The 63,203-nt window shown below is 38.4% G+C and overlaps 6 protein-coding genes, 1 non-coding gene and 1 pseudogene across 7 annotated transcripts; 5 read left to right on the top strand and 3 right to left on the bottom strand.

The window, feature by feature from the left end:
- Positions 1-29,685: 29,685 nt before the first annotated feature.
- On the top strand, positions 29,686-29,792 carry LOC112081750. Its single transcript, XR_002896671.1, has one exon. It is a non-coding gene; the product is annotated as a small nucleolar RNA R71 (small nucleolar RNA).
- Positions 29,793-34,228: 4,436 nt separating this feature from the next.
- LOC18026623 (putative cyclin-dependent kinase F-2) lies at positions 34,229-34,714 on the top strand. Its single transcript, XM_024147870.1, has one exon. The coding sequence runs from the start codon at positions 34,229-34,231 to the stop codon at positions 34,712-34,714; it is 486 nt and encodes a 161-aa protein (XP_024003638.1).
- A 2,300-nt stretch (positions 34,715-37,014) lies between these two features.
- On the top strand, positions 37,015-37,950 carry LOC18026622 (mitogen-activated protein kinase kinase kinase 5). Its single transcript, XM_006409683.1, has one exon. It carries the CDS (start codon positions 37,015-37,017, stop codon positions 37,948-37,950), a length of 936 nt encoding a protein of 311 aa, XP_006409746.1.
- Positions 37,951-41,390: 3,440 nt separating this feature from the next.
- LOC18026620 (interferon-related developmental regulator 1) lies at positions 41,391-42,647 on the bottom strand. The gene has a single exon (XM_006409681.1). It carries the CDS (start codon positions 42,645-42,647, stop codon positions 41,391-41,393), a length of 1,257 nt encoding a protein of 418 aa, XP_006409744.1.
- Positions 42,648-46,247: 3,600 nt separating this feature from the next.
- LOC18026619 lies at positions 46,248-47,138 on the top strand (annotated as a pseudogene).
- A 3,103-nt stretch (positions 47,139-50,241) lies between these two features.
- LOC18026618 (40S ribosomal protein S23-2) lies at positions 50,242-51,503 on the bottom strand. Its single transcript, XM_006409679.2, has 4 exons — positions 51,374-51,503; positions 50,784-50,939; positions 50,528-50,693; positions 50,242-50,284 (listed from the first exon to the last, which is right to left on the bottom strand). Exons 1-3 carry the CDS (start codon positions 51,376-51,378, stop codon positions 50,531-50,533), a joined length of 324 nt encoding a protein of 107 aa, XP_006409742.2. The 5' UTR covers positions 51,379-51,503; the 3' UTR covers positions 50,242-50,284; positions 50,528-50,530.
- An 897-nt stretch (positions 51,504-52,400) lies between these two features.
- Positions 52,401-53,066, bottom strand: LOC18027365 (interferon-related developmental regulator 1). Its single transcript, XM_006409678.1, has one exon. It carries the CDS (start codon positions 53,064-53,066, stop codon positions 52,401-52,403), a length of 666 nt encoding a protein of 221 aa, XP_006409741.1.
- A 3,690-nt stretch (positions 53,067-56,756) lies between these two features.
- On the top strand, positions 56,757-59,020 carry LOC18027364 (putative 2,5-diketo-D-gluconic acid reductase A). Its single transcript, XM_024147869.1, is given in 11 exon segments — positions 56,757-56,979; positions 57,373-57,457; positions 57,556-57,602; positions 57,605-57,671; positions 57,840-57,904; positions 57,988-58,093; positions 58,095-58,154; positions 58,156-58,216; positions 58,626-58,745; positions 58,833-58,874; positions 58,877-59,020. Coding segments are annotated over 11 exon segments (1,020 nt in total).
- Positions 59,021-63,203: the final 4,183 nt, after the last annotated feature.

The raw sequence follows: 63,203 nt of genomic DNA, 5'->3' as shown, positions 1-63,203 counted from the left end.
GTATATGATGATAGTAGGGACTAATCTATTGTTGAATTGTTCATGTGTTTCAGGGACTGATCGCAGCTGCTCAGATGGAGTTGCCAAAGATCGAGTATAGAATGTGTGTCAGACACATCTATAAAAATCTGAAGAAGAAACATGCTTCTAAAAAATATATGAAGAAATACATATGGAATCTGGCCTGGAGTTACAATGAGGCTGAGTATAATCAGCGTTTGGATGAGATATTCAATTATGATGTTGGTGTTTTCAATGACGTGATGAAGATGAAGCCTAGGACTTGGTGCAGATTTATCTACAAGATGGGAAACTATTGTGAAGATGTTGAAAATAACTCCACATAGTTTTTTAATAGCACTATCGAGAAGGCAAGGTGGCTGTCATTCGTGCCTATGCTGGAAACTATAAGAAGGCAAGCTATGGAACGTACAGCCAAAAGATCTGCCAAATCTCATGCTCACACTGGTAAGTGTATTTGTGTGGTTGTTATACATGGTTTATTCTGTGCTTTAATTTTTTTGTTTGTGCTTGTCATTTCAGGGATATGCATTATTTATGTTACTAAGTTCCTTGCGAAGGAGTATAAGGTGGCTTCTCTTTGCAAAGTTAATAGAAGCACAAATGGAGACTATGAAGCAAGGGGTTTAGGAGGTTGTACTTACCGAGTGAACTTGGAGAAGAGGACTTGCACTTGCGTGAAGTTTCAAATTTGTGACATTCCATGTGAGCATGCATATGGAGTGATTCTGACTAAAAAACTCATCCCTGAAGACTTCGTTTACTACTAGTTCCACACTGCTATATGGAGGAGAAATTATGTGGATGGACTTGTACCTGCTAGAGGAGCACCATTTTGGCCTACGAGTAATGCTCCGGATGTCCACATTCCTCCTGAACCACCACAGCCAGGTAGAAAGAAGGTCACCAATGCAGACAAAAGAGGAAGAAAGGCGTGAATGAGTCTTCAACCAAAAAGCAACCACCAAACAAAAAAAGAATCATGCATTGTGGTATATGTGGCACAGCTAACCACAACTCTAGATGGCATAACAAGGTTTGTATTTTCTCCTTTGTAATTCTCGGGTTTGTGTTTTATGGTGTCTCCTAATGTGTTTCTCTGTTTTTTTGCAGGATAAGGGTAATGGAAATGCTTCAGCTATTCAAGCTTCGGCTGGTGAAGCTTCAACTCCAAACCCTACGGCTATTCAAGCTTCAGCTTCGGCTCCAACACCTGCGATGAAGACAGATCCATCGCCTGCTTCAGCTTCGGCTCCAACACCTGCGAAGAAGACAGATCCTTCGCCTGCCCAGAAGACAGCTCCATTGCCTGCAAAGAAGACACATCCATCTCATGCGAAGAAGAAGTCACCTGCAAAGAATATAGCTCTATCTCATGCAAAGAAGAATTCACCTGCTCCTCCACCGAAGACAGCTCCTGCTCCACCGAAGAAATCACCTGTGAAGAAGAAAGCTTCTCAGGATCAGGCTTTTGCATCCTCTCAAGGTCAGCCTTCTGCTTCTTCTCAGGGTCAGTTTTCTGCTTCTCAAGGTCAGTCCCAGGGTTCTCAAGCTTCGCAGGGTAAACCTATTAAAGGTGTTCGGAGTAAACTCTTCACATGGATAATATGACCCGAAGAGTAATACCGAAGATGGGTCTGTTTTTTATGTTATCTTGTCAGTTTTCTAATGTTTTAGGTGGGTCCGAGATTGATGCTTTTGGGAAAGTAATGTTGGATTGTTGCTTTTGTTTTGGAATATGAGTGTATGCTCATTACTTTTGGACCACTTGTTTTTTGTTTTGTAATGGATTTTTATTGCTTTAATCTTGTTCTTGTCATTGACTAGATGCAAAAGAAAAGACATAAGGCACAAGATTCAAATTGCCAAAACTCATTTCATTGAACACAAAGTTATTTGGCACTACAACATTAAAAGACAACAAGATGACACAATAATCCCACTAACAAGACAATAAGATGACACAAAACATACAACATTCAAGACTAAACGACCCAACAAGTGATAGAATCCCCTACCAACATCACCTTCTTCATATTCTTCACCTAAGAAGTGACATAATCCCAACCACGAGCAAACATCCGATGACCCCTAGCAACATCACCTTCTTCATCTCTCTATTAGCTTCAGCCAACACATCTTCAACCCTATCAAATATATCTTTCTCAAGCTTATCAAAAATCATCCTCTCAGTTGACTTTAACTTTTGCAACACGTGCTCAAGCCTTGAATTTTTCAACTGCAGTTTTTCAATCTCATCTAACAGAGCCTCATCAACCCATTTGAAGTTGTGATTATCATTGATAAGCTACAAAGTGGAATTCAGACCATCATCATCAATAAGAACCAATTTTGTTAAAAACAACATCACAACAATAGAAGATTCATTCACCATATTACCTTCTTCGATGCAGCATAAGCACAACGGTAGTAACGCCGGTAAAGATTGTGGTCGGATTTTGAAATCAATGACACATTTTGATCACCACACCAACACTTCTTCGAAACTCCCACAATTCTTCTTGTAAGACCGCAAGATGATCCACTCGAAGCTCCTGAAACATTGCTTGATGCTCCAGAACAATCGATTTTCCAGAATCGATTTTAGGGTTCTTCATGTATTCTTCAAATTGGAGATTTTCGGACCAAATCGGGGAGTTAAATGCTGTCATACGGGTCGGGTTCAAGTCGGGTTTTCTTTCGTTTGGGTTGGGTTTTTTTGGTTTAGTTTTGCTGATTAATGGTTTAACTCTTGGGTTTAGATCGTAAATCGTCACAAACCGTGAAAACCAACACCAATGTGGAAATAGGATTCGAACTTATGCTTCGTGTGGACATAGATCTTTAACTTTCAAAGGATGGATATATAGAACGAGGTCATAGTTCCGTGTGGATCTGGTGCTATATGATAGTTCCCATGGGAAAATAGATCGTCAACCAAACAAAAGTTTGGTTTCGGTTCGGCTATAATAAATTTCAGCTCGGTTCATGCTTCCAAAAGACCAAAACTATCGTCGAATGGAACCAAATTTGTTTGTTAAAATCGGTTTATTCGGTTTACTCCACCGAATCTGTTTGTACTGAAGTGAATCCTAAAGCTTGGTAACGGACCTCTGGTTGTATTTTGCTGTGTGTTTGGTGTAGGAAGTAAATTTAGAGGAGACAAATATTGCAATGTAAGAAAAATATTTGAGATACGGAAAAACGTTTTGTAAAAGCGGATTAAGGAAAAACAAGAAGTGGAGGCGAGATGATCTCTTTCCTTAATTCAAAAGATCTCCCGCAGTGTGGCGGTTAGATGAGATAATGAATCCCAGGATACAACCACTGATATTCGAATAATCACATCACTCGATTATAGAATGTGACGAACTAGAAATCTACGATATACTCTCGGATGCTTACTTTTGAAAGAAGAAACATTCTTATTAATTTAACTGGTAGAAGATACATCATTTTTGAGGACAGTCATTACACACATTTTGATTAAGTCCTCCTTAACATAACCTTTCCCAATAAAAACCCCATGTTTCCTTAAAATCAGCTGGTTAGATCCAATGCGGACGTCGAATCCGTGCTTGTTGATCATGGTTCCAGAGATCAGGTTTTTCCTCATTTTTGGCACATGCTTCACATTGGTGAGGGTGACTTCTTTGCCCAAAGTCATCTTTAAAACCACATTGCCTATGCCTTCAATCTTGGAGTAGGACTCATTTCCCATCAACAAGTGTGCATTGTTCTTGCATTTCTTGTAGGTTGAGAACTGGTCTTTGTCCATGCAGATGTGAGTGGTTGCACCAGTGTCATACCACCACGTTTTTGGGTTTAGCTCAACCATGTTGACTTCTGTGACCATTGCACACAGATCAGCTTGAGTCAAGTTGGCTTGGCTTTTGTTGTCCCTCAGCTTGCTTCGACATTCATTGGAGGTGTGTCCCTTCTTGTTGCAATATGTGCACTTCCCAACAAATTTGGTTTTGGGAGTTTCCTTTTTGAAGGAAGTGGATGATGATGGAGCAAACTTGTTTTGCCTTCCTTTGCGAGGAAATTTCCCGTTGCCTTTGACTTTCCCTTTTTCCTTGTTCTTGAACTCTGCTACATTTGCATTGTAGGAGTGAAATGGTTCAGGGTTGACAGGCACGGCAGCTTTTACCTCGCGTTTCAAAGACTCATTTTGCAGTCTGGAAATCAGATTTGACAAGGTCATAGACTTCTGCTTATGATCCAGATAATTTCTAAAGTCTACCCAGCTAGGAGGTAGCTTGTCGACAAAGCAATTCACGATGAAAGTTTCACAGATCTTCATTTCTTCATCAGCGATTTCTTGACAAATCATCTGAAGTTCATGGACTTGTTCCATGATGGGCCTTGAGTCCACCATCATGTACCTCGTAAATGTGGAGGTTGCATACCTTCCAGAGGATACATTGAAAGTCTTGTACTTCTTATCCAAACTTTCCCAGAGATCCTTGGATGACTTGATTTCGCAATACACGTTGAACAATTGGTCAACCAAGCGATTCTGAATGTAGCCTTTGCAAAGGAAGTCCCAGTGGACCCATGTTTCAACGCTTGCAACAGCGCGCACATCAGTATTTCCAGCGGGCAAAGCAGGTTTGTCCTCGGTGAGATACCTATCCAGATGCAAAGTGCACAGGAAAAAGTGCATCTTTTGCTGCCACTGTTTGAAGTTGGTACCATCAAACTTATCTGGCAAGATACCTGCAGCGATAGCGCTGGTAAAGTCGGAATGTTTGTGGGCAGGGATCCGAGTGCTGCATCCCCAACCGCTATGGGTGTTGATTCAGCGACATCATCGTGTCCTCCATCCATGGATTTTTCCACGTTTTCGACATCTGTTCCAAAAAAGAGACAGAAAAATGTCAGATTCATTGAATAGAATCGATAGAATAGAGATTAACAATACAAGTCGCTAATTTATGCGTTCTGCAGAAATGCTATATAGCGGTCGTAGAATCGCGTTTGAGTTTTGAACTCGAAAAAACGTTCACGAATTTAACTGAGACGATTTACTGATGCGGAAAAAAAGTTATAAAAACTGTCCTTGTGTGGTCCAAAAACGTTTCGCGTAACTTTCCAAAGGCCTTCGCGGAAACCGTTTGTGTTTGTAAAAAACAAATCGTTTTTTCCTTAAAATGTTTTCTGAAAATCGTTTGTAAAGCAATATAGGATCCGATTCAAACGATAAGCAAGATCAGATTATTTTGAATTAAGACTGTATGAAGTAAATTTAGAGGAGAAAAATATTGCAATGTAAGAAAACGATTTGAGATACAGAAAAACGTTTTGTAAAAGCGGATTAAGGAAAAAACGAGAAGTGGAGGCAAGATGATCTCTTTCCGTAATTCAAAATATTTCCCGCAGTGTGGCGGTTAGATGAGATAATGAATCCCAGGATACAACCACTGATATTCGTATAATCACAGCACCCGATTATAGAATGTGACGAACTAGAAATTCTACGATATACTCTCGGACGCTTACTTTTGAAAGAAGAAACGAGAGGAGCGTCGCACTTAATCAGCGTGATAATGACGTGACTAATTTTTCATTAATGACGCGATTTAGGCGTTAACCTTGGCGTGATTTTCGGGATAGACATTTGACTACAGTTTAATGACATGATTTTGTAAGAATTTGAACCAAAAACTTTAAGAAATGTTGACCAAAACGTGGCCCAAAAAGAACATCTTTTGTGGGCCAAAGGCCCACATTCACAAAGACCCAAGCCCGAGCCCGAGCCTGGCTTGCCTCGGCGGCGGCGGTGGCGCGCAAGGGATCCTTGGTTCTCTTTCACACACTTTGAACTATGTCATGTGTGTGTCTATATTTATATGACTCTAAATTTTTTCAATCCTCTAATGTGGAACAAAATAATATTCCTCACATTTTAAGTTGCCTTAAAAGGCTTTATTTGTATTCATACTATAACCAAAAATACAAGCCTGTGGGCTTTGTAATTATTGGGTCCAACATTTGGTTGCATTTTATTGTGTAAATAAACCCAAGTTTTTTTTTCTTCTGGCACTTCGATTTTACTACTGCAAAATCGTCAATATTTGATTCGTTTTTTTTTTGTTTTTCGAATGAAAGAATATAATAGTAAAGAAGAGAAAATGGAACAATTTAGATTAAATAGCCTCCAATGCAAAATGAGTCCAAAGTTATCATGTATTATGTGTTAAGTATTTGACGGATACATGGCAAATGTGTTTCGTGAATACAAGAACGGTACGTTATATATATCGGCTATTGGAAATTCGACGGAAATTAGACCAGTTTTCCGGTTGGTTCATGTATCATGCAATGTTAGATATATCATATGAGGATCCTCTTTGGATTCTCTGTGAAAAACAGGAGGCAATGGCATATGATCCTTCGCCGCATCTGGTTGAGGATGAGAAAGCGGCGTATCAGCGATGGGATCTTGTTTCAAAATTGGAGGAGAGTTTTTTGAAACAAAGATCAAAAATCCACTGGTTGAAGGTTGGTGACAGGAATAATAAAACGTTTCACAATGGCGTGGTGTCCAGAAAGGCAATCAACTCTATTAGAGAGATCTTGCGAAGAGATGGTGTTTTGGTCTCTTCGGAAGAGGAAATTACAGTGGAAGCAGAGGGTTTTTTAAAGACTTCCTCCAGCACATTCCGGATGATTTTGAGGGTGCATCGGTAGAAGATCTTGCTGATATCGTGTCGTATTGTTGCTCGGATCTCGATCAGGCATCTCTTTGTGCGATTGTCACAGATGCTGAGATTAAAGATGTGGTCTTCTCTATGCCCAACAACAAGTCTCCAGGCCCAGTTGGTTACAATGTGGAATTCTATAAAGCTGCTTGGTATGTGGTGGGATCAGAATTCACCATTGCGATCAAATCTTTTTTTGAGACGAGGTTATTACCAAAAGGTGTCAACTCGACAATCCTGGCTTTGATACAAAAGAAATCATCAGACTTATCTCATGCTGTAACGTGCTATACAAGGTCATCTCAAAGATCATGGCTAATAGACTGAAGGGAATCCTTCCGAATCATATAGCTTTGAATCAATCTGCATTTGTTAAAGATCGTCTTCTAATCGAAAACCTCATGCTGGCAACAGAACTGGTTAAAGATTATCACAAGGAATCGATTTCCTCTCGTTGTGCGATACAGATTGACATATCCAAAGCGTCTGATACAGTTCAATGGACTTTTCTTCTGAACACGTTAAAGGCAATGCAATTTCCGGCGATGTTTATTCACTGAATTTCTCTTTGTGTTACTACAGCATCCTTTTCGGTGCAGGTTAATGGAGAACTGGTGGGGTTTTTCAAAAGCAGGAGAGGATTGAGACAAGGCTGCACTTTGTCTCCGTATCTATTTGTTATCTGTATGAATGTCCTTTCAAAGCTTTTGGACAGAGCGGCTGGTGTTCAAAGGTTCGGTTATCACCCTAAGTGCAAAAACATTGGTTTAACACACCTGAGTTTCGCTGATGATATAATGGTCCTCTCGGATGGTAAATTACAATCTGTGGAGGGTATCGTAGAGGTTTTTGACAGATTTTCAAAGCTCTCTGGTCTTGCTATCAGTATGGAGAAGTCAACGATTTTTGTCGCAAGGATTAATCCGCTAGCTCGAGAAGAGCTTTCCAATCGATTTCATTTTGCTTTGGGTCAATTTCCAGTCCGTTATTTGGGCCTCCCTCTTGTCACCAAGCAACTGTCGCTGAATGATTCTGCTCCTCTGTTGGAAAAAATCAAATCCCGTATGGAATCATGGACTGCTCGCGCCCTCTCTAGCCGGTCGTCTGCAGCTGATTAGCTCAGTCATTCACAGTATAACCAACTTCTGGTTAGGTGCTTTTCGTCTCCCTAAGGCTTGTTTACAGGAAATTGACAAGCTGTGCTCGGCATTCCTCTTGTCTGGTCATGCGTTAAATTCTCGAAAAGCAAAAGTTTCTTGGAAGAAGTCTGTAAGCCTAAGGATGAGGGTGGGCTTGGATTACGACCTCTCTCCGAAGCAATACAGTCAGTTATCTCAAACTAATATGGCGCATTGTATCCTCTCATGCCTCTCTCTGGGTTAAGTGGATTCAAACTTATCTGATTCGACGAGGCAGTCTTTGGTCTATTGAGGATACCACAAAATCAGGTTCCTGGATGTGGAGGAAAATCCTCAAATACAGAAGCTTGGCATAACAGTTTCATCGTGTGGAGGTCAAAGACGGTCGTAATATGAGTTTCTGGTATGATATTTGGTCTGATATGGGGAGGATTATTGATTTAACAGGCTTGCGAGGTTGCATAGATTTGGGAGTACCAATCAATGCCACGGTTGCCTCAGCTCTGCAGAATCGGAATCGCCGTTACAGGAACGATATTCTAACTGAGATTTCTCAGGTTATGGAGATGAAACGTACTCAGCTACAGTCATCGATTCCAGACATTCCTCTTTGGAAAGACAAACCGGGTAAATTCAAAGGTGTTTTTTCCTCGACAAACACTTGGCTCCTTCTTCGCCGCTCATCGCCTCGTCAAATATGGCACAAAGGTGTCTGGTTCACACATTGTACTCCGAAATACTCAGTCTGCACTTGGTTAGCTGTTCTTAATCGTCTATCAACAGGCGACCGTATGATCCAATGGAACCCAGGAATCAACCCAACCTGCAGTCTCTGCAATTTGTCGCTGGAGACTCGAGACCATCTATTTTTCGAGTGTTCTTACTCGACAGAAGTCTGGACCAAGCTGGCCACAAATCTGCTTCAGCATCGCTTCTCGACCAGCTAGAGTTCTCTTCTCGACATCGCCTCGGACACTGCATTTGACAGAAATCGTATTTTTCTGTTCCGCTATGCTCTTCAATGCTCGATCCACAGCATTTGGAGAGAGCGAAACTCGCGCCGCCATGGTGATCAACCTACACAAGCAGCTTCTCTGATTCATTTTATCGACAAGCAAGTCCGATGCCGTATCCAATCAATCCGGGATCATGATCTAAAATAAAAATATCCACAATCAGATTACTCCTGTCTTCAAAATCCCGGATTGATTAATTTGGTTAATAAATTCTATAATATTTTATCCAACCAAAAGTGAAATTTATACAAGCTCACCAGTTCTTAACATATGTCAAGTCAAAGCTGAAAAAATTTGAAGTCAATTAATCAAAAAACTTAAAATTTTAAAAGATATAATAACCCATTATATAATCTTAAAAGGTAAAATTTTATAATCTAAAATGTCTTCATCATCCTTGTATAACAAAACCTTTGCAATTGGAGAGATCTTAACAGTGGAAATGTATGATGGATCTACTTCATCTTTTCCTTTTAATATGTACATACCCTATTATGATGAGTACTAGCTATTTTCATATTTGTGCAAGGATAGACTTACAAGTAATTGGGTACCAAATTGTTCAATTAATAAGAAAAGATTCATATTGTTACTACCAAGGCACTCTTGTCCGTGGTTGTAATCAAACATCTTTGATGCAAGAGTAGCTAATTCAGAAACTTTACATTCCATATCTTTAACTTTATCCAATACACAAGAGACTGCTATTCTTTGGCCCGGTTTTAACTCATCAAACATTAAGGGGATTGTTGTAGGTTGGCTGAGCACAGCCCTCTTTTCTGTAACTTCGACCAAGCCCATTAGCAAATTGGAGAAGCCCAACAGGATCGAAGGTGGACAAAGCCCATTCACCAAGCCAAAACGAGCCTCATATATTGAAGGAGCAGCTCGCCACGTCGACGTAGATGAAACAGCTCGCCACATCGACGTAGATGAAACAGCTCGCCAGCACGACACTCCGATAGACGGTCGGTCAGGTCTATCTACCCGGCCGCCCAAGCTACTCTGACCGAGATGTAACCTAATTTGAACACTATAAATAGCCCTGTAACCTCATTTATTACGGGATCCGTAATCTGAAAAAAAGACAAAATACATGATACTTGTGATCACTAACTCTTATCTCGCTTAAAAGACCTCGACTAAATCACATCGACCTCACCTTCATCTAACAAGAATCTTCGAGCTCCACCTAACAATATTTACTGAGTTGACCTCGTGTGCGGATACTAATCAACGCTTAAAAAACAGTGTAGACGCCAACTACTTGCCTCTCCCCGATGTCGTCGATGAGCCTGCTGAACAAGAGCCATCAAATGACGACTAGAAGATCAAAATCTTGCTCTACATTAAGGATGGCCAAGTCCCACCCGACCGATGGGCAGCGAGACGTCTTAAAGCTCGAAGAGCCAAATACGTCCAGTCACACGGTGACCTCTACCGGTGGAGCTCGACAGGAGCCCTGCTCAACTGTCTGCATGGCGAGGAGACGCAAGACGTCATGAAAGAAACACATCAGGGAGCGTGCAGAAATCACTCCAATGGTCGAGCTCTCGCTCTGAAAATCAAAAATCACGGCCACTTTTGGCCGATAATGCTAACAGACTGTGATCGATTCGTAGCTCGCTGCGAACAATGTCAACGGCATGCACCGATGATCCACGCCCCAGCCGAACTCTTAGCCGCTTCCTCACCACCTTATCCCTTCATGCGATGGGCGATGGACATCGTAGGTCAACTTCCCTAGGTGATCAACTCTGAAGCAAAGAGGATTAGATGCAGCGATATGATGGTGGTGGTGACTCGATGATGATGGTCGAAACGATGAAAGTCGATGGTGGCTGGCGGATCGAGTTGAAGACTCGATATGGTGGTGTGTGTGGCTCGTCGCGAAGGAATCGATGATGGTGATGATGGAGAGATCGATTCGATGGGGTGGTGGTGGTAGTGAGATAATCGAATGGATGATGATGGAGGATAGAAGAATCTCTTGTAAACAGATTAGGTTTAAGAGGTTCGAATTTCAGAGTTTTTAGTTCTCAGAAATCAAAGAGAGAAGAACACGTTAAAAGTTTGATCAAAATTCTTCACTGAATATGACATAGGCGATTTTCTCTACTTTATAGAGAAAGAGAGAAAATCGCAGCCCTAATAACAAACTACACGAAGTCTGAAATAAAAACAACACGAAGTTTGATTTAAAAATAAAACAGCGAGGCGTCCCTTCTAAATCCTAAGTGGTGCGCCTAAAACAACTAGTGCACAAGTCAATGTGACTTTGCACGTTATTACCCATTTGTAACAACTTCTAAGTAACTCGACGTAGCAATGATTTCTGCCTCGTTAAAAACCTTGGAGAAGAACCTCCTTGCCTTCCAAAATCCTCACCAAGGAAAAGAGTACAGAATCATCACCTAAGTTACCTAGTCCTTGTTACTGGGTTCTTCATTCTTCAAGATAGAGATGTTGAAGATGTGAGCTCCAGCCTCCTGGTGATCGCTGTCCTCTGTGGCAATGAGTGCGTGAGCCTCCTTAGCCATCTCTCTAGCTCTGGAACGAGTGATCCTGCCAGCTACCTCTGTTTCCTCCTCCTCTGAGCTGGTCACGATCATATCATCCTCTCCCTCTTGAAAAGGATTTGCCGTCAAATCTGAATCTGCAACAAAAGGAAGCAAGTCAGAAACATTGAAAGTATCAGAAACATCATACTTACCTTGAAGATCAATCTGATAGGCGTTGTTGTTGATTCTTTTGATGACTGCGAATGGTCCATCAACTCTGGGCATTAGTTTGTTCTTTCGCTCAGCTGGAAATCGCTCCTTCCTCAGATGGATCCACACCAGATCTCCTTCTTTGAAAATCAGCTCCTTTCGTCCTTTGTTGGCATGCTTCTCATACTGCTTTGTCTTCTTCTCGATGTTCTCCTTAGCCTTAGCATGTATTCTTCGGACCTGTTCAGCTTTCTCCTTGCCATTCAAGCTGCATTTTCCACTTAAAGGCAAAGGGATCAAGTCTAGAGGTGATTGTGGATTAAACCCATATACAATTTCAAAAGGAGAAAAGAGAGTAGCAGAATGCTTAGCGTGATTGTAAGCAAACTCGACATGAGGCAGGCACTCTTCCCATGTCTTGAGGTTACTTTTCACCAAAGTCCTTAGAAGTGTGGACAACGTTCTATTCACCACCAAGAAGTGTGGACTTTTCACCAAAGTCCTCAGAACATCAAGAACCAATCTGATGTGATCTAGATGTTCTTCCAAACCTTTACTGTAGATGAGGATATCGTCAAAATACACCACTACGAACACGCCAATGAATGGTCTTAGGGCATGGTTCATTAGTCTCATGAAGGTGCTGGGAGCATTGGTGAGGCCAAACGGCATAACTAGCCACTCGTAGAGTCCCTGCTTTGTCTTGAATGCCGTCTTCCACTCATGCCCTTCCTTCATTCTGATCTGATGATATCCACTCTTCAAGTCGATCTTAGAGAAGATTGTCGATCCACAGAGCTCATCCAGCATATCATCTAGCCTTGGGATCGGATGCCGATACTTCACAGTGATGTTGTTGATAGCTCGGCAGTCTACACACATCCTCCAGGAACCATCCTTCTTTGGCACCAACAGAACTGGAACCGCACATGGACTCAAGCTTTCTCGGATATGGCCTTTGCTCATCAGCTCCTCCACTTGCTTTTGCAGCTCCTTAGTCTCTACAGGATTGGTTCGGTATGCTGGCCTGTTAGGTAAGGCTGATCCTGGTACCAAGTCAATCTGATGCTCTATCCCACGAATTGGAGGTAGCCCTGGTGGAATTTCTACTGGAAAAACGTCCTTGTATTCCTGCAAAATCTCAAACATAGCACTAGGAAGCTTCTGTGAAGGGTTAGTACTAACAAGGGATTCCTTGTACACAAACATAAAAGTAGTCATTTCAGGATCAAAGAGTTTAGAAAATTCACTGTGGTTTATGTAGAAGCTGTTGGCGACTTTCTCCTTCTCCTTGAGCTTCATCTGGATCTGATCCTGGTAAATCTCGGTAGGCGTAAGAGGTAGGAGGGTAATTTTGCGACCTTTGAATTCGAATGAGTGCTTGTTGGTATAACCGTCGTGTATCACCCTACGATCTGATTGCCACGGTCTGCCTAATAACACATGACTCGAACCCATGGGAATAACATCACATAGAATCTCATCTTCATACTTCCCAATAGATAGAGAAACCATCACTTGCTGAGATACGGTCAAGGCTCCACTGTCATTCAACCACTGAAGCTTATACGGTCTTGGATGAGGAATAGTCTTGAGCTGGAGCTTCTTAACCATCTCTTCGCTTGCAGCATTAGTACAACTTCCTCCATCTATGATCAGACTACAAACTTTTCCTTGAATGAAGCATCTCGTATGGAACAGGTTCTCTCGCTGACAAGTCTCTTCAGGTTGACTCTGAACACTCAAAGTCCTTCTGGCAACCAGCATCTCGCCCACAGCAGCAGCTTCTTCCTCTTCCTCTAATTCATATTCGGCCTCTGAATCCTCTTGAGGAACTATCTCTCCTCCTTCATGTAACAAGAAAACCTTCTTGTTTGGGCAATCTCGAGAGTAATGTCCCATTCTTTGACATTTGAAACACCTCACATTGCTGATAGAAGTGCCACCTCGAGGCTTGAACTCAGCTTTAGCTTCTTCTTTAACTCCAGTAGAGGGCGGTTTGATGTCTCTGGAGTAAGCTGGCTTGCTGATCTCCTTAGGCTTAGGCACACTAGGCGTGAATATGGACTTGAAATTTCGCCTCTTGACTTGAGATTCCACCAATTCAGCCTTATGCACCATCTCTTGTATATCTGCGAAATCCTGAAGTTCCACCTTGTCTTGAATCTCTCGGTTAAGTCCTCCAAGAAATCTCGACATTACCATTTCTTCTCCTTCTCGTAAATCTGCACGAATGAGCAAAGTTTCCAATTCCTGATAATAATCTCGAACAGACTTTGTACCTTGGACGAGGCGCCTAAGCTTGTTGAGTATTTCGCGCTGATGATGGGCCGGAACGAACCGCTTCCTCATCTGTATAACGAGCTGATCCCAAGTAGTAATCGGAAGTTCCCTCAGGCGATTTCTGCTGACTCCCAACTGCTCCCACCATAGAAGCGCATACCCATGAAATTCTGAAACTGCAATCTTCACCTTGTTGAGCTCATAAGTTCCTTGGACCAGAAAATTAGACTCCATCTTCCTTTCCCAATCTAGATAAGCTTCGGGATCATTGGTTCCATGGAAAGGAGGATACTGGATTTTGATATGACGCAGCTGCTGACGTAGAGGATCATAATCTCGACCATTTCCTCGGCCTCGATCTCGTCTCACAGTTTCTCTGCTATGATCAGAAGCTTCGTCCTCCTCATAGTATTCTGGATCTGATTCCAGGGTAACTCGATGCCCAGCAATATATTCCTCTCGGCGGTGCTGACGATCTACCCTTGGGCCATCTCGTTCTGCACCAGTAGGATTCATCCTCGGATTAAACGTAGTCTCTCTGCCCCCAATCTGGCTTCGACTGGACTTAGCTTTAGTCCTGGCTTCGGAAGGTGTTGGGTGGCGTGGAAGTTTCCGGGAAGATCCTATGTGCCCTTTACCCTTTGCTAAGCGCATTGCTTCCGAAGGAGTTGGAGTTTGAGACGACTCTTCTCCACTTGCACTGAGATCTTTGAGCAGATCATTCATCTTCGTCTCGAACTTGTCATTGAGTTGTTCGATTTGTTGTGTGAGCTGAGTTGCTATGGCGTGATTTTCTTTAATTTGTTGAGACATTGCTCGGTTCAGAGCTTCCATCGTCTCAGCCGAAAGCTCCATGGTACCTGAAAAATTTAAAAAAAACTCGCAGTAACTTGTTCTAGAAGAAATCACAAAAACAGCAAAACTAAACTCATCATAAAAAAAAATTAAACGATCCCCACGAAATCTAAAAACAAACTTAACGAAACTAATGAAATTTAACGAAAATTTTTTTTTTGTTTTTTTTTTTTTTGTTTTTTTGTTTTTTTTTTTTTAAAAAAAAACCTAACTAACAAAAATACAAGACTCTCTTATCAAATCTAAACGAAACAGCCAAAAAATACAAAGATTTTAGGCCTAAACGCAAACGACAACTCGAAGACTCCTAACGAATGCAAAACACGAAGACTATCAAAACCCTAGACACGAAACAATAACAATCGACCTAATCAAGAATTCAAACGATGAAAGCAGAGATCGACACCAGCTAATCTAGGTTTAGAATCGAAAATTTCAAAGCACAGAAATTAGGGTTAGAGTTCGCTCAGCCTTTGGTTCAGAGTTGGCTCTGATACCACGTGATACGATCCTAGGTGATCAACTCTGAAGCAAAGAGGATTAGATGCAGCGATATGATGGTGGTGGTGACTCGATGATGATGGTCAAAACGATGAAAGTCGATGGTGGCTGGCGGATCGAGTTGAAGACTCGATATGGTGGTGTGTGTGGCTCGTCGCGAAGGAATCGATGATGGTGATGATGGAGAGATCGATTCGATGGGGTGGTGGTGGTAGTGAGATAATCGAATGGATGATGATGGAGGATAGAAGAATCTCTTGTAAACAGATTAGTTTTAAGAGGTTCGAATTTCAGAGTTTTTAGTTCTCAGAAATCAAAGAGAGAAGAACAAGTTAAAAGTTTGATCAAAATTCTTCACTGAATATGACATAGGAGATTTTCTCTACTTTATAGAGTAAGAGAGAAAATCGCAGCCCTAATAACAAACTACACGAAGTCTGAAATAAAAACAACACGAAATTTGATTTAAAAATAAAACAGCGAGGCGTCCCTTCTAAATCCTAAGTGGTGCGCCTAAAACAACTAGTGCACAAGTCAATGTGACTTTGCACGTTATTACCCATTTGTAACAACTTCTAAGTAACTCGACGTAGCAATGATTTCTGCCTCGTTAAAAACCTTGGAGAAGAACCTCCTTGCCTTCCAAAATCCTCACCAAGGAAAAGAGTACAGAATCATCACCTAAGTTACCTAGTCCTTGTTACTGGGTTCTTCATTCTTCAAGATAGAGATGTTGAAGATGTGAGCTCCAGCCTCCTGGTGATCGCTGTCCTCTGTGGCAATGAGTGCGTGAGCCTCCTTAGCCATCTCTCTAGCTCTGGAACGAGTGATCCTGCCAGCTACCTCTGTTTCCTCCTCCTCTGAGCTGGTCACGATCATATCACCGATCCCGACATAAACGATTCATACTTATCATTACCGATTACTTTACGAAGTGGGTCGAGGCCGAATCTTACTCCAAAGTCAAAGCAACCGATGTAAAGAGCTTCATCTGGAAAAACATAATCTGCCGCCACGGACTCCCTTACGAGATCGTCACCGATAACGGTCCTCAGTTTGTCTCCGACGTGTTCGAAGACTTCTGCGCCAAATGGAAAATACGGCTAAGTAAGTCTACACCACGATACCCACAAGGAAATGGACAACCGAGGCAACCAACAAGACTATCCTCGACGGCATCAAGAAGAGACTCGAAGACAAGAAAGGTTTATGGGCAGACGAGTTAGACGGAGTTCTATGGTCACACCGAACTACACCGCGACGATCGACGAACAAAAGTCCTTTCTCATTGTCTCACGGTATGGAAGCCTTAGCTCCCGCCGAGGTCGGTCTACCAAGCATACGCAGAACAATATTGACACAAGACGGCAAAAAGAACGGAATAATGATGAAGGATAGCCTCGGCATGCTCGAGGAGGAGCGAGATCGCGTTTTATTACGCATGCAAAACTATCAGCAGCAGATCGCCCGTTACTACAACAAACGGGTGAAAGGTAGGCACTTCGAAACTGGCGACCTCGTCCTTCGCAAAGTGTTCGAAAATACCGAAGAAGATGGAGCCGTAAAACTGGGCGCAAAGTGGGAAGGCCCCTACCAGATCACCAACGTCGTAAAACCTGGCGTTTACGAGCTCATGACAATGGATGGCGAAATGATACCTCAATCATGGAACTCGATGAACAATAGGCGGTACTACTACTAAAATAAAAATAAAAAAAAATAAAAAAAAGGACGCTCACCGAGCTATACTCGGTCGAGCTAGATCTCGAATGTGAACTACGATCGGCTTGATCCCAGTTTGTTGGGTACGTAGGCAACCTCTTACAACTATTAATAAAGTTTGTTTTTTACCAACTTCTACATCGACATCTTTAACATCGACATCTTTTACATCGACATCCTAGCTAGATGTTCGATCTCCTAATAACGCATTTCCCTACAATGCAATCTATTAACAAATCCTAAGGAGCAAAAACCTTACGATTATAAGAGAATAAGCCGGGACCAGTCCCGCATCCTTTCTTAAATCACCCGAATAACTACGTCGAGAGCACTCTCACTATTCGGACACGATTAATGAAATAAAACAGGGTAAGCCGAGTCATACCTCGCACCTATTGTTCTTTTAAACCGAGTCATACCTCGCAGTTATTGTTCTATTAGGCCGAGTTTTATCTCGGCCCAGTTATCCTGTTAAACAGATTTTCACTTCGTCCCAATCGTTTTGTTAAACAAATCTTCACCTCGTCTCAATCGTTTTGTCTCGTATCTATTATCCTTTTACGGTTTAAATTGCGAGCTAATACTTGGAAAAACAACGTTCATTAATAAGATAAGGGTATCCGCATTACAAACAAGGAGAAACAAAATAAGAAGAAAAGGGCGTGATGCTAGAAAAAGGAAAAGAAGACAAGATCTACTCTTCGGGCTGAGCGCCGTCCTCATGGTCTTCTCGATCCTCGACATCGTCGTGGTCCGAACCACCATCCAGAGTTTCAGGGTAAGGCGGAGGCAAGTCGCCTTCCTCGAGATCGGTGAGGCTGAGGTTCTCAAGCCTTTGTTCGCAGTCGCGCTTCGATGATTCCAGTTCAACTCTCAAATCCGGCTTCAGACATCTCTTGATCCTTCAAAAGATCGAGGCACTCCAGTGTACCTCAAGCTTGAACGAGATCGAGCTTAACTTGCTCAATCGCCTCTTGTTGAGCAACGCGAGTCCTCAGCCGATCTATGTGACCTGAATACTTAGCCTCAACATCCGCCCAAATTCGAGTCGTCTCCGCCTCGATCCTCTCTTCAGCATGTCGCTTTGCCCGGATAATCTCGGTAGCGATCGACTTCTCGGCCTGGATCTTTGCCTCATTAACCAGCTGAAGATTATTGACCAAGTCCAGATTCTCTTGTTTCATCACTTCGATCTTCTCAGTCAGCTCCTTCACCCCGGCATCCAACTGCTCCGCTTTTCTTTTCATGGTCTGCCAATTGTCCTCGGCGATCCTTCGCTGCTCGATAGCGATATCACGCTCATTCACTGCCTTTTCACCGGCAGCCTGGGCATTTTTCAGCCGAGCAGCACCATTCCGGAGCCAGCGCATGTACTGTCTCGTTGCACGGTTGCAGCTCGCAATGAACTAAAAAAAACAATAATAAAAGGAACCATTTCAGTCGAGCTCACAGATAAACCACAAACAAAAAGTGTAGAGTAAGGATTCCAGATGTACCTTGAAGGCGAAGCTCACCATGTCTTTAAAAGCCCCATCGGTGCCAGCAGGAATCTCGGAGGTGGATCCCCTTATCATCCCGAATAGCTCAGCACATTTGTCGACATTATTGACAAACGGTTCGCTCGACTCGTGATACTCGAACGAGAAACTCCAATCGATCTCCTTGGCTTTGTCACCATCAGCTGGATCGACCTTAGTTCGTTTACTCGCCTCCTCGCCTCCGACTTGACCACCATAGTTGCTCTCTCCAGAAGGCTTCTTCCTTTTTCCTTTCGCCTTAACCTTGGCGACCTCCTCCTTCTTCTCAGCGAGGCGAGCGACCTCGATCTCCTCCTTCCTTTGTTTCTTTTCCTCGTGCTTCTTCTTCTTTTGCTTCTTCTCCTCATGCCTCGCCGACTGCGTGGCTTCATCGGCTTTGTCATCTGTTTGCCGAGTTTCCACTTGATCCTCACCGATCTGAGTCTCGACCCCACCTTCAGCAACAGACTCGAGGTTTGCGTCTCGTTGTGAAACTACCTCGACCTCCTCTTGAACTACCGGCGCCCGATCCGTACGCTCGGGCCAAGAAGCAGAAGGGGCCCGATCCTTGTTCCTGCTCTTTTTAGCCTTGAGACGTGCAGCGAGGCTGGGCGCGTTCACCTGAATCGGAGCCATTGCAATCGCTCTCTCCCTTAGAAGATTTTCTCTCCTCCAGCTAGCTGAAACAAAATAAGATGTTAGACGATGTAAATCATAGAAGGAATATCGATGACATCGAACCTACCATTTGTGATGCGGGTGATGGCAGCCTCGACTCTTCGGTAATGTATATCGGGCCAATGTTGTATCCCAACAGCCTTGATCTTCTGAAGATTTGCGTGAAAATTCTCCGGGAACGCTTCGAGCTGAACGTTTCGATCTGCGAAACACAAAGAAACATCAGTAAGAGATAAGGGAAGACTCGAAATATGACCGAACTGACAATCTACCGATGCTACTGCTCCACTCGTTCCTAAAATCTCTGGTCGTATCGATGACCAATGCGTCATCCACCTTCGCATAAAAGAACGACGCCTTCCAGCTCGATGTTCTATTAACAGGATAAACCAGGGAGCAGTCCTTCCTACCCTTTATCGTGTAGGTGCCTGGGATTGAATTGTTCTTCTGAACGGTGGTCATCTCCTCGAAGAAACGCCAATCGACGTTGACCCTGACCTCGCTCCCAAATAACAGAGCCGCGACCATAAACCGGATTCCCGCAGGAAGAATTTACAAGAAAGCGATATGTCTCCGATGGACGTAGTCTGTCAACAACCTCGGCAAGGGCAACCAGAGATGACAAAGACTGAACCACGCCTCGTAAAGCGTGACCCAACCCTCTGGAGCATGCCATGGCCGATCTTCGGGCCCCGGTGCCACCAGCTCGCCTCGAAAACCGTATCGCGATTGAAACTCCTCTAGGAGCTGAAGCCGTCATCTGGGACAGAATATTGACCAAGCGATTCTTGATAGCTCCTTTACGCTTGGAACCTTTTCTACGAGGCCTAAATTCCTCGCCCTGTTCATCTTCTTCCTCGCCCCCTTCATCAACCTCTTCCTCGGCGTGCTCCGTAGCCTCGCCATCACGTGGATCTTCCTCAAAAGGAACTATTTGAAGATTCGTAGTTTCGCCTCGCGGAGACGCCCCGTCAGAACGGACTCGATCCGCCAACTCGACCAGTGGAGACTCTCCTCGATCTGATTGGGTGTCGGACCTCGAAGACACCTCAGGAGAAGAACTTGCACTCCCAGAAGCTTCCCGATCGGATCTGGAGCCAGACTCTAAGCTCGACTCGATACGCTGACCCCCCGAAGTCATCACTCGATGTCGGATAATAATCGAAAAACCGCGGTAAACGGAGAAATCAAACCGCAAAAGAAAAACGGAGACGTTAGAAAGAATGAATTCTAGAGAGAGAAAGAAATATTCTAGAGAGAAGGGAGAGCGAGATTACTTTTTGTAAACGAAGAAGAAAATGAGAAGAAGAGATGGAGAGCAGAATATATAAAGAAAAAAGTAGCGGTTACCAAGGAAGATAATAATTACTCGGACGCTTCCCAGTATCTTATTTAGGTGCGGATTCCATGCGCTTCCCGAAAATCACGCTTCCACTCGCGACTCTTTGTTTCTCGAGTCGACCGTTTCTCTTTGACTCTTCGTTAACAGCATTAAGGAATACACACAATTCCCTGACTCCCAAGTATCACCTCGATTCTGGGGATCCCACATCGATATCGAGATCCCGAGAGTTGAAAGGTCCCCAACTCGATGCGTTGAATATCGAAGTAACATCTCCATCAACGGACTGGGGGGGGGGGACAATTGTTGTAGGTGGGCTGAACACAGCCCCCTTTTCTGTAACTTCGACCAAGCCCATTAGCAAATTGGAGAAGTCCAACAGGATCGAAGGTGGACAAAAGCCCATTCACCAAGCCAAAACGAGGTCGTTCGAGAAACGAGCCTCATATATTGAAGGAGCAGCTCGCCACGTCGACGTAGATGAAACAGCTCGCCACGTCGACGTAGATGAAACAGCTTGCCAGCACGACACTCCGATAGACGGTCGGTCAGGTCTATCTACCCGGCCGCCCAAGCTACTCTGACCGAGATGTAACCTAATTTGAACACTATAAATAACCTTGTAATCTCATTTATTACGGGATCCGTAATCTGAAAAAAAAGATAAAATACTTGATACTTGTGATCACTAACTCTTACCTCGCTTAAAAGACCTCGACTAAATCACATCAACCTCACCTTCATCTAACAAGAATCTCCGAGTTCCACCTAACAATATTTACTAAATTGACCTCGTGTGCGGATACTAATCAACAGGGATGAACCTTTCATTTTATGTATGCACAATCTTGGCACTTAATATTAATCCCAGTCAACATCACCAATTCGATATACCATTTAAACCCAATTGTAAAAGTCTAGTTAAATGGTCATCAAAGAGTTTACATCACTACATCTAAAAGATTATTTAAAGAACATAGCAAATAAGAAATAAAAACCTAAACTTTAGATCAATCATGTCACAAAATCTGCTTTTACATTATAGAGCAGAAAACTTATGAAAGATAAAGCGAAGTCGTAACCCTATCTCAGTTTAGTGTTTTGTGCTTTCTACACACCCGTAGAAAGAAGAGAAAATCCAGAATAAAAGAAAAAGCGGCGAAAGAGATAAATATTGAATAAAATTATCTGTAAAATATTTATAATGTTGGAGATTTGACAACTAAAACGTTTCCGGCAAAAAAAAAAAGTATTTCAGAAACCGTCTGCTTCGGAGAAGAAGCAAGAAAGAATCCTTGTCGTATTCAGCTTCTTTCTTTTGAAAATCAACAACTCGAGGAAGAGACAAAAGTTCGAATTGGAATCAATTTTTTCAAGATTTTTAATATCATAGAGGTTGATCCTAATTTAATTTTATTTGGCAAATGCTGTTTTGATTATTAAATTAAAAAAAATGCATGTGAAAATATATCATTTATCAGTAAGATCGGGGAATTCAAAAATCATCATCGATGAGTTAGTAGATCAGCAAATTTTCTCAGAGAAAAACAGAACTCCGAGAGTGAAAAAGGAACACAGAGACAAAGATAGATAGTTTATGTTTACAGAGTCTTGAATAATGATCTGCTCAAAGTTTAATCCTTAAGCTACTCTGCAAGAGCACAGATGTGTAGTTGTAGTATCTATGGGTCGAACCACAGAGACAAGAGATCACTCAATAAACTTTGTAGAGATAAAATTACGCTAAGCAGAAATATAGGAAGTAAATAGCAATGCGACAGAAACAAATTAAGCAGCAGTAAAACGGTTTGTAAATTCGATTGGATAAGGATTAGGTCTAGGGCGTTTTTCAGGAGATCGATGAATTCAGATCAACTTAACTAATCAGGGTTCAGTTATTAAGCACGGTTCTTGAACTCGAAACACAGATCTATAATTAACCAATTTCCGTTGTGAGAATTATCTAAGTTAAAATCCTAGAATTCCAAATTTCTTTGCAAATCCTACAGATTTAAACCAGCCTTAATGCACAAGTTTGATATCTTCACAAGGTATCTAAACCAAATTCCTTTGCGAATAGCTACTTTGCTCAACCTAGGTTCTTTCCAGTTATTCAATTACACTTCCGTGTCAATTAAGCAACCTAAGATCTAAGTTCTAGGTGATCAATCTAGAATTAGCTTTAAGAACAACCTAAGACGAAGAACAAATAGATATGAACCCTAACTAGCAAGTTAATCAAACATTCAAAGAAAACCCTAATTAATCCTAAACCTAACAGGTGATCTACTCAGACATGGTTAGTGGAACAACAAACATGATGAATAGAAAGCAATAGATTAAATCGAAATAGATAAAGGGGTTCGAAATCTTCTCTCTAAACGAACAGAGTTCAGACTTGTCTTCCCAAGCTCTCAAAATCGCTAAAGCCGTCTCTCAAAAATCTAAGGTCTCGATAAAAGGGAATAAAAATCCTATATATATCTCTAAAACACGTTTTGGGCTTCCTTGGAAACGTTTAGGCCCAGCTCCTTCTTCAAATAGGAAACATAATCGCCTTTTCCTTATTTTTCTGACAAGTGTCGAGCGTCACTCTCCATGGTGTCGAGCGACACTAAAGCACAAAATCCATACTTGACGAATTTGATCCTGATTAAGCTCCAAAGTGCTCCAAAGTCTCCAGTTAAGCTCCAAACGTACCTATGACCTGAAAAGACTCCAAAAGACTCGAAAGACACTAAAAAGACTCTATAAATAAGACTTATACCATGGTTAAAAACCATAAAAACCATGATATATCAACTCCCCCAGACTTAGCATTTGCTTGCCCTCAAGCAAACATAACACCAAATAAGAGAAAGAGGTTTGAAAACGCAGAGACTCAACCTTTCACTGGAACATCGCTTTTGACCAATCACCCTGCAACTCAACTACTGCTTCATCATTCCAAATTGAACCACCATGTACTTCTCCGCAGACATTCACAGCTTTCCAGATTAAGTCCAAAATTCCACAACATTGTTCATAAACCCTCATCGCTGGATCTCACTGATGAATCAGATGCCAAGAACCTTCTAGATTCTTTCCCGTACAATACTCAAACAAATCAGCCATACAAACTTTGGTATTTTTCTCTCCCTTAGACTTGTTCTTTTCGCACATTCATCATCCTTTTTTTTATATGGCATATACTCGATAAAGGTAAAGCTGCGAGTACTGATGGTGTTTGCCATCAAGTCCCCGAGTTGTCCCCTTACCTTGTATCAAAGGTTTTCAGCGAATTGTGGGGCCATGGGAAACTTTCCTACCCCTCACTTCCTTCCTTTGTGTGATCATTCCAACTTAAAAGTGAAATAATGGGATCATTGGAAACATTCCTAGCCCTTCACTCCTAAGCGAAAATCATATCAATCTTTTCGCCCTTTTTCTTTCTTTCTTCACTTTATTAGCTCGTCACAGGGAGAGAAACATCAACATTAAATTTCACACAGGCTTTCATTTGTCAAGTATGAACGATGAATCAAGCTCTATGAACATCAGTCACATCAATGAGGTAAAAGAAAGAGTTTAGAAATTAGCTCAGGTTAGTGGATTCTGTTGGAAACATGGACGCCTCTAGTCAACTGGTCAGCCTTTGGATTTTTCATTAGTCAGATCTAGACTGAATCTGCAGCAGTGGTCACTTAGATGAAAGGTCAGCACAATAATTCCAGGAAAAGCATCATTATCTCCAACAAGTTTTGACTCAAAAACGTTTTGACACGACTGACTCTAAGAAAAACAAACACAATGTCAGCGACTACCTCCCCCAGACTTAAACAACACTGTCCCCAGTGTTATCGAGTCCGAAGTTGTCGAAACAAAAGAAAAGAAAGAAAGAAACACAAGGAAAAACGGAGAACTTACCTGGCTGCAATGATAGTGTCGCACAACATTTATGATGGTGTCGTTCGACACTTGTTCTCTTCGTACCAAATTGCAGCAGACTAATCCAAATTTCTGGTTTGACTCCGGTTATCTGATTTCCTAATTTTTTTTTTTCACAGAAGCAAGTGACAAGCGACACCGAAAGTGGTGTCGCTCGACACCAGCCTCTGTTTCACCTGAGACACAAAAAAGAAAAGCGAAAATCAACTGAAACAAAAAAACTTATGTACAGACTCACCAGTGGATTGCCTTCCACCAAGCGCTTGTTTAAAGTCATTAGCTTGACTTGATGGTGATTCAGGCAGGAGGTGCACCGTCCAGAGGAACGATATGTCCATCCAGAATCTCAGCTTTGGCCCAGTAGTGCTTCATCCTTTGTCCATTCACTGTGAACTCCCTGCTGCCATCTGGTGTGAGGAGGACGATGGCACCATAGGGGCGAACCTCTTTCACTATGAAAGGACCTGACCAACGAGAACGTAGTTTACCAGGAAACAATTGCAAACGAGAGTTATACAGAAGTACCTGATCATTCGGTTCGAATTGCCTGGAGAGGATTTTTGAATCGTGATACGCCTTGGTCCTCTCCTTGTACAGCTTCGAATTCTCATAGGCATGGGGCCTGATTTCGTCCAACTCATTCAGCTGGATCAGTCTCCTTTCTGCAGCAGACTTGATGTCGAAATTCATCAGCTTTATTGCCCAGGCTACCTTGTGTTCGATCTCCACAGGAAGGTGACATGGCTTTCCATAGAGCAGGTGGAAAGGTGTGGTGCCTAGAGGTGTTTTGAACGCTGTCCTGTACGCCCAAAGTGCATCGTCCAACTTCGCAGCCCAGTCCTTTCGAGTTTTACCCACTGTTTTCTCCAGGATCTCCTTGATCTGTCGATTCAAAACTTCGACCTGTCCACTCGTCTGAGGGTGATAAGGAGTTGCAATTCGATGATGAACTCCATGTTTCCTTAGGAGTTTTTCGAAAATCTTGTTAATAAAGTGAGAACCACCATCACTTATAACAATTCGAGGCACTCAAAATCGAGGAAAGATGATGGTCTTGAACATCTTAAGAACCACCGAAGAATCGTTGGTGGGGCTTGCAATGGCTTCGACCCACTTTGAAACATAATCAACAGCAACCAGGATGTACTTATTCCCATAAGAAGAGGGAAAAGGACCCATGAAATCGATACCCTAGCAATCGAATACCTCAACATCAAGGATGAAATTCTGAGGCATCTCGTGTCTCCTGCTGATCTTTCCTCTCCTCTGACAAGCATCACACTGCGAGATGAAGGCATGCGCGTCGCGAAACATTGTAGGCCACCAAAAGCCTGCTTGAAGAACCTTAGACACTGTCTTGAAGGTCGCAAAGTGTCCAGTATATTTAGATCCATGACAATGAAACAACACCTCTGGAACTTCTGACTCTGCAATGCATCTTCTGTAAATCCCATCTGCACAGTGCTTGTACAGATATGGCTCATCCCAGTGATATCTTCGCAGCTCTCTCAGGAACTTCTTCTTTGCGTACCCTTTAAAGTTCTCAGGCTCAGCCTCTGCAGCGAGATAATTAGCAACAGCATACCAAGGACGTTGGGTGGCAGATACAGCAGCTGAACTGATCTCAGGAAGTCTGCTTCGAATTTGAGAAGTCTCTGTGTTCGGCTGAGCAAGGTGTCGCGCGACACTAGTGGTGGTGTCGCTCGACACTAACGTTTCTCCAATTCGAAAAGCCTGCAGTTCTTCGTCAAATCTGCTCTGGAACCCAGTTTCCACATAGTATACATTCTCTTATGGCAAAAAATTGTCTATGGGTACGTCATCTTCAACCCTGATGCGTGAGAGATGATCTGCAACACCATTCTCAACACCCTTCTTGTCTTTGACCTCAATATCGAACTCCTGAAGAAGTAGCACCCATCGCAGTAATCTTGGCTTTACATCCTTCTTCTGCATCAAGTATTTGAGTGCAGAATGATCTGTGTGCACAATAACCTTCGATCCCACAAGGTAAGGTCGAAATTTCTCAAAAGCAAAGACCACAGCCAACAGCTCCTTCTCAGTAGTAGCATAGTTCCTTTGAGCATCATCCAGAGTTCGACTAGCATAGTAGACTGCATGAAGCTTTTTGTCCTTCTTCTGTCCTAGAACAGCACGAACAGCAAAATCACTGGCATCACACATCACCTCAAAAGGCAAATTCTAGTCAGGAGGCTGCACTATAGGGGCGCTTATCAAAGCGTGTTTGATCTGTTCGAACGCGGCAAGGTATTCGTCTATAAACTAAAACTTGGCATCTTTGCATAGCAGAGCAGTAAGAGGATGTGCAATCTTGCTGAAGTCTTTGATAAAGCAACGATAGAACCCTGCATGACCCAGGAAGCTTCTAACCGATTTCGCAGAATCAGGTGGTGGCAAACTCGTCATGACGTCAATCTTCGCATGATCCACTTCGATACCAGCTGCAGAAACCTTGTGCCCAAGCACAATCCCATCTCTGACCATAAAATGACACTTTTCCCAGTTAAGGACCAAGTGCTTCTCTTCACAGCGAGCCAGAACCTTGCAGAGATTATCCAGACAGTCCTTAAAAGATGATCCGTAAACTGAGAAATCATCCATAAAGACCTCCATGAAATCCTCAATCATATCAGTGAAGATAGACATCATACATTTCTGAAACGTTGCAGGAGCATTACAGAGTCCAAAGGGCATTCTGCGATATGTGAAAGTGTCGTATGGACATGTAAATGTGGTCTTCTCCTGATCATCTGGGTGGATAGGAATCTGGAAAAATCCTGAGTACCCATCGAGGAAGCAGTAGTAGGGAGGGCTTGCAAGTCTTTCCAGCATCTGATCAATAAAGGGCAATGGAAAGTGATCCTTCCTGGTTGCTGCATTCAGCTTCCTGTAATCGATGCACATCCTGTGTCCAGTTACTGTGCGCGTCGGAATCAGCTCATCCTTGTCATTCTTCACAACTGTAACCCCTCCTTTCTTAGGAACCACGTGCACAGGACTGACCCAAGCACTATCTGAAATTGGATAGATGATTCCAGCTTCCAGCAGCTTCATGATCTCCTTTTTGATGACGTCTTTCAGATTAGGGTTCAACCTGCGCTGGTGTTCGATCGATGACTTCGACTCATCCTCCAGGTGAATTCGATGCATGCACAGATCTGGTGAGATACCTGAAATATCATCAAGAGAATAGCCAAAAGCTTTGCGATGCTTGCGCAGCTTGCTCAGTAGTAAGGTAACCTCAGCATTGTTCAAAGAAGAGTTGATGATGACTGGATAAGTAGAATTAGAGCCTAGAAATGCGTACCTTAGTCCTGCAGGGAGTTGTTTGAACTCAATCTTGGGCGCTTTCTCTTCACTCCAGTCAGATAAATGCTTCACCTTCGCAGGAGACTCGAGCTGTTCAATCTGCAATGCTAGCTGCATCACATGCTCGCTGGAGTCCAACATCTTCAAGTAAGATGCTGAAATTTCGTCTAAATGCTCAGCTTCGGTTGCAGACGTGGCTAAAGCTGTCTCCAGTGGGTCTGTAGGTAGCATCTCCTGGAAAATCTCCTCAGCAAACTCTGTGAGAGTGTCGACATAGAAGGTCTGACCATCGATGGTGGGCTTCTTCATCAGCTTGTCCATGTCAAAGTTCATCACCAGATCTCCAACATTCAGAGCGATCCTGCCCTTCCTGACATCGATAATAGCGCCTGCTGTAGCTAGAAAAGGTCTCCCAAGGATAAGAGGATCCTTAGGCTCCTCTCCATACTCCAAAACCCACAAAGTCAGTCGGTATCATGCAGTCTCCAACCTTGATTAAAACATCTTCTAGCACTCCTTCAGGTATCCTTGTCGAACGATCAGCTAGGATGAGAGATATCCTTGTTGGCTTGAAATCAGTCATGCCGAGATTGACAGCTACTGAATAAGGCATGAGGTTAACACTTGAACCCAGATCACACAGCGATCTCTTGAATCTCTCTGTGAAGATAGAGCAATCCAAGACAAAGCTTCCTAGATCAGACAGCTTCTCTGGAATTCGGTTCTGAATCACTGCACTGACTTGCTCAGAATCATCACTCCTTGTTCATGGCTGAGATTATTGGTCACCATTCGCTTCACATAACGCCTGATAACAGGAGTGATTTTTACAGCATCAACCAAAGGTATCTCAATCACAAGCTTTTCCATCAAAGCTTTGCATCGTGCATCATCAAGCTCTTGCTTGGACTTCCTAGGGCTCCTTGGGTAAGGAACTTTAGGTTTGTAGACTTTCTCTTCAGCTGATTTCGGATTCGGAGCATCAACAGCTTCGCTCTGTGGTTGGTGACGCGCGACACTGGTTGTGGTGTTGCTCGACACCGGCTCTGCAATTTCAGGAACTTCTTCAGGGTCTTCCAAATCCACGACTTCAGGTGCAGGAGGCGTCTTCTTGGGCTCAGAACTCAGATTTTTACCACTCCTCAACGTGATAGCACTGCAGTGATGCCTTGGATTGGTGTCAGTCTTCCCAGAAAGAAAACCTTCTTGCTTTTTAACAGAACCTGCAGTTTGAGCAACCTGCGTATCGAGCTGTTTGACATGAGTGTTCAAAGCTTCGATTTTCCCATTCAGATCAAGGTAGAGAGCATCCATCTTTCCATTGAAGTCCATGGTGAGCTTCTGCTGACCTTCCAGAATTTGTTCCAACATAAACTTCATCTCATTGTCAGGAGTTTGAGGTTGAGATGAAGGAGTGCTGTAGTTTCTGGAAAAACTGTTGTTGGAAAAAGGCTTCTGGTACTGAGGCTTAGGCGTGTAACCAGAGAAGTTCTGATTACTCTTGAAGGTACTCCTCTGATTGTTTCCACTGTAATTCCCACTGTAGCTTCTGTTACCTTGCTGATTACCAAACCTCTGACCCTGAAATTCTGATCCACGTACGAAGTTGACATCCTCCACCTCAGCTTCATCCTCAGGTTCGAAACTCTCCACCTCCTGTGCGAATTTGACAGACTTCTTACTTACCAAAAGGCTGTGCACAGAGTCAAGCTTAGCTTTCACCTCAGCGATCTGCGATCTATTCATGTTCCCAGCTTGCTTCTTTCACTCAAGATCAGCATTCTTGGTGCTATTGCTGGATGCCAAGTTTTCGATGAGCTCAACAGCTTCTTCTGGGTATCTGGTGTTGAAGTTACCATTGCTTGCTGCATCAAGTGCCATCTGATACCTCCAGTCGATACCTCTGAAGAAGATACCCAACAACTGCACATCGCTGAAGCCATGATGGGGGCAGTCTCGCTGGTACGATTTGAATCGCACCCAAGAAGCTTTGAACGTTTCAGTTGGTTCCTGAGAGAAAGTCGAAATTTTTGTCCTCAACTCCTCAGACCTAGCTTCATCGAAAAAGTTGTGCAGGAAAGCATTCCTGGTCTCTTCCCAAGTGGTGAGTGATCCTGGCTCCAACTGCTTCAACCAGTTAGCTGCTTCTCCAGCAAGAGAGTAAGAAAACAGCTTGCAGAGGAGGAAATCATTGGACACTCCATTGTATTTGATGCTGGTGACCAAGTCCTCAAACCTCTCGATGTGATCCATAGGGTGCTCATGAGAGTGGCCATAAAAGGGATGCTGACCCACAAGAGTGTAGTACACAGGTTTCAGCTCAAAATCGTTCCTTTGAAACGCAGGGGCGCGAATCACAGACCGATTTGCATTGAACTGCTCAGGCCTGTTGTAATCTCCAAGTGTTCGTCCACAACCAGCTGCAGGTGCAGGTTCCCTCACATTCCGATCTTCTGGAGTGTTCCTCTGATTTGGAACAATCACAGCATTACCATGCGGTGCAAGTGCTGGATTCTGGTCAACAACATCCACTGGTAAAGGTGCTGGTGGAATGATGCTACCATCTCCATCAAGCCTTTGGCCTCTCGCATTGCACTGATGACCCTTTTGGTCTCTCCAGACTCCAGCATCATCACGAACAAGCCCGTTGGCGTTTTCCATCATTGCCGGATCTTTTGCTTTCCTGTTCATTCTCTCTAACTCAGCTAGCTCCTCGTTGCTCAAATTCACTAGCGGGATGTCCTTGTTGCTTCTGGTTCCACGAGTATGCATAAACCTGAAGCACCAAAAACAAAGAGAGAAAACGAAATAAGTAAATAAGGTTATAAAAAGAAAGGTGTCGGGCGAAGAAAAACTTAGTCGAAACTCAAAAACTAGGTTTAATGGCGAAATCAAGTCCCCGGCAACGGTGCCAAAACTTGATCTGCTCAAAGTTTAATCCCTAAGCTACTCTGCAAGAGCACAGATGTGCAGTTGTAGTATCTAGGGGTCGAACCACAGAGACAAGAGATCACTCAATAAACCTTGTAGAGATAGAATTACGCTAAGCAGAAATATAGGAAGTAAATAGCAATGCAACAGAAACAAATTAAGCAGCAGTAAAACGGTTTGTAAATTCGATTGGATAAGGATTAGGTCTAGGGCGTTTTTCAGGAGATCGATGAATTCAGATCAACTTAACTAATCAGGGTTCAGTTATTAAGCACGGTTCTTGAACTCGAAACACAGATCTATAATTAACCAACTTCTGTTGTGAGAATTATCTAAGTTAAAATCCTAGAATTTCAAATTTCTTTGCAAATCCTACAGATTTAAACCAGCCTTAATGCACAAGTTCGATATGTTCACAAGGTATCTAAACCAAATTCCTTTGCGAATAGCTACTTTGCTCAACCTAGGTTCTTTCCAGTTATTCAATTACACTTCTGTGTCAATTAAGCAACCTAAGATCTAAGTTCTAGGTGATCAATCTAGAATTAGCTTTAAGAACAACCTAAGATGAAGAACAAATAGATATGAACCCTAGCTAGCAAGTTAATCAAACATTCAAAGAAAACCCTAATTAACCCTAAACCTACAGGTGATCTACTCAGACATGGTTATTGGAACAACAAACATGATGAATAGAAAGCAATAGATTAAATCGAAATAGATAAAGGGGTTCAAAATCTTCTCTCTAAACGAACAGAGTTCAGACTTGTCTTCCCAAGCTCTCAAAATAGCTAAAGCCGAAAACTCAGAGTATCTCTCTCTCAAAAATCTAAGGTCTCGATAAAAAGGGAATAAAAATCCTATATATCTCTAAAACACGTTTTGGGCTTCCTTGGAAACGTTTAGGCCCAACTCCTTCTTCAAATAGGAAACAAAATCGTTTTTTTCTTATTTTTCTGATAAGTGTCGAGCGTCACTCTCCATGGTGTCGAACGACACTAAAGCACAAAATCCATACTTGACGAATTTGATCCTGATTAAACTCCAAAGTGCTCCAAAGTCTCCAGTTAAGCTCCAAACGTACCTATGACCTGAAAAGATTCCAAAAGACTTGAAAGACACTAAAAAGACTCTATAAATAAGTCTTATACCATGGTTAAAAACCATAAAAACCATGATATGTCAAATAAGACATCTAATTTTTTTTTACCTTTTCACTACAGCTGCGAGCTTTACAAAATCCTATCGAGTCTTCTTAACCAAAAGATTAGTTCTTTGCAAACCATTTCCAATCCCAACAAAAGTCTTTCTAGCTTCTACGTAGAGATACTAACTTTTAAATGTAGTCTCAAACGAGCATACATACAATACCAGAACAAACCTAGCCAGAGTGCCAAACCAGCCCAATAGTAATACATCAGACAACATCATTCAACCTTTGCCTTATCTTTCTCCAGGCTGAGCTTCCATGTCTAAGCACTTCTGCTTCAAGTTCTTCAGTACTTCCTTCTCTTTCTCCAGCAAAGCTTCTTTGTCTGAACACTTATGCTTCAAGTCCTTCAGTTCTTCCTTCTCTTTATCTAGCAGATCTTCTATGTCTGAACTCTTATGCTTAAAAGTTCTTCACTTTTTTCATTTAATTCTTGCATCCGAGTCTCACGATTCTGCTCTTCCTTCTTCTTTTCCTTCACTTTCTCCAGATTCCTCTCTAACCAATCCACCTTAAAGCCTGGTTCTTTCACGTATGTTAGTGAACTATTTGCTCCCACCAGATCAGCATAGGAGAGCTATTGCTGGCTAAGTGTGTCGATAAGTTTGAGGAGGACATTTATGCTGGGTTCTTTTTTTTTTTTTTTTTTGACGCTGTACTTTATGCTGAGTTCTTAGCTTTGAACTAGCTAGCTCGTGTCATGTATGGGTGTCTTTCGAATAAGAATATATTATTGGACAGCCAAAACCCAATCATATCCGTTATATTTTTTTTTTTTGTCAACAGAAACCAAACAGTAAACAGGTTATATTCAAGAATCTATTACAAAAAAAAGGGGGAAAAAGACAAAATACTTCAGAAAAACCTAAATGAAGATGGCAATGAAAAAAATGAATAGGATAAAATAAAGTAAACTTGGATTTTGTATAATGATAACTGTTTGAACAAAAAGAGCTAATAAAACAATTAATACACTTTAAAACATGTAGAATCGTATTCATGGCATTCTTGCGATGCAAGTAAACAAACATACTATACGCAACTGATAACCTAATTATACTTTGTTTAATTTTATGACTTTACATCCAAAAAGAAAGAAAATCAGTTTTTACTTATTTAAACAGAAGTAAAAAAAATTGAAACAGATTTGCTTTATTACAAATTTTTCTTTTTTGACTGCCTAGAATAATTTATCTTTAAAACACGTGAATTTATGCAGTTAAATTCAAATTTAAAATTTTAAAAATAATATAATTGGACAGCCAAAAAAAAAACAGTCAGCAATATTTTTTTGTCAACAGAAACACCAAACAGTAATTATAACCAAGAATCTATTACAAAAAAAGGAAAAAAAAATCTACTATAGAAAAACCTAAATGAAGAGTGTAATAAGAAAAAAAAATGAATAGGGTAAAATAACGTAAACTTTGGATTTTGTATACATTAAATATGAAAAACTTGTAGAGTTCTGAACTTCTGATAAACTGTTTACACAAAAATAATAAACCAATTAAGCACACACACTTTAAACATAAAGAATCGTGTATTGGGCATTCTTGCGATGCAACTAAAGAAACAAAAAGTAACTAATAACCTAATTAAGTAAACAAGATACAGCCACCGTAGCTAGGTCTAGATATATACTCTTGGGGCTTACTTAGGGCTATACAAAATTGAAAGTATGAATGAGTGCAAAACTAAAATTTGAAGGGATAATTCATTTAAAATATCATACAACTTACACTTGAATTTCTAAACTCTATGGGTGGCAGATATTAAGGTAATTCATTTAAGTTACGTTCTCATGGATGCACTTGTAGCTATTCCGGTGATAAGGTTGGTCCTGGAGTAATGTATATAGTTCAGTTGAATCTCCACAGAACGTAATCCAAACTCTTAACTTGTGTTACTGCGATTCTCATGACTTCTGCTTTGGTCTCTAGTGAGTTAATTATGGTTAAAAACTCTAAAAAAATCAGTTTACTGAGTCCTGAATTAGACGTCTAGTTTTCTTTTACTTTTCCATTAAGAATTTAAGAGAAGAAAATAGAGAAAATTATGCTTTGCTCCTTACTTCGGCTTCAATCCTTTTCCTAGTTGAGATGTGTAATTTATTTATTTTAAAAAAAAAAGAAAATAGATTTCAACGGAATTTGTTTTGGATATTTTGTGGAAGAAAATAGTGATTAACGTGAAAATATCATAGTTTCCAATTTTCAAATTGTGAAGTGTTATTACCACCACCGACTTGATGACAACAATCACTCGGATATATATTATTTGACAATAGAACGAAACAATACCTAAGAGATTCTTGGATTCGCCACTTTTCACCGTGATGGAGCAGATTTGTGAAAGCAGAGATCCTTGGATTGTGGACGATTCTTCATTGAGGCAAGCCTGCGTTCTCGGCCGAGGGAGCTTCGGATCTGTAACTCTCATAGGCGATCCTCAATTACGAGCCTACGCAAAGAAGACATGTCCGATAAACCTCTTCAGTAATCTTGAGAAAGAACTCGACATCATGTTACGTTTCCACAGCCATCCTTGCATCGTGCAAGCTAAAAGCCCTTTTGTTCACTTGGAGAACAACACAAGAAATTGTTACATCTATATGGAATACGCCAACAAACGTACTCTCCACAAGATGATCTCCGAGTTTCGTGGGAAACCATTACCTGAATATATGATCCAACGTGAAGCTCGTATGATCTTACAAGGACTCGAGGCTCTTCACGCTAAAGACTACGTTCACTGCGACCTCAAGCCAGGCAATATAATCCTCTTCCACTCCACCACTTTTGGAGAGCCGTTCGATTTTTAGCTTGCTGATTTCGGTTTATCTAAGGAGCCTAATTCTAGTTACGCCCTGCCATGTGGCTCCATGTTTCCTGGCACGCCTCACTACATGCCACCGGAATCTCTTGGGCCAAACGGACTGATCGATCCGGCTCTTGACATATGGTCTCTAGGGTGTGTGGTTTACGAGATGTTTGGAGGTGAACCAGATCGAGCAACAACTATTTGAAGATTATTACGAGTGGAGGTTGTTTGAAGATATCTCTCCGGTGGCTAAATACTTTTTGAGGCAGTGCCATGGACTACATCCATCATACAAGGGCACCACAGGATTGAAGTATCCGATAAGGGCTACGGCGTCTGAGCTTTTGAACCATCCTTTTATTACACAAAAGCTCAGTGTTCCACTGCCAACCATAATAAGACAACAACAAGAAGATTGGCCGATTCCAAGACTTCCAGGTTCCATCTGGTGAGATTAAATCTTCGGTGGTGAAGAAACATTTTTAGTAGCTACGGTGACTGTATCTTGTTTACTTAATTAGATTTTCAGTTGCGTATGTTTCATTACTTGCATTGCAAAAATGCCAAGAACAGACAATTCTTTATGTGTTATAGTGTGCTTACTTAACTGGTTTATTTACCCCTTTTTGTGTGCAAACAGTTGATCAGAACTCTAAAAGGTTTGCATATTTAAAGAATACAAAATCCAAGTTTACTTTAGTTTTACCCTATTCATTTTTCATCACCCTCTTCATTTAGGTATTCTATATATAGTAGATTTGTTTATTTGTATTTTTCCTTTTCTTTTATACCCGTGTATTAGATTCTTGGTTATACTTTTTGGTTTTCTGTTGCAATAAAATATTAATGTTTTTTTGTTCTTGACTGTCCAATAATAATATTATTTGTACGAATATCAATAAAAATAATAACTGCATAGAAAATTCAGGTGTTTCAAAAGATAAAACAAATATATTCTAGGCAGTCAAAAGGAAAAGTGTGTAATAAACCATATCTGTTAGACTGTTTCAAAGTTTGTTTTGATTTATATAAAATATAAATCAAAACTGATTTTTTCTTTTCTTTTTGGATGTTATGTTTTAAAATAAAACAATTAGCAGGTACAATAAAAGAAAAATAACAATTTCTTTTTAGAACAAAGAAAAAATAAAAATTGAACATTAATATCTCTAGCTTTCTTATCAGTGGCCAAAGGAAGATTCTATAGCATGCTCAAAAAATCGAAACCCTTTTTTTTGCCATCTGAAAAAGTTCCAATATCAAGCTCAAATCAGAGCAAAAATCAAAGGTTCAAACACCAAAAAAACTTACAATCCATTTTGTTAAGTGCATTGAAATATTACAACATGGTCAAACGTGTTTTTGTTTTAAGATTCTTTATTCAACTCTATTGCTTTTCACTTCAATCTGTTTTTTTTAGCCTCCATTCGATTAGATTATAAAGCTTTACCATTTGCTTGAGACTATTACTCATAACTTGTATTTTTTTTATTCTCTTTTACATTAAATGCTTTTGCAAACATCTTAGATTATCTAACAAGCTCCAATGCTTCACAAATATAATCTCTGTGATTGTATTGTTTGTCTTTTACTTTGTATGTGATATTTAATCCGTCTTTATGTAGCTCTGGAATCCATATAGTTACTCCAATGTTGATTTAATTCATGAATGAATACATTATTTTTCTAGTTGAGATGTCTAATTTTATTAAAAAAAGATTTCGTGGAAGAAAATAGTGGTTAACGTGCAAATATCCTAGTTTCCAATTTTCAAATTGTGAAGTGTAATCACCACCGACTTGTTGAAACCAAATCACTCATATATTTTTTTGATAAATCCTATCAGCTGATCTGGTCAGCTTTGATAGGAATGCACCGAAATATTACAGAATGGAAAGATTAACTAGGTTTAATGGTTTAACAAACACAATGAATGAGCACCAAGCAGATTCGGGGCAAAGGATCATGAGAACCAATGAAAAACATTAAGTGATATTGAATTATGCTTTATTTCAATCATTTTCCTAATTTTTTTTTGGGAAATTTATTTTCCTAATTTGAGATGTGTAATTTTAAGAAAATAAATTCAGCCAAATTTGTTTTAGATATTACGCAGATAAAATATAATGATTAACGTATAAATATTCTAGTTTCCTACTTTCAAATTGGAAATTGTAACCACCACCGACTTGTTGAACTATATTATATAAACTAGTACTGTAAGCGATCAGATTATATTATTTGATAACAAAACGTAACAATACCTAAAGATATCCTCGGATTACGCTACTTTTCACTGTGATGGAGCAGATTTGTGAAAACAGAGATCCTTGGCTTGTGGACGAATCTTCATTGACACAAGCATGCGTTCTTGGCCGAGGGAGCTTCGGCTCTGTAACCCTCGTAGGTGATCCTCAACTACGAGCCTACGCAAAGAAGACATGTTCGATAAATCTCTTCAGTAATCTTGAGAAGGAACTCGACATCATGCTACGTTTCCACAACCATCCTTGCATCGTGCAAGCTAAAAGCACTTTTGTTCACTTGGAGAACAACACAAGATATTGTTACATCTACATGGAATACGCCAACAAACAAACTCTCCACAAGATGATCTCGGAGTTTCCTGGGAAACCATTACCTGAATATATGATCCAACGCGCAGCTGGTATGATCCTACAAGGACTCGAGGCTCTTCACGCTAAAGGCTACGTTCACTGCGACCTCAAGCCAGGCAATATACTCCTCTTCCACTCCACCACTTTTGGAGAGCCATTTGATCTCAAGCTTGCTGATTTCGGTTTATCCAAAGAGCCTAATTCCAGTTATGCGCATCCATGTGGCTCTATGTTTCCTGGTACGCCTCATTACATGCCACGGGAGTCTCTTGGGCCAAACGGACTCATCGATCCGGCTCTTGATATATGGTCTCTAGGGTGTGTAGTTTACGAGATGTTTGGTGGTGAACCCGAGCAAGAACTATTTGAAAATTATTATGAGTGGAGGTTGTTTGAAGAAATCTCTCCGGTAGCTAAAGACTTTTTGCGGCAGTGCCATGGACTACATCCATCATACAAGGGCATCATGGGATTAAAGTATCCGATAAGGGCTACGGCGTCTGAGCTCTTGAACCATCCTTTTATTACACAAAAGCTCAGTGTTCCACTGCCAACCATAATAAGACAACAACAAGAAGATTGGCCGATGATTCCAAGACTTCCAGGTTCCATCTGGTGAGATTAAATCTACGGTGGTGAATAAACATCTTTAGTAGCTACGGTGGCTGTATCTTGTTTACTTAATTAGGTTATCAGTTGCGTATGTTTCATTACTTGCCTCGCAAGAATGCCAAGAACACGATTCTTTATGTATTAAAGTGGTGTATTTGCAACTTAATTAGGTTATCAGTTACTTACTTAACTGGTGTATTTGCCCCTTTTTGTGTGCAAACGTACAGTTTATCAGAACTCTAAAAGGTTTGCATATTTAATGTATACAAAATCCAAGTTTACTTTAGTTTTACTTATTCACTAGATTTTACTTCGTGCATGTTTTAATCAAAATTTTTAATCTAATTTATGTTTTCTTTATAAATATAATATTTTAATAAGTGATATATAAAATTTTTTTTAGATATAATTTTTATTTTTTATTTTTTTCAGTATTATAAAAACATAATTTTAACTTATTTATTTTATTAATAAAAAAGTGACCGTTACTATAAAAATATATTTCTAACTCGCTCATTTTATTAATCCGAAAAAGACTATGATTACGAAACCATAATTCTAACCCGTCTGTTTATATTACTTTATAATATAAATATTAACTAACTTTGAAATAATTTTCTCCTAATATCTTGCATGCTTTGATACCTAACCCGCATAAAACCATAATTATAAAAAAATTTAACGTGTCCCATCAAATTATTATATAATATTAATATTTATTTATTTTTAATATATATAATTTTAATCTGATAGAATATAATTCAAAAAATATAATAAGATATTTGTTAATCATATGTGTTATTCTGAAAATTTTATATAAGTTTCAAATGTTAAATTAAATCTAACCTATATTTAAGGAAGACTATAGATATAACCTATATATAAGGAAATTTTTAACTATCTAAATGAATATCAAATTTTCGAAATTAAATTTATATATATAAATATAACAAATATTTTTTAAAAAACAACTTTGGGAGTGTTTGGAAACAAATACTAAAAGTGTTTCTGTTTTAATATAATATATTTTTTTTTTTTCATTATCCTCTTCATTTAGGTATTCTATAGTAGATTTGTTTATTTGTATTTTTCCTTTTCTTTTATAACCGTGTATTAGATTCTTGGTTATAACTACTGTTTTTGGTTTTCTGTTGACAAAAAAATATTACTTTTTTTTTTTTCTTGGCTGTCTAATAATCATATTATCCGTAAGAATATCGATAAAAAAATTAACTCCATATAAAATTTAGGTGTTCCAAAAGATAAAACAAATATATATTCTAGGCAGTCAAAAGGAAAAGTGTGTAATAAACCATATTTGTTAGACTGTTTCAAAATTTTATTTTGGTTTATCTTTTAAATAAATCAAGACTGTTTTGTTTTTGTTTTTGGATGTTAAGTTTTTTTTAAAAAAAAAATTTTACAGTTAAAATAAAACATTTAGCACGTACAATAAAAAAATAACAATTTCTTTTTAGAACAAATCAAAAATAAAAATTGAACATTAATATCTCTAACTCTCTTATTAGTGGCCAAAAGAAGATTCTATAGCATGCTCAAATCGAAAACCTTTTTTTTTGCCATCTGAAATAGTTCCAATATCAAGCTCAAAACAGAGCAAAAACCAAAAGATTCAGACACCAACAAAACTTACGATCCATTTTGTTATGTGCATTGATTTTTTTTTTTTTTTGAATAAAATGTGAAATTATATTCAAAGAAAAAAAAAATACTTTTTACAGAGCAGTGTTTTTATCGTTTTTTTCCTTTTAAAATAAAACAATCAAAGAAAAATGTTGTCACTAGTCTCTTCTTGTTGCAAACCAGGTTTGCAGGCCATTTTCGAATTTCCTAACTCCTTCTTCCTTCATTGTGCTGAATCTGTTCCTTATGGTGCGGTCGATCCACTTAATTAAGACACCATGTCTTCTGCCATTTCTCTCTCGCCAAAGTGAGTGGATTGTAGCTTGGAAAACATAACGCATGATGAAAGTTGTGGTTGCGCATTGAAATATTACAACATGGTCAAACATGTTTTCGATTTTAAGATGATGTATTCAACTCTATTTCTTTTCACTTCAGTGTGTATTTTTTTTGCCTCCATTCTATTAGATTGTAAAGCTTTACCATTTGCTTAAGACTACTCATAATTTCTATTTTTTTTCATTCTCTTTTACATTAAATGCTTTTGCAAACATTGTCTTAGTTTATCTAACAAGCTTCAATGCTTCACAAATACAATCTCTGTTATTGTATTGTTTGTCTTTTCCTTTGTGTGTGATACTTAATCTATCTCTATGTAGCTCTAGATTCTATATAGGTTTCTTCATTGTTGATTTAATTCATGAATGAATATATGATCCAACGCGCAGCTCGTATGATCCTACAAGGACTGGAGGCTCGTCACGCTAAAGGCTACGTTCACTGCGACCTCAAGCCAGGCAATATAATCCTCTTCCACTCCACCACTTTTGGAGAGCCATTCGATCTCAAGCTTGCTGATTTCGGTTTTTCCAAAGAGCCTAATTCCAGTTAGCGCTTCCATGTGGCTTTATGTTTCCTGGTACGCCTCATTACATGCCACCGGAGTCTCTTGGGCCAAACGGACTCATTGATCCGGCTCTTGATATATGGTCTCTAGGGTGTGTGGTTTACGAGATGTTTGGAGGTGAGCCCGAGCAAAAACTATTTTAAGATTATTATGAGTGGAGGTTGTTTAAAGATATCTCACCGGTGGCTATAGACTTTTTGAGGCAGTGCCATGGACTACATCCATCATACAAGGGCGCCATGGGATTGAAGTATCTTATAAGGGCTACGGTGTCTGAGCTCTTGAACCATCCTTTTATCACACAAAGGCTCAGTGTTCCACTTCGAACCATAATAAGACAACAACAAGAAGATTGGCCAATGTTTCCAAGACTTCCAGGTTCCATCTGGTGAGATTAAATCTGCAGTGGTGAAGAAACATATTCAGTAGCTACGGTGGCTGGCTCTTGTTTACTCATTTAGGTTATTACTTATTAGTTGTGTATGCCTATTTACTAGCATCTCAAAAATGCCAAGAACACGATTCTTTGTGTTAAAGTGTGCGTACTTAATTGGTTTATTAGCACTTTTTTAATTTGTGCAAACAGTTTATGAGAACTTTAAAAGGTTTTCATATTTGATTTATACAAAATCCAGGTTTAATTTAATTTACGCTATTCAATTTTTTTACTCTCATTACCCTCAGGTATTTCTATAGTAGATTTGTTTATTAGTATTTTTCCTTATTAAATGACTAAGAGCAACAACTGTTGTATCATAGAAATACAGTCGACAAAATTGTTGTAATAGGGCAAGAGACTTAAGACAAAAATCTAATCAAAAGATGAAACAGCAAAAGTGACACTATGATCAACAAGTTTTAATGCAGAGCTTCAAAATCACTTCTAAATCCATCATTCATTCTCCACCATCGCTGCATAATGCCCAACGTTCAGATTCCGCAATCATAGTTAACATCCTCAGTTCGTTCATGAATCGCGTCCTTGCTTTGTTTAGAGCTGAGTTAGGTGATTTAAGAAACCTCTTTTCGTCACTAGACATAATAGTGGCACCAATCTTCTTTGGAGTGAAACTAAATACATCATGAAGGAATTCATTCTCCTGCATATGCTTGATTAAACCACCCCCAAGGAAATGCTTCAAAAAATTGAACTGTATCATCTGATACCACGTTCTTGTCTGTAAAGTGTTCCCTCCGACCTTTGTAGATGTTTCAGGTGCGTATCCACCTTCAAGAAATACAACAAGATCTCTGAACAAATTTCGTTGGGCGTTGAGATCTTTCTTAGCTGAACCTTTACCACCTGCCTCAACAGAGAGGTCTCTAGCTTGATTAGTGACTTTAGCTTTCAAGCCATGCATGTTTATCAATGCCTCCTGAGACACACTTCCTTCTTTCACTGATCCATAAGCACACCCTTTGGCTTGGGCAGCAAACTTCTCTAGAGTTCCCAACTCAAATATAAGAGCAAGCGCTTCACCAGCAGCTATACGTACAGACCGGTCATCCTTTTCCAACAGTGAGGAGAGACAAGTTACAGTCTCTAGCCAAATTTTAGGACCTAGAGTCCATCCATCAACTGTTGTGAGCAGAAACGCCCAGGAAGCGACAACACTAGTTATTACAGCAGATAAAGGTTTTGTTGCAACAACATTAGAACCTAGCTTGGGGTGAATCATTTGCCATATTATTTGCATAGATCTCTCGGTTTGCTCTGCATTGGTCCCACCAACAAAGGTTATGATTGCTAAACACTCAAGAATCGAAGTTATCTTCAAGGCTTCACGACCAGATTTAAGGGCCTGAGAAAGTGGAGTGACGGATTCTTCCAGAATCTCTTGTGCTTGATCTCCGAGTCCAACAGTCAATGCTAGCAACCCAATAACATGTGATGCTAATGAACTCTCCTTACTGGACCCTTTCTTGGTACAGTGTAAACACAGATGCAATAAAGTGGCAAAGTTCTTTTCTACAAAGTCATGCTGCAGGTCGCTGTTAAATGCGTCAATAATTGAAGCCAAAGCTTGCTCTCTCGTTGAACTCCTTTTCTCATAGAGAGCATCAAGGGATTGATCCAACATAACATCTTTGTGAACCTGAACTTCATCCATGCAGAAACTACTTGTATCATCGTCACTATCAAACAAATCCATCGAGGCCTTCTTACGCTGAGATTCTGCAATTTTTTCAACAAAGCGAATCTTAGTTTCCTATGTATCAATCGAAATAAACTTCCCAACCACACCAAGAAACCAAACTAGTAATAAAACGTCAACAAATTCTAACGAAAGCAAATCAGAGATTTAGAAGTGAACTAATAAAAATTCGAACGCAACTGAACCTAAAACAAAGAGATCTAGGTTAAATTGACCTAAACTCAATCAATTGTAAGATTCAAAAGAAGCTTACTCTTCTCCATGGTTTCCTATATCAAATCCAAAGCAAATTCTGACGGAGTGGAAGAAGTTATAAAGCTCGGAGTTAGTTTTCCCTTAAGGTTATTATTGATGATTCTCAAAAGCAAGTATGTCTCGTCACAATTGAACAAGTTATATATAGTTTTTCTCTTAAGGTTCCTAATGAAGCTATAAGTACAAAACTAAGTTCGAAAAGGAAAAGTAGACGAAAAGGAAAACACTTAAAAATATTTTTGTTTACGATTTCCGGTTTTCTATTGACAAAAATATTACTGATTTTTTTTTGGCTGTCCAATAATAATATTATCCTTAGGAATTTTAATTTAAATTCAACTGCATGGGAATTCAGGTTTTTTAAAGATAAAAAGATATATTCTACATAGGCAGTCAAAAAAGAAAATTGTGTAATAAACCATATCTGTTTGACTGTTTCAAATTTCATTTTGGTTTATCTTTAAAAAAATCAAGACAGACTTTTTTTTTTCCTTTTTAATTGTGAAGTTTTAAAATAAAACAAAGTTTATCAATAAAATAAAAAAATTAGCACGTACAATAAAAGCAAAAACAACAATATTTTTTAAGAGCAAAGAAAAATAAAAATTGAACATTAGTATTTCTAGTTTTGTTATCAGTGGCTAAATGAATATTCTATAGCTTGCAGCATGCTCAACCCGAAAAAAATATTTGTTGCCATCTGAAAAAGTTTTATCATAAAAACCTCAAAACAGAAAGAAATCCAAAGGTTTTTACCAAAAAAGTGTTAAAGAGTAAGAAAACAGAATCGCAAACAAATAGAAAAAACAGAATCGCAAATAAATAAAAAAAAACAGAGCATCAAAACTCCTAATGAAAACGAAAACATTTTTGTAGAGATAATAAATTAAAATCAACACAACTGATAAACGTTAGTTAAAAAATGAGTAACGTATATATTTAGATCTCCATTCAAGATTTTTTGTCAGTATTAAAAGTTTCTTTTAACAAGTATTCTTTTAATTTGTCTGTTAATAAGTAATCTACCGAAAAAAGAAGATATAAATAGGAGCAAATAACTCTCTGCTTTTCTGTAGACGACAAGAAACAAAATCCTAAGAAGACACTAAAAGAAACAGTCGTTTTCCAACGGTTTAAAAATCGTCGTAGATAACCAACGGTTTTATGACGATTTTAAGAGAAAAACAAAACGTCGTAAAACTGTCATAAAAAAACGTCATGTAAATTCGACGTAAACTTTATGGCGCTTTAAGACGATTATACATCGACAAAAGAGAGATTTGATTTTCCATGCAAATTCGTCGTAAAATCGATGTAATCTTACTACGAATTTACGAGGACCATATTCTGATGTATAGTTACGACGATTTTACGTCGAAAGAGAAGGTAGGTGAAGAACAGTTTAAACATGTTCACCTACCTAATGTCGTTGAAATATTTTCTCCCATAATCGATGTTAAATCGTCATAATTTTGAGATTTCGGTGTAAAAGCGATGTAAAACACTGTCGTAAAAGCGTCGTAATGTCCAAAATTTTGTTATGAATACATCTTTGTTTTTTCTTTCATTCACAACAACATCATTCAAACATAAGCAATAGAGAGAGAGAGAGAGAGAGAGAGTTTTTTTAAGTTTTTTTCGAGATGACTATATACGAGCTAAGAAGCTGGATTTATAGGAATTTAAGAACGGGTTAGAAATATTCATGTATCAGGCCACAAATATGGAGAGAAGCAAAGAAAGCAAGAAGATTATTTGTCCTTGTTTGAAATGCAAGAATACAAGGTATACTCTAACCAAAACTGTGTGGATGCATTTATTAAATAGAGGGTTTATGCTGCAATATTTTGTTTGGTATCAACATGGAGAAGGATATGGCAGTAATACTCATGGGAATGCTGGTAGTAGTAGTAATTATCAAAGTCATGTTGATTTTGATGAATCAAATTACTATCAGCCTAATCAGTATCAATCTGATCAAGGTCTAGATCATGTTAGGATGCATGAGATGGTTACTGATGCATTTCATGAAACGCATACTAGTAATGCTGTTGAAGAATCCAATGTAGATGCTAAACGATTTTATAATTTGTTAGACAATGCTAATCAGCCAATCTACGAAAGATAGAGAAAGTCTGTCTAAATTATCGTTGGCGGCTAGGATGATGTCAATTAAAACAGATCATAAACTGGCTGAGGTTTGCATGGATGATTAGGCTGATCTTATGAAAGAGTATCTACTGGAGGATAACTTGGCAGCGGCAACATACTATGAAATACAGAAATTGATTTTTAGTCTTGGTCTACCTTCCGAGATGATAGATGTATGTGTTGATAATTGTATGATTTTCTGGAAAGATGATGAGCAGCTGTAGGAATGTTGATTTTGTCAAAAACCAAGATACAGGCCGCAAACTGGTGGGCGTGAAAGGATTGTACCAACGTATATGGTATCTCCCTATAACTGATAGGTTAAAACGGCTCTATCAATCTGAAAGGACAGCTGCATCGATGAGATGACATGCAGAACATACACAAGTAGATGGAGAAGTTGCTCATCCATCAGATGCAAAGGCATGGAAACACTTCAATACGGTATACCCAGATTTTGCTAAGTTCAAATGGAATGTCTATCTTGGTCTGTGCACTGATGGTTTTAGTCCATTTGGTATGTCTGGTAGACAATATTCATTATGGCCAGTAATCCTGACCCCTTATAACCTTCCTCCAGATATGTGCATGCAAAGGGAATTTATTTTCCTTAATATTTTGGTTCTAGGTCCCAATCATCCAAAGTGAGATCTCGATGTATTTCTGCAGCCACTCATACATGAGTTGAATCAGTTATGGTATACCAGCGTTCGAACGTATGACTATTCAACGGGAAATTTTTTTACTATGCGGGCTGTGCTTATGAGGACAATAAGCAATTTCCCCGCTTATGGTATGCTATCAGGATGAACTACACATGGGAGGTTATCTTGTCCTTATTGTCTTGATCGAACTGATGTGTTTCAGCTAAAACATGGTTAAAAAAACCTGTTGGTTTGATAGTCACCGCATGTTTTTGCCGGATAACCATCCATATCGAAGGAACAAGAGGTTATTTAGGAAGAACAAAAGTGTACGTGTCACTTCACCCGTATATGAGGAAACAGTAACGCATGGGGGAAACTGATTGACGTATTAATAGTCTAGTTTCCTACTTTCAAAATTGGAAATTGCAACCACCGCCGACTTGTTGAACTATATAAACTAGTGTAAGTGATCAGATTATATTATTTGATAACAAAACGTAACAATACCTAAAGATATCCTTGGATTACGCTACTTTTCACTGTGATGGAGCAGATTTGTGAAAGCAGAGATCCTTGGCTTGTGGAAGAATCTTCATTGACACAAGCATGCGTTCTTGGCCGAGGGAGCTTCGGCTCTGTAACTCTCGTAGGTGATCCTCAACTACGAGCCTACGCAAAGAAGACATGTTCGATAAATCTCTTCAGTAATCTTGAGAAGGAACTCGACATCATGCTACGTTTCCACAACCATCCTTGCATCGTGTAAGCTAAAAGCACTTTTGTTCACTTGGAGAACAACACAAGATATTGTTACATCTACATGGAATACGCCAACAAACAAACTCTCCACAAGATGATCTCGGAGTTTCCTGGGAAACCATTACCTGAATATATGATCCAACGCGCAGCTCGTATGATCCTACAAGGACTCGAGGCTCTTCACGCTAAAGGCTACGTTCACTGCGACCTCAAGCCAGGCAATATACTCCTCTTCCACTCCACCACTTTTGGAGAGCCATTTGATCTCAAGCTTGCTGATTTCGGTTTATCCAAAGAGCCTAATTCCAGTTATGCGCATCCATGTGGCTCTATGTTTCCTGGTACGCCTCATTACATGCCACGGGAGTCTCTTGGGCCAAACGGACTCATCGATCCGGCTCTTGATATATGGTCTCTAGGGTGTGTGGTTTACGAGATGTTTGGTGGTGAACCCGAGCAAGAACTATTTGAAAATTATTATGAGTGGAGGTTGTTTGAAGAAATCTCTCCGGTGGCTAAAGACTTTTTGCGGCAGTGCCATGGACTACATCCATCATACAAGGGCACCATGGGATTAAAGTATCCGATAAGGGCTACAGCGTCTGAGCTCTTGAACCATCATTTTATCACACAAAGGCTCAGTGTTCCACTTCCAACCATAATAATACAACAATAAGAAGATTGGCCAATGATTCCAAGACTTCCAGGTTCCATCTGGTGAGATTAAATCTGTGGTGGTGAAGAAACATATTCAGTAGCTACGGTGGCTGGCTCTTGTTTACTCAATTAGGTTATTACTTCTTAGTTGCGTATGCCTATTTACTTGCATCGCAAGAATGCCAAGAACACGATTCTTTGTGTTAAAGTTTCTTTGTGTTAAAGTGTGCGTACTTAATTGGTTTATTAGCACTTTTTTTTTGTGCAAACAGTTTGTGAGAACTTTAAAAGGTTTTCATATTTGATGTATACAAAATCCAGGTTTAATTTAAGGGAGAGTTTCAGATTTAACCCATATTTCAAAGTCAAACACAAAACTAACCTCTTTTTTTCTTTCTCCAACTTTTGTCATTTTCTTACAATTTTATCTTTCTCACTTAAACTATTAACGAAAATGTCATTATAAATCTATTATTTCGATTTTTCTTTAATTTGGCTAAAGTCTCATTGGACCTTCTAAAGACCTTTTTATTACGAGAATGCCATCTTCTACAATTTCTTCAACCACCATGAACAACCATGAAAATGGAATAAATGCTTCTCAACCAATTTCAAAGCTGTAATAAGTAAATATTTGAGCTCATTCACTCATAACCTTCCTCATTCTTTCATAATTTCTTCTCCAAAACATCTGGGCTAAGTTACAATGCCAAAAGTCATGCATTTTTGATGATTTCTGGTTACTTAACATCTGGGTTGCTTATTTTTGGTGAAATCCTGAGTTCTGGGTGCTTAAAAGAACTGTAGCCAAGCTCAATTTTGTTAAAGGTAATCGTCGCACTTCAATTTTTCCATATTTCAGTTTTCATATCGCGAAAGTAGACTTCTCGTGAAGTATACTGAAGTCTACTAGTCAACATAAGGTTATTTTTGCAATTGATTTTTTAAAAGTAGACTTCATTAAACCTCACGAGAAGTCTACTCGATATCCTTTGAAAACAAAAAAAAACATAGTAGACTTCATTTGAAGGCTTAAGAAGTCTACGAAAGAAAAGAGGTTATTTTTGTAGTTGACCGTATTTTGACTTTTTAATGTAGACTTCTTTCTAAAGTCTACTGTTTACGTCTGCACAAGAAGTCTACTTTTAAGTTACTTTTGTAGTTTGACCAAAAACGTATAGGTCATTTTAGTGTTTGACTAAAGTTTTTTAAAAAATAAAAAATTCAGAAAACTCTGGAAAGCTGCAGTAGACTTCAGAAAGAAGTCTAAAAACTGTAGACTTCTTTGGGAAGTCTACTTATATCTTTCGGTCAAACTTAGAAGGAATCTTTTTTTAGTAGACTTCACAGTGAAGTCTACTCAAAAAATTCAATTGCAAAAATAACCTTTTTTCGTAGACTTCTATTGAAAAAGTAGACTGTCAAAGAAGTCTACTCGTACATGAAGTCTACAATAGAAGTCTACTTTGTTAGTCAATGCATCGGTCAAATGCTAAAATAACCTTTTTGGCCGGAAGTCTACTTCTGAAGTCTACTGAAGGAAAAGTCAACGGATTGGTCAATTGCAAAAATAACCTGTTTTTTAGTAGACTTCTTTAGTAGACTTCACTATGAAAAAGTAGATTTCTCCTCCAGTCTACGTTTGGAGTCTGCTTTAGAAGAGAACTTATTGCAGTTTTTTTAAAAACGCATTTTAGGCAAATTTATAAAGTATTTTTTTTAATTTTTGGATTAGAATTGCTTCTTAGTAAGTGATTGAACTACCCAGTGAATTTCATTTCATTTTATTTGATATTTATTGTTGAATCAGAAGTTTCGATTTTTAAGCTACTTAGCTTATCAAAGTAGACTTCAGTAGACTTCTCCTGAAGTCTACTAAGGAAGTCTAATTGGGAAGTCTACTATTTGTATTTATTTTAAAAACGCTTTTGAAAAATATTTATAATGTTTTTTAAAATTTCGAGGTTTGGATATGCGTGTTAGCAAGTGGTTGAACTACTCAATGATTTTCATTTGATTTAAGTCGATAATTAGTGTGAAATCAATTTTTTGATTTATAAGCTAGTTAGGTTGTAAAAGTAGACTTCTCCAGCAGTCTACGGATGAAGTCTGCACACGAAGTCTAATTGCTAGAAAAATTTATGTTCTATGTGTTTGCCATAATTTGGTTTATAATTATGTTTGCTAATATGATTTTTTGTGTGTTTATTATATAGAATAGTTCAATTGAAAATAGGAGATAGAAAAGAACTTGTATTTTGTGCAATGTTTTTGTATTCTAGTTTACAAGTTAATATTTATAGTACAAGTCACACAAGTTGATATTACATACAAAATTAAGTTGATAAAGTGACATAAGCTGATTTAAAACATTGTGTAAAAAAGAATATGTGCATTCAAGACTTTTAATCATGTTTAAGGCTTGTTATCATACTCCTTAAAAAGATAAACTGAAAAGATTTCCATATATTAACATCAATTTGCATTACATGATGCATATGTTTTACAATTTGTCATATTGATATTCTGCTTAATGACTATAACAAGAAAAACAACTTAATGATTATAACACAGTTGTTTACGACCGACGCGGCAATAAAAACTAGTTTAAGACCGAGCCCTCTTGTTGCTGCAAGATGGGCACTTGAACTGCTTGATGTGTTCAGCCCTGGCTGGTGTTATCTTCACACACTTCCCATGGAGCCAGTTCTCACAAACGTCACAGCAGATCCAGAACTCATCGGCCGCATGCCCCACACTGTGTTTCTGCGGTAAGTTGAACTATTTGTTGACAGTAAGTTGAACTATTTCTGCGGTTAGGTGCTCTATTAAGCATGGCAGCAATCTGAGACAAAAAAAAACAACAGAAGAATGTTTTTGAAAGTCAACAAATAGCTTTAATGTGCAGAAAAGCAAAGGGTTCCAAAAAGTTCATCGGCCAATACGTACTGTGATTCAACAACCTCGCATCCATTCAAAAGATTCTCATAAAGATGGACCTGTAATCATTTAATAAATCACAGCCAGATAAGATAAGAGAAGATTAAAATAAAGTAAGAGATTCAGGCACAGAGAAAAGTTGCAGTATATAACCGTCCCTCTTCTAGTCATAATAATAACCATTCCCGTGTCATCAAATGGAGGCCGACCAGCCCTGCCACACATCTGCAAAATAGAGATTACTTCTCCTGCTAGCAATATCATTTGGAGCACATTCCCGTAGCTTGTACAGATAATTAGAATGCAATATCATATAGACAACTACACATGCTTGAATAACATACCTGTAATAATAACCAAATTCATCAACCCGAGCATCTTAACATTTAAATAAGAAAAAATCAAAATAAAGATATGGAAGAGAGAGAGTCTTTCAACGGACAACCAAAGAGAGTAACGATGGTTTACCATTTAGTGCCGGCGACCAACGAGAAATCCGGCAACGAGGAGGGAACCAGCTGCGGCAATGAAATCGCCCCTGAGATGTCTGGTAGCACCGGCGAGCTTGAGCTCAGCAGAGAGAACTCTGGCACACTTACGGATAGCAGAGTTTGGCTGCTTAGCCTGAATACCGCTGCATAATCAAACACAAAGTCAGATCAGCTAAAATGTCGAAACTCAAAAAAACAGGAAAATGAAGACTGTTTTTTTTAAAAAGCGTTACATTTTCTCGAGGACGATTCCTTTGGCGTGAGATGAACCAGCAAAAGGCTTCTTCCATTCATTTCCAAGGTGAGACTTCTTGTACTGCTTGTCAGCCGACCTCTGGTTAATCCGAAGTCTCTTGAGCTTGCGCCCAGCTCCCATAACCCTTGTCTTACTGCAACATTACACCACATTAAACAACATTCAGCTTCGAGTAGGATATGAACAAACATAAGCTTTAATAACTAGAGCGCAGAGAAAATCACATGGGTTTTATTATACTCTAAATCTCCAGATTAGCTCCTATCTATTGAGTTAGCACTTAGCAAAATTATTTATAATCAATTGTGGATCCATGAGGAAAAGAAAAAAATGAGTAAATATATCGAGAAACGAACACACATTGCCACATAATCCCGATAGAACTCATTGATTGTCCGATGCCACAATTAAAATTCGAGTCATGACACCATTTCCAACAAAAAAAATCAAAGCAGATTCGACTAAATCACTCATAATTCACCAAAACAACGAGAAAAACAGATTGCTAAAACGCTAAAAGAGCAAACAGAGACACAAGACAAAGGATCTACGATAGGAGAAACGTACCCCATGTTTGTAGATGAAGGAGAAGATCAACGGCAAAGAGGTATCTGCAGCAAGCAAGAGGAGATAGCTTTAAAGCGGCAGTGAAAACCCTAATCCCAGTGAAGGCAGTGACTCCTACGCTTAGGGTAGAGAAGAAATGAGAAGAGAGGGGAGAGAGGCGAAGAGGCCGGCGAGAGAGGCGAGTGATGCGCCGAGAGGCGAGAGTTTTTTTTCCACTAAAAAATTAGGGTTACATCTTATATATATGACTAATATTTTTTTGTTTAATTTTGGTTTAATTTTTGGTTAAGAAAACTATTTTTGGTTTAATTTCTGGTAAAGTTAATTTATTCGGCTTAGCAGACTTCTATATTGAAGTCTACTAAGTGTAAACCCTAAATCAAATATTTTGTTCTTCTTAATTTGAATTAACAAATTTAAACTTATGAATATTAAAAAATAATTTATATACATTAGGATTACTAATATCTAATTTATGATTACAAATTTGAAACTAATATTATTTTTATAATTTTTAAAAATAAATTTTATGATTTAATTATACAGTAGACTTCATAAGCTGTGTTAGAAGTCTATTATTACTTTAAAGTAGACTTCGTCAGGGTTTAAACCGTAATTAGAACATCCGTTTTTTTATTTGGTCATATAGGAGTATATTGTCTTTTCACTACCCCATTAGATTATTTTTGCTAAGCATTACATCAGGGGTCTACTTTTGTATTCAAAATCAAATTTTAGGTCATTTTTAGCAAAAACCCCTTAATATAATTTACCTTATTCATTTTTTTCCTCTCATTATCCTCTTAATTGAGGTATTTCTATAGTAGATGTTTATTAGTATTTTTCCGTATTAAATGACTAAGACCAACAACTGTTGTATCATAGGATATACAGTCGACAAAATTGTTGTAATAGGGCAAGAGACTTAAGAATGACACAAATCTAATCAAAACATGAAACAGCAAAAGTGACACTACGATCAACAAGTTTAAATGCAGAGCTTCAAAATCACTTCTAAAGCCATCATTCATTCTCCACCATCGCTGCATAATGCCCAACGTTCAGATTCCGCAATCATAGTTAACATCCTCTGTTCGTTCATGAATCGCGTCCTTGCTTTGTTGAGAGCTGAGTTAGGTGATTTAAAAAACCTCTTTTCGTCACTAGACATAATAGTGGCACCAATCTTCTTTGGAGTGAAACTAAATACATCATGAAGGAATTCATTCTCCTGCATATGCTTGATTAAACCACCCCCAAGGAAATGCTTCAAACAATTGAATTGTAACATCTGATACCACGTTCTTGTCTGTAAAGAGTCCCCTCCGACCTTTGTAGATGTTTCAGGTGCGTATCCACCCTCAAGAAATACAACAAGATCTCTGAACAAATTTCGTTGGGCGTTGAGATCTTTCTTAGCTGAACCTTTACCACCTGCCTCAACAGAGAGGTCTCTAGCTTGATTAGTGACTTTAGCTTTCAAGCCATGCATGTTTATCAATGCCTCCTGAGACACACTTCCTTCTTCCACTGATCCATAAGCACACCCTTTGGCTTCGGCAGCAAACTTCTCTAGAGTTCCCAACTCAAATATAAGAGCATCAAGGGATTGATCCAACATAACATCTTTGTGAACCTGAACTTCATCCATGCAGAAACTACTTGTATCATCGTCACTATCAAACAAATCCATCGAGGCCTTCTTACGCTGAGATTCTGCAATTTTTTTAACAAAGCGAATCTTAGTTTCCTATGTATCAATCGAAATCAACTTCCCAACCACACCAAGAAACCAAACTAGTAATAAAACGTCAACAAATTCTCACGAAAGCAAATCAGAGATTTAGAAGTGAACTAATAAAAATTCGAACGCAACTGAACCTAAAACAAAGAGATCTAGGTTAAATTGACCTAAACTCAATCAATTGTAAGATTCAAAAGAAGCTTACTCTTCTCCATGGTTTCCTATATCAAATCCAAAGCAAATTCTGACGGAGTGGAAGAAGTTATAAACTCGGAGTTAGTTTTCGCTTAAGGTTATTATTGATGATTCTCAAAAGCAAGTATGTCTCGTCGCAATTGAACAAGTTATATATAGTTTTTCTCTTAATTTTCCTAATGAAGCCATAAATACAAAACTAAGTTCGAAAAGGAAAAGTAGACGAAAAGGAAAACACTTAAAAATATTTTTGTTTACGGTTTCCGGTTTTCTATTGACAAAAATATTACTGAATTTTTTATTGGCTGTCCAATAATAATATTATCCTTACGAATTTCAATTTAAATTCAACTGCATGGAAATTCAGATTTCTTAAAAAATAAAAAGATATATTTTAGATAGTAGATAGACAGTCAAAAAGGAAAAGTGCGTAACTGTTTCAAATTTTATTTTGGTTTATCTTTAAATAAATCAAGACGGAAATTTTTTTCCTTTTTAATTGTGAAGTTTTAAAATTAAACAAAATTTATCAATAAAATAAAATAATTAACACGAACAATAAAAGCAAAAATAGCAATAGTTTTTAAGAGCAAAGAAAATAAAAATTAAACATTAATATTTCTAGCTCTTTTATCAGTGGCTGAAGGAATATTCTATAGCTTGCAGCATGCTCAACCCGAAATCATTTTTATTTGTTGCCATCTAAAAAAGTTCTATTATCAAAAGCTCAAAGCAGAAAGAAAACCAAAGGTTTTTACCAAAAAAAAGTGTCAAAGAATAAGAAAACAGAATAGCAAACAATTAGAAAGAACAGAGCATCAAAAGTCCTAATGAAAACGAAAAACATTTTTGTAGAGATAATAAATTAATATCAACACAACTGATAAACTGTAGTTAACAAATGAGTAGTGGGTATACAGTATTTAGATCTCCATTCAAGATTTGTTGTTAATATTAAAAGTTTCTATTAACAAGTATTCTTTTAATTTGTCTGTTAACAAGGAATCTACCGACAAATGAAGATATAAATAATAACAAATAGCTCTCTACTTCTCTGTAGACGACAAGAAACGAAACCCTAAGAAGAGAGATATATTAATCATATTATGATGGGAAACATTTTTTTTTCTTCATTTGAGGTCTGTTTATTTGCTTATTTGTCATTTGCATTCCAATGATTTATTTATAAAATTTATCTGAATAATTTATCAGATGATTTATTTAAAACATTCATCTCGATAATTCATCAGAATGATATTCATTTTTGTTATGGGTTATTCATTTGGATGATACATCTCAATGAACCTTTGTTTGTTTGGTCATTTTAATATGAAGATGTTTAAATACGAAGGTTACTAAAATATTTAATCTAATTATATCTTAAATTTACATTTTTAAATTTTTGGTGGAAAATAAAAATTTTGTTTTTGTCAAGAAAACAAAATATTTATTTTTGGCCAGAAACCAGATTTTACGTTTTTGACGAGAAATTAAAATATTATGATTTGGTGTGAAAATATTTTATGTTTTTTTCGAGAAAACAAGATTTTGGTTTTTGGAGGAAAAATGGATTTTTATGACTGTTACGAGAAAAGAGATTTTACTTTTTTCCGAAAAACCAAGATATAATTTTTTGGCGAAAAAATGATATTTTACGTTTTTGTGGAAAAAAACAGAAATTTTATGTTTTTGACAGGAAAAAGAGGAAAAAAGATTTTAATTTTTTTTGGGCAGAAACGGGGATTTAAATTTTTGGCTGAAAAAGTAGATTTTACGTTCTTGCCGAAAAAAATATTTTTTTTTTTTGCGAAAAAACGTAATTTTGCATTTTCACGAGAAAATAATATTTTATGTTCTTACGAAAAATGATTTTTCGTAAATATGATTTTACGTTTTAGACTGAAAAATATGATTTTACGTTTTAGATGAAAAAATAAAATTTTACGTTTTTGATAGGAAAATAAATTTTTTCGTTTTTAGTGGACATCTATCAGACGGAAAATGATAGTTTATGTTCTTGCAGAAAATAATATTCTACATTTTTGGTGGAAAATCGAATTTAAAATTTTTGGAAGAAAAAATAAAATTTTACTTTTTAGTGAGAAAATAAAAATTTATGTTTTTGGCGGAAAATTGATATTTGCGTTTTTGGCAGAAAATGGATACTTACATTTTTGGCGGAAAATGATTTTATATTTTTGAAATTCCTTCACCCAATATTGCATCTAAGGTATTTGTTCCTATTGTTTCATCAGAGTTCAATGACACAATAGAACAACATGATGGTGTGCAAAACTCGCTAGCTGAAAGTACAGTTTCAAAAAGAGAATAGTGTACCACAAGAATCTTTAAAGCGTTCTGGAAGGGAAAAAAGATCTGCCATTTCAGATGACTATGTGGTTTACATTTTTGAAAATGAATGTGACATAAGCATTGATGAAGACCCAAACTCATTCCAACAAGCTATGGAAAGTAACAATTCCGAAGAGTGGTTGATTGCTTCGAAAGAAGAAATAAAGTCTATGGGTGATAATAAAGTATGAGACTTAGTAGAGTTGCCTAATGGTTTCAAGACCGTTGGTTGTAAATGGGTCTTTAAGACTAAACGCGACTCGAAAGGTAACACAGAAAGGTACAAGGCTCGTCTTGTTGCTAAAAGTTTCACCCAAAAGGACGGAATCGACTACAAAGAAACCTTCTCTCTAGTTTCAAAGAAGAATTTTTTAAGAATTGTTTTGGCTTTGGTAGCTCAGTATGATCTTGAGCTTCACCAAATGGATGTAAAGACCGCCTTTCTGAATGGAGATCTCGAGGAAGAAGTATATATGGACCAACCTGAAGGGTTTGTGGCCACAGGAAAAGAACATCTGGTATGTAAGCTGAGGAAATCAATATATGGACTAAAACAAGCTTCTAGACAATGGTATATAAATTTTAATAATACCATTATGTCGTACGATTGTGTAGAGATCATTGTTGATCGCTGCATCTACATTACAGTCAGTAGGAGCAAATTTGTGATTTTAGTCTTATATGTTGATGATATTTTACTTGCTGCAAATAACATGGGCTTGCTACATGAAATAAAGATGTATCTCTCTAAGAATTTTGAAATGAAAGATATGGGTGAGGCATCTTATGTGATTGGAATAGAAATATTTCGGAATAGATCACAAAGGATTGTTAAGTTTGTCTCAGAAAAGATATATCAATAAAATCTTAGAGAGATATAGAATGGAAAATTGCTCCACAGGGGTAGTTCCAATTCAGAAAAGGAACAAGTTTAGCAAATTGCAATGTCCGAAAAGTGAATTAGAGCGTAAGGAAATGGCAAGAATTCCATATGCATCAGTGGTTGGGAGTTTGAATTATGTTCAGACATGTACCTGACCATATATCAGTTTTGCTGTTGGTATGTTGGGTTGGTATCAAAGTAATCCTGTAATGGACAACTGGAAAGGTGCAGAGAAAGTCCTCAGGTACTTCCAAGGCACCAAAGAGCACATGCTTACATATAGGAGATCCGATCATCTGGAGGTTGTCGGATATTCAGATTCAGACTATGCCGGATGCGTCGATAGTAGGAAATCAACTTTGGCTATTTGGTTGATCTCAAACCTAATCAAAACATGGATCAAGGTTAGTGTTTCTACTTCTTCTATAAAGTGTATTTGGTTGGATTATAATGAATCTAGTTTATCTTGGGATAGATTTCACAAACTGAAATCATAAAAGAATTTAAACTTACAATGAATAAAAAGTGAAAATTGAAAAACTATTTTATCAATCTATTAGGCACGTTTTAAATTTATAACAAGTTTATACAAAACGTTATTCATCTAATATTGTGAACGTTTTACGTTTATTTAGGTTTGAGCTTTCTTGTCCTATTGATTTCAACTATTATGTTATTTTGCTATCCATCTAACATACTAGCTAAGTGAAAAAGAGATTACAGGATTTTGATGCTATGATTTTGCTACAAAAAACCTGAAGTCAAAGGTTTTGTGTGAAGATTAAATGATATAATTCTGATTAGTTTGTGGCTTTGTATGTTTAGATGGTTCTGCAGGAGATCTTTATGGCATTTTTATTAATAAGGTTCGTCGAGAGCGACCTCCAGAGTATTTGGAAAAGATTAAAGGGTAAGAGAGTTTTAAGTCTATTTTTTTTCAATAATATAGAGATCAAAAGCAATGGACCAGAGTAGCTAATTGATTAGACTACATGTTTTGTGATGCAGTTTGACAAAATGGGTTCCTAGTCCAGGGAAGATGACAATCAGTTATGTTGTGAGAGACTCGACAAATCTCGGAAGAGAATGAATATGGCTTCTCTAGATATGCTTCAGTTTCACTGGTGTTTCTCTCTTTTGCTTAATTGCATGTAGTTGATGGATGTGTTCTATACTTCTATCTTCTTATTTAAATAATGAAATGCTTAGAAGTTTTGTAGCTTTCTGTAGTGAACATTTTCACACAGCCAAATGCATTATTCCCTATTTTGCTAATCTGTAGTTTGGAATAGGTGGGATTATGGGAATGACGGTTATCTTGATGCACTTAAACACCTCACTGACCTAAAAGAAGAAGGTAAACAAAGTAGGGATATATCTTTTTCCATTCTTGTGAGTGACGATTTATTTTTCTATTGGCTTACTTGACAATGATTGCAGGTAAAATCAAGACTCTTGGTTTGGCAAATTTTGATACAGAGAGACTTGAGAAAATCCTGGATAATGGAATCCCTGTTGTTAGCAATCATGTGAATACTAGCGCGATGACCGAACATTTTGTACTTTTCATACTTCCTCTTTTTTGGCGGTCTACTATCAGAGAAGTATTGATACCAATTTAACTACTCCCTTGAAGACTCCTTCTTTCCAATTGTACAAAACGATAAGTGTTCAATCATTCACAGATTAAATCCAAATTGTTGAAATGATAAGAAGGGAAAGTATAGAGTAGAGCTATTTGTTATTAACTTTACACAAAAGTAACACTGAACTGAAAATCAAAACTTTCAAAGAAAATAAGTCTCAAAACCTCTAAAGCACTTCAAGTTTTATGTGAGTGTCATAACTAAGACTTCGTCCCCATATACACTAAAACCTAAAGCAAACCCAAAACTAGGAAAGACACTATAAGGGAAATCGAGGACCACCGTTAGCTGACTCAGTAAGTCCCAGTTGACCTGAAAGATATACAAAATCATTGTCCCCTGAACTGCCATTGGAGTTGGGAAGTGTTCTCATTGTATAAATTTGCATCATAATTTTGTACTGTTATAAGATTTTTGAAAGTTGCAATACAGGTGGTTGATGCATGGGGAGGGTTGAATATATTCCAAGTTTTACTCCGAACGATGAAGAACATAGCCACAAAGCATGGAGTCTCTATTCCGACAGTAGCTGTGAGATATGTAATAGATCAGGTATTTGTCTTTCCTGACATGGAGTACTCTGGCGCTTAAAAAGAGTCTGGTTTTTGGTTTGTTCTGAAAAATGGAATCTCAATGCAGCCAGGAGTTGCTGGATCTATGATTGGGGTGAGACTCGGGTTAGCGCGGAATATATACAAGACGCAAACGCTATATTCTCATTAAAATTGGATGATGAAGATGTTAATAGCATACAAGAGGTTACCAAGAAAGGTAAAAATCTTCTCCAAGTGATTGGTGACTGCGGAGATGAACACCGAGGCAAATGATGTAGTAGTAGATTTATATACTCTATATAGTATCAACTCATGTAATAAGAATCATTTTGCAAAATGATATGAATTCATGTTTAGAAAATTATTTTTCTATTAATAAGAATACTCTGGCTTTGGATTAGATTCTAAACCTTTTGAGGAGTTGGGTATGATTTTGTAGTCTTGGGAGGCTTTTGAAAATCTGTATGATTTGTTTTTTCTTGGCTTCTGTTAAATGATATGTATAAGATATACAAGTGTATATAAAAATAAAAACAAAAACAAAAACACTCCTTGTAACATCCACATAACGACGGATTGGCTCATGACGGAATACTTTCTTCACAAGGATGTTCACGACGACTTGGTCTTGTATTGGATCAGAGACAAGACCAAGAAAAGAGACAAACTTTGATTCGTTGACCAGGTTCCTCAGGTGGAGAACAACATCTTAATTACTGAACCAAATGCACGATGAAGAAGCTGGTTTTACTAATGAGATTGAGACGATGCTGCACCTAGAGAGAGAACATGGTGACCTTCGCTCAGCAAAAAAGGGCATGGATACACCGATTCTTTCTCTGCCTCCTCCTCATAGTAACCACAATAACGTCCTGATGATGCTTAACTAAGTGCAAGAAGAAGAAGTTGGTTTGACCGTTTTGCTAATGAGACTTGGATAATGATGCTAGAGAGAGAACACGATGACGCCACTCATCAACAACATCAATATACACTGATTCCTCCTCCTCCTCTTCAAAGCCAAGATGTAGGACTGGAGACAATGACAATCGGACAATGACTACACATAACAACAACAACGACATGATGCTGTCGTACCAAGAACAATATCCGTGAGAAGTTTTTGGTTTTGATGGCTTGGAAAATTTGATGTTCCACATCGATAAGTTCATGATGAATACGGCAGGTGACATCAATCAACAAAATAATTAAGAAGAAGAAAAAGAAGCTCATTCAAAACTGCAGCAACATATTTATCAAGCTCAAGATCTAGGAGGATTTGCGGGTTAAGCCATGTTTACTTTAAATTAAGTTCGTGTTGTAAGATCCAAAGTGTAGAGATTCAACACTGGAGGAGTGCGGAGCACATGCAAGGACTGGTGCGCGAGAGTTTCCAACAAGGAAAGGCGTGAGTGACACGTAGGATGTTAAAGAGCAGACTGACGTGGCATTAAGGATGAGCAGCTGGCGGGAAGAAGATTGGAAGATCGTAACAAGAAGGAAAGAAGATATACACATGCTTGATGCTCCTATCGAGATATGGTATATATTCATGAAGGCGATTCTTGTGAGTGGTTAGCCGTTTTAAGAGAGTTGTTAGTCACAAGAAACTAAGTGTGAGATTAGAGTTTTTGATGAATGAACAAAATTTAGAAACACAACTGTTGTTGTGCTGGTTGAGTATATTAAGAATTGGCCAGTGTTGAGTATATTAAGAATTGGCCAGTGTTGAATTATGTATATCAAAATTGTGTAATTCTGATTAGACAGATCTGTTAAGATAGTCTAAGTGATTCTTAATGAATTTGGTTTTAGAAATTCTGTGTGTTCTACTCAAGCCTCTGTGTTATTAACGTTACACGTGTCTCAGTGTCTAATGTGCTCCGTTCAGCACTCGTAATTAAACCTTTAGAGTCATCTTACGTTATTAGTTGAGTTTATTTTTTTAGTTATTGTCCAAGAAAAGAGTCTCACGGTTTTTAAGTATTATATATGTTAATTGTATTTACCCTCTACATTATCCTTGTGAGATGAACAATCCAAGAGATATCAGAAAATAAAAGTTTTTGAGTTTTCTGTATTTGCGTCTAACATTGTGAACAAGCTAGGTTATGCTTATTTTCTTATACTTATCAGAGAATCTAGCTATCGGTAACTAGTTGCAACATTTGAGAAGAAAAAGAAAAAAAAAATTAATATAGTGTAGCATCAAAATATCAAACGCTTAATTTATTTATTTGACTACGTGCCGAAGGATTTTATAAATATAATCCAAAATGTTTTTGTTATATACCAAAGAGAATTAGAAATACTATCAAAATAAAACTAAACCAAAAATGAAAACACTATCCAAAATCAAACTCTCTCCAAAAAAAAAATACTAAATAAATGTATAAAATCAACAACCAAACGAACTATGACAAACACGAGTTTTTAAAAATGTTCTGAAACACCCATCTTTGTTTTACGCTGGTCCCCCTCTCTTTCTCCCTCCCTTTCCCCCTCTCCCTACCTCATTCCCCCTATCTCTCTCCATCCTTCCATATGCCTCTTTTCCCCTCGTTCCCTCCCTCTCTCTCTTTCCCTCTCTCCCTCTCGCCCCTCCATATATATAGATAAAACTAAGGCAATAAAACTAAACAGCTCAAAAACTTGACAGATAAAATTTCCAAAAGATACAAAGAGAAAAAAAAATACAAAAACAGAAAGTAAGGAAATAATTTTAAAATAAATAATTTCAATAATTTCACATACCATAACTATCTTCTTTGTCTCTTCGATCAGTCATTAAACCAATGGGAAGTGGCTGTAATATCTCTTATTAAATCCTCGATGTTGCAGAAACTGATCGATCCAGAAACAGATCCCTTGGGGTACAAGAAACTCGTCCTAACCACAATTTTCTTTGCCGAAATCTTCCAAGCTTCCTTTGGGATATTCAAATTAGGGCTTCTGGTGGATTTTCTGTCTCACGCAGCCATAATAGGGTTCGTGGATGGTGCCACCATTGTTATAGGACTCCAACAGCTCAAAGGTTTGCTTGGTATCCCTAACTTCACAACCAACACAGTTCCTTTGTTCTTCAAGCTTTGTAGCAATCTAGTTGGCTTATATTTGCGTATTTGAAATTAGAAAACATTTTGACTCACTTTGAAGTAGGTACTGAAGCTGCATCCTTAAAAGTGGGTGTCACAAACTGATACTGCAGAGAAGAAATCGATAAGTTGAGAATATGAAAGCTTTAAAAAGAAAAGAACACTGGTTGATAAGTCAAGAGTCTTGGAACTGTTCTAATGTTCTTGTCCCTGGAATTCTCAACATCGACATTCTCTTCTCTATTCTTTGATTCCGCAACAACACTCATGACATCCTCGACCAATTTCTCGGATGCCATTCAGCGACAACTTCCGAATCCTCCCACAAAGATGATGAAAGAAAACTGATCCAAATCCCAGAAGGAGCCACCCATTCTTCCATCTGATCCTAAGAACTAAACATTAGAACATAGCAATGCAATTGTGATCAAAATATAGGTGTAAGTAATCTTACGTCTCAGACTGGATTAAGTACTCTAGCATCGAAATCAGCACAAAATGGAAGCGAGATGGATAAATTCATGAGATATTGAGATGTATTAAAACATCTCCAACAGCAAAAGCTTCTTCTCTGGGAATCTCAAATCCAAAGGAAACCATATTTCTTTAAAAAATAAACCAGAACGAAGTCGAGATCTGAGGAGCATATACGATTTGATATTCGATCGATAAGTCATAGAAATCTTTGCTGGCAAATAATCTTCCTCATTAACCATGATTCCATGAACACAACCCAAAGTCTCTGTTGAAGAAAAAGTTTTGATTGATCGCCGATTAGGGTTAAACTGAAAGAGCCTTGCGGCCCCTAATCTTCAAAAACATGCTTTCCTATTTATAAATCTAATATAGCGAACTGATTAGATTTTTAATGGTAACTAGTGAACTTTCAGGCGCTTTGCGCGGACTGATATAATTTTTTATTTGATTATTTAAAAATTCATAGTAATTTGGATTGATTTGTTTTTTATTCTCTATTGTTGAATATATATGTTTGTTATATTTTTGTATTTTAATGTTTGAAGATATGATCGTAAAAAACAGTATAGAATATAATAGATAAAAATATATTAGTTCAAAATAATTTAATTTAAATAGTTTGAGATCTTTTGATCACTGTTCTATGTATTTTAGACTTATTTTTTTGAAGTACCGTACGAACTTATTCATTTTTTATCATTGTTTTATGTATTTTAGACATAGTTTTTTGAACTACTGTACAAACTTATTTGAAGACAAAAGAAGAGGTCAAACAATTTAGAAGAGTGTGAGAGAATCAGAAAGAAGTTGTATATATTTATACTAAAATATTTGAAGTTAAAAACTCTAATCTAGACATCACAAATAGCGTCATTCCATTGGAC

Source organism: Eutrema salsugineum, unplaced genomic scaffold, assembly GCF_000478725.1.
Source record: "Eutrema salsugineum unplaced genomic scaffold, Eutsalg1_0 scaffold_10, whole genome shotgun sequence".
NCBI lineage: Eukaryota > Viridiplantae > Streptophyta > Magnoliopsida > Brassicales > Brassicaceae > Eutrema > Eutrema salsugineum.
Note: the sequence above shows the minus strand (reverse complement) of the source record. Positions and strands in the feature narration are given on the sequence as shown.

Bases quoted from the DNA above. Each gene is read 5' to 3' on its own strand.
- LOC18026623 (XM_024147870.1), top strand. From the start codon at position 34,229: ATGGAGCAGATTTGTGAAAGCAGAGATCCTTGGATTGTGGACGATTCT.
- LOC18026618 (XM_006409679.2), bottom strand. The intron at 50,694-50,783 runs GTAACGCTTTTT...TTGATTATGCAG, and splicing joins GGAATCGTCCTCGAGAAAAT to CGGTATTCAGGCTAAGCAGC.
- LOC18027365 (XM_006409678.1), bottom strand. From the start codon at position 53,066: ATGGATTTGTTTGATAGTGACGATGATACAAGTAGTTTCTGCATGGAT.
- LOC18026620 (XM_006409681.1), bottom strand. From the start codon at position 42,647: ATGGATTTGTTTGATAGTGACGATGATACAAGTAGTTTCTGCATGGAT.
- LOC18026622 (XM_006409683.1), top strand. From the start codon at position 37,015: ATGGAGCAGATTTGTGAAAACAGAGATCCTTGGCTTGTGGACGAATCT.